The sequence below is a fragment of the Carcharodon carcharias genome, chromosome 13 (assembly GCF_017639515.1).
Source record: "Carcharodon carcharias isolate sCarCar2 chromosome 13, sCarCar2.pri, whole genome shotgun sequence".
Classification (NCBI taxonomy): Eukaryota; Metazoa; Chordata; class Chondrichthyes; order Lamniformes; family Lamnidae; genus Carcharodon; species Carcharodon carcharias.
The window spans coordinates 97366180-97438268 of record NC_054479.1 but is presented as its reverse complement, the minus strand read 5'-3'; the positions used below and the strand labels follow the sequence as shown (position 1 = coordinate 97438268).

Sequence of the window (72089 nt, the reverse complement as noted above, 5' to 3'; positions counted from 1 at the left end):
TTCCTAGCCTCTGATGATGTTATGGAAATGGGCAAAAAGAAACAGTCACTTTTAAAAACTGTACACTTCTGGAACAATGTGGAATTTCTAATTTTGTCGAGATTTGCATTTCTCATTGTGTCACGACTCAGTGGAAATAGTGCACTGTAATATAAAGCCTCACTGTTCCCCGAGCTGCAACAAATGTGAAAACATTGATCAGGCTACCAATTTGCCCCAACTGTACCTAATTGTTTAATTTAGTTTAACAGAATATGAGCACCAGGTTTGTAAACTTAACAAATAAATAACTGTATATTAAACAAATTGTCTTTAACCAGTGACAAAAGAAAGAAATATGAACTACTAACTTTTAACTCTATAACTTAAACTCTATCCCTTCTTAACCCCTATACACAAACACACACATGCATAAGACATACAAACATGGATTTTAAGGGTGAGATAAAATAGTTCAATAGCACCAATCCAGAGTGCAGGATTAGATGTGTTGATTTTGATTGATGTCTTCTCAAATTCCTTGCAGTTCATTGTTAATGACACGAGATGGTCTTCCAGCACGTTCAGCCTGCAGTTCACTAGTTGAAAACTTGCTTTTCAATGTCTCTACTGGCGATTTTCCCCTTTTCCTCTTAACAGGGATTTTTTCAGAGAAAGCGGGTTACAGAGAGATGAAGAAAAAGCCAGCTACATAGCCTTGTAGATTTATTAGAATCTTACACGCACAGGTGAGAGAGGTTTTAGATGTGTTCTCTTTGCAGGCTAGGATCTCTCTGTTCACTGCTGTCACGTAAAACCTTGGTCACTTGATCAGGAGCCAATTAAAATGTTGTTGCCAGACAGTTCCTCTTAGTTCAGGACCCCTTTCCAGCACCATTTTTTCCACCTGGCACACTCTGTTCCAGGAGATAGCAACATTGTATATTCCTCATCCTGTTCCAGTAAGCATGTCTTTCAACTGCAGCCATGGTAGATTTTAAAGTCACAGTCCAATTTTTAAAACCACAGTCCCACAGAAATAAATAAAAATAAAAAGATATGTTCCTTACAATTGAAGATTTCCTTTGCATCATGTTTTCTATTCTTGGACTGGAGAAAGTAGATATTGGAATCTGTATGGGTATTCTTCAGCAATCCTATTCCACTATTTTGAAACCAATTTATTTCTCCAATTTACAGATATATTTATGCAAACACTCATGTGGAGGCACAGCTGGTTTGAGTACAATCTCTTAGTGGGTAAGTGGAGGATGCCTCAAACAGAGACCCCTTGGTTACTGTAGTGCAGTTTTATTTTAATGTGAAAAAATTATCAATCGCAGATGTATAAATGGATTTTAAAGTGGAGCTTATGAGTCAAATAGGGAAGAATTTGCACTGGTTACAGTTACAGTGTGAACATACTACGTCTTTCTGCAATATATACTTGGATAGCCACTGATAATAAAGTCAAAATTTCTGTAGCCTTTTTGGGATTCAAAATCCTGAATTACTGATCACATATAGGTGGATGAACTTCAGGTTTTCCATAATTGGAAAAGAACAATGACTAACATCCGATACACAAGCTACATTTTAACCAATTCCCTTAAATCTGATAAACAATCTGAACATGTGAACCCTGAACCCAAAGTGTATAACGTGCACTTCTTGTTCATCGTGATTTTTGTCACACCTAGCTGTTACTTCTTTATTTATATGTGCTAGCCAGCGATGTCCACATATCCATGAATGAATAAAAATAATATCTAAATCCTTTCAACATTAGGTAAGGTTGCTGTTCATGCAGGCCGCTGGAAAGGTCAGCATTTATTGCCTATCCCTAAATCGCCCTTGAGATCAGCAATAAAAACGGGTCTTGCCAGCAACGCACCCATCCCATGAAACAATGATATAAACCTCAGGTCGGTTTGCCTAGCTGTCACTGCAGGTAAGTTAATTTGAATTTACTTCTACCTAACTTTATTTAAGGGCTCAGTCTATTTGAATTTCACTTTCTTTTACCTTATTTATTTTTTAAAAAGGAAGAGCTTGCATTTATATAGTGCATTTCATGACCTTAGGATGACCTCCACCCCATTTTCCCCATTGCGCCTTCACTCAACTTTGTTCTGGGCTCCCACAATGATCCTAGACTTCTGGTGAGTGCATTGTCCCCAATTCCCACCACTCCCATTGGCTGGCAACTCTAGGCAGGTGAAACAGACGTCAATCACAGTGAAGGCCTGACAGTGGCCACTTAAGTGCCTGAAGGGCACTTGATTCTGTCGGGCCTCCACAATGGAACTGATGGGAGTTCCCAGCCGGTTCTCTGACCTGTGGGAGAGACCTCTGTTAGCCCGACAGAATGCCTGTAATTGTAATTGTAGTGAGTAACATGCAGTATTGGATGAAACTGATTTATTTTTCACTTTATGTAGTATCTACTTTGAAAGATCATGCAATGTTCCTTTGTAAATTTCCTGGGAGGCCATTGGGAAGCCCGGTAGGGTTTACTGGGGTGCCATCCAAGGGCACTGGAGAGCCGTGCAGTTCCCGTTCAATCCCTGAGCCGTCACTCAGTCATAGACAACTCCTTGCACTGTAAGACCAACAAGTTTTGAGCAGACGAAAGAGAGTCTTTCACCAAGTTGATGGTCCTCCAGTCACAGCTGATTTTTAACTCGGTGTGAGTCCCTGGGAACAGCCTGTAGAGCCCAGATGTAGCCAGGCTCGTCCTTTGCAACACTGGGGACAGATAGAACCTCAGCACGTAGTGACGTTTAGGCATGGATTTTTGCTCCCAAGGTGGGTTGCCACACATGCCTCCAGACAAACTACCTGAATGGCACAATCTTCACTCCAGCGGTGGGGGCAGTGCAGGTGTGCAAAATGGAGTTGGAACTGCTGCTCCTGGACGCAAACCTGAGGTGGCCACAGGGGCTGCAGGGTGCTGAGAGGAGCTGGGTAAAAGTCCTGCTGCGGTTTTCTGGGACTTTGTCCCTGTTGTTCCATTAAATTTTAGGTCCTCTTACCCTACTGAGATAATGATAGGTTGTGGAAAGCAGCCAAGAATTAATGATGACTTGTGGTAATGCCAAAACTGTTAGTGTAACTGTTAGGACAGATATTTTTCAACTCTCACTGACATTGACAACCCAATTTTAAAATTTTAAAGGATTGGGCATTTAAAAAGACTTCATAGGTTCATAGCTGAGGGGATTTTTTTACCCTCACATGCACAGACAGGCTGTTTTACCATTTTTTATTGGCTGGAGAATTAATTAACTTCACAGCTTGACAGTTCTACACACCTTATCCACCTTCGAAAGCAAATACGACTACTCTAAAAATTCATAACTCCCTTAACTCTGGGTTAATGTCCTTTGCTACAACAAAAATGGGGTCTGTTTGAACTCAGCACTGAGTTCAAATGGGTCTGCTGAGCACGGATTTCCCTCATATGCAAGTCATGCCCCGCCCCCTTCCCGTCCCATTGAAAATGTGAACTGTCGGAAATGATGGTGGATCTGAGCAGAAAACGGTGATGACATTCATGTACAGGGAAGCTTTGACCTGAGTGCCTCCACCGCCTGTCACTCCTTTTATGCCTACAATCAGGGGTCTTGCAAACAGGGAAATTTGGGCTGCCCTCCAATGGAGTGGTCTTTCCTCTCTGTTTCTCCTCGAGGACCTTACTTGTACTGGCTTCCCAGAACTGGGATTCACTGCACAAGTCACTGCTCCCAACTTCCTGGAGCTGGGGTGCTCTGGCCTCTTTGCTTTGAGGTTGGGGTGCACTGGACTCTTTGATTTGAGGTGGTATGCTCTGAACTCTTTGCTTTGAGATTGTGTGCTCTGAACTCTTTGCTTTGAGGTTGTGTGCTCTGAACTCTTTGATTTGAGGTTGTGTGCTCTGAACTCTTTGCTTTGAGGCTGTGTGCTCTGAACTCTTTGCTTTGAGGTTGTGTGCTCTTGAGTCTTTGCTTTGAGATTGTGTGCTCTGGACTCTTTGCTTTAAGGTTGGGGTGCACTAGGCTCTTCCCCGTTTCCAATAACTTGGAGCTTGAGTTTCTTCTCCTCCAACTCCTTAGCGTTTTGCCACTTCTTCTGCAAATGTTGTACTTGTCCCTCCTCATCCGAAGAGTGGCAGCCTCTGTCATCTATGTCAGATGGAAGTAGGCTCTTGCCACTAGTTTGGGGAGTGGCTTGGTTCCATCTTGACCCCTTCTTCTTCTTGACTTTCTTCACCAGCTGTCTGCACCTGGTTGTCCCTCTGCTGGCTCCTCCTCCATTGCTTCAGTCTACTGAAGGATAGGAGACTCTGTATCAGTATTGGTGTTTGGCAGCTTGATGCAATATCGTTTTCCTCCTTATTATCCCTCTCTGTGTATCCTTCTTTATCCCATTCTTGTCACTCAGGAATTTAGTGGGTGGAGAGTTACAGGTTTCCTTGCAGTAGCCATGCTCACCATTCCATCTGCATGCTCCCCCTTGGTTCTCACTGCCTGTACATAACTGAGGCAGTACTTTGACACCTTAGTTCTATCACAGAAAAGGTTTAGCACCATGGAGTACGAGTAGAATTTCAGAGAGGTAGGCTTAGCAAATGAGCACTTGATATAGGCCTAAGACATTCCTCTTTCCATCTTTCAGCAAAAGCCTTAATCTCTTTAACAGAAAAATATGCCTTTCCCCCACCCCAGGAGTGGGCTGGTGGTCAGGAGTGGATCAAATTAGGTGGCATGGTGGGGGCACTGTGCCTGTCGCTTACCCATCGCCACTGGAATTTTACAAGCAATGGGGTAGGTGTTGGTTGGGCCGACATGACCGCTTAAAGGCCTCCATCCACCACCACTGACATTTTACCAGTAGTGGGGGTTTTCAACACTGTGTGGCGATGCTGCCGGGTAAACCCTAGTGGTCTGGTTGCAGGAATGGGGGGTGGTCCCTCCTGTTTGTGCACTGTGTGCCCAACCAAGGCTCCCATTATGGCAATCACTATCCCCAAATTGCTCCCCACAACACCAGTCTGCTGATCACGGCCCCTCACTTTCTTTGTTGTGGCCTGCCTGATTGTCACTGGAGAAACCATCTTGGTATCCAGCCTCATCCCTGGCTCTTCATGGGGAACTGCCGCATTCCCAGCAGTGGCCACCACTGCTGGCAGTGCTGCTGATACTGGAGAGCCTGTTGACCCTCTGTTTGGCCTGCTTCTCTGGAAGGTGGAACATCCTCCCACATGGGAGTGGAAGCCATGAACTCGGGCAACTAACAGCCTGATGGCAGTTAAATCCAGTTGTGCCTTCCCAGTCTGACGGAGGCAGGCTCACTCCCGACTTTTCAACACTGGGGGGAGTGTGCCTCTGTCCCCCATGAACAATTCTGGTCAATGATTTTTCACAACTTTCATGTACAAAGTAGTATTCTATAAAGTAAAACATGCAACAAAAGTTGCTTCTTTTTAATCTTCTGATTGGCTTCTTCACTTATATGTTTGAGAGCAAGTGAGAAAGAAAAATAAAGCCATGGAGGAAGATAATATAGTCTTGTGTCAGTTAACTTAATTGTGTTTTTTATGTCTGTGAAATAAGTACTGCAGAATACGGTCATTGCTCTAATAAACATTTACAGAAGAAACTTCAAAAGAAGCACAACAGACTTCCAAGAAATCAATTCATCCAAACCATAAACAGCAGCCGAATTTTGAACTTTGGACTACACATTATGAATTATTAAAACTTTCAAACTTATCATTCATTTCAGTATTCGTGCTTATGTAATAGATTAGAGCCAAATTTCACTGTGGGTGAACATCAGACAGGTGGTGAGTGTAGCAATCAGCATGCTTTTCCTAATGTCACTGGCCAGAGGCCCAGAACATTTTCACCGTCAGGCCTCATTTTAACTTGATAGGCAAGCTGCCTGTGGGTTTCCGTTATGCACATGCTTGGGGGTAATGTGAGACATCTGTCACTTCTTCCTGGAGCCAAGCTTGTACATAAGCAGGCAATGGTGATGGGAAGAGGTGTGAAACATGCAATGGCCAAGATGATTTTGTGGAGGAACATTCATGCACCACCCGCCCCACAAAGCTTGTTGCAGTATCTTTACTGCAATGTTTTTAGAACAGCCTCTATGTACTGGGCAGGATTCTCGCAGTGCACCTACAATAAGCCCAAATTGCACCAGAACCATATGTATGTCATACAACTCCAATTTGCATCTATTAATATGCTCTTGTCTCCTTAGGGCAGGGTGTGCTGCTCACCTAATTCCCAACCCACTCCAAAATTCTGACAGGATAGACATTGGTCAGAATGGGGCAGTAGGTGCCTCACCACAATTTTCATTCTGCTACTGCTCCATTCCTATCAAGGGACAAAAATGGGCCTCATGGTATTCAAAGTAGCTCTCAATTCTAAACTTAATTAGAATTAGTTCCTAAATTTAACTAATATCCTCTAAAGTTCAGCCTTCCTAGCTTACCCAAGACTAGTGATTGATTTGGTGGTTATATACACACAAATCCCCCATGACCCTGTTCATAGTAAGTCAGATGACGCCTTGTTTTACGACAAAAAGGGAGAAATACTTGCATTTAATGCCTTTCACAGCTTCAGGGTGTCCCAAAGTGCTTTATACCTAATGAAGCCACTTTTTGAAGTATAGTTACTATTATAGTGCACCTCAAATAGCAATGTGATAATGACCAGATGACATATTTGGGCAGAAATATCATGTAATGCATGGTGCATTGTTCTACTCGGAAAGTATAATTGTGTCCCACACATAATTCTATTCAATAGAACCATAGAAAAGTTACAGCACAGAAGGAGGCCATAAAGCCCATCTTGTCCATGCCAGCTCGAGGACACCCAGGTGCCCTATCTAATCCCACTTTCCTGCACACGGCCCATAGCCATGCAGCTTACAGCACTTTAGGTGCAGATCCAGGTACTTTTTAAAAGAGTTTAAAGTTTCTGCCTCTACCACCAACTAGGGCAGTGAATTCCAGACACCCATTACCCTCTACGTAAAAAAGTTCTTCCTCATGTCCTCCCTACATCTTCTGCCACTTATCTTGAATCTATGTCCCCTGGTTCTAGAATTTTCCACCAAGGGAAACAATTTTATCCTGTCCACTCTATCTATTCCTCTCATAATTTTGTACACCTCAATCAAACCACCTTTCAGCCTTCTTTGTTCTAAGGAAAATAACCCCAACCTATCCAATCCCTCCTCATAGCTACACTTTTCTAACCTAGGCAACATTCTTGTAAATCTCCTCTCACCTCTCTCCAGAGCTATTACGTCCTTCCTGTAACGTGGTGCATCTGCTTTCTCCTCCCTGACTTCCTTCAGCAGCCTCGGAAACAATCCACCTGGCCCTGGTGACTTATCAACTTTCAAGGGTTTCAACCCTTCGAGTACTTCCTCTCTCTTTATGACTAGCCCATCCAATATCTCGCACTGTTCCTCCTGGACTACTATATCTACATCCTCCCTTTCCTTTGTAAACATGGAGACAAAATATTCATTCAAAACCCTTCCCACTGCCTCTGCATCTACACACAAGTTTCCATCTTCATCTCTGATAGGTCCCACTTTTTCCTTAACTATCCTTTTAGCATTAATGTATTGGTAAAACATCTTTGGGTTATCTTTACCTTTACTTGCTAATCTTTTTTCAAGCCCTCTCTTTGATTTCCTTATTTCCTTTTATACTTCGTCCCTGCACTTCCTATATTCGTCTAGGCTATCTGCAGTGCTTAGTTCTTTGTGCCTATTGTACACTTTCTTTTTCTGTTTGATCTTCCCCTGTATTCCTCTAGACAACCAGGGAGGTCTAGATTTGGCAGTACTACTCTTATTTTTGTAGGGGACATGTCTAATAATTAGGTATAGTCCACGAGGAACTGGTAGGTAGCTTTCTCTGTTCACTGCAAATTTGCACATCGCTTTCATTCCTCCCTCTATCCAGTTTCTGATGTTGTCCACCTATCCAATCCTTCTCCTAGTCAGTTCTTCCCTGATGTTTCAACTTCTATTGTTGTCAACACCAGACTCTCACCTTGCCTTCCCAGTGGTTGTACTTTATCAATTTCCACTTCTTTCAAATAGAAGTAACATTAGGCAATCATTGGTGAGTACACTGCAAAGTTACTTGTGATTCAGATTGGAAGTCTGTCACTGGCTTTGTTTACAAGGTCAGTTAAGAGCTGAAGAGTAATGTGGCTCCTGTACTTTCTGTTCCTGGAGAATTATCGCTACATTGCAAATAATTGACATTGTTTCCTTATGTCTTTTTTGACAGTATGACACACACATTACCATTAGATATTGCAAGGTAGAAATGAAGGGCTGAATTTTACTGGCCCTTAGCTGAAAAGAAGGAGATGTTGGGGAGGGTGCAAAGTGATAGAATAGAGAGGAGCTCCACAGTTTTCCAGCGACAGGCTGCAAGATAAATCAGCAACCCGCTTCAACGAGATAGGCAACCTATTTGCATAATTAAAGGCCCTATTAAGGGCTATTTTATAGAGCAGCCAGCATTTAGCTAATGGTGGGCAAAGCTCCTCTCCCTCCCCACCACATGGGGAGGCCAGCAGCTTCATGGGGACAGCCCCTGTGGTCAGCCGGTGCGGCTGTGGGCAGGGGGAGTCATCAGAGCTGGAGGCTCCATGGCCCAAAGAGGGTGCCATGGCCACAAAAGGCAGCCCCCAACTAGCCCCAATGATCCACTCAGATGAGTTTACCACCTGTGGGGCCTACTGCCCTCAGTCCCTTACAGTCTAACTTGCACTTCTCAAGGGTGTTTAGGGATAAGCAATAAATGCTGGCCTATCAAGCAACAACCACACCCCATGATAGAATAAAAAAAACTTACCTGTCAGGCAGCTCCTCCACTTTAAGGCCCTCCCTCACCTGCAGGCAGTCAATTAGGTGGCTGCACAAAGCTGATTCCACAGCCTGCAAATGTGGGCTCAGGATCTGCTTTTTGACCTGAAGTAAGGTCTTGAATTCCACTATAAGATAAAAGCTGACGTATGCACCAACATAAATTGATTATACTACTAGAGATTTTCCATAATTCTGCTCATGGAACATTGAATGGAAAATGAGGAAGAGAATGTAAAATACCATATATGTTGAGGGAAGTGCCTTTGTGCAAGATTGCCTGGTGTATACTATAGCTCACCTGCATCTTGTGGCTTGTGTGAGTCATGTGAACTCTGATGTAATTTCTTTGTGAGTAAAGGACTGAGGTAGAAGACATTTTACCCATCAAGTGGAACATGGTGTCAGGAGTGTGCAGCTGAAACTGAGTGGATTTGGATAGCTGGAAGAGAGGCGGTTGTTGTAGGAAACAGCAGAGAACAATTAAAACTTCAGTCTGCAAATATGTTCAGGACATTGATTGCTGAGTGAGTCAGCATGGTTTTGAATATTTAAGTACTGGATCCTATGATGTGAGTGAACTAGAAATTTTTCTAATCTCAATGACAAAACTATGAAATTGCCACTGAGCCAGACAAGAAACCTGAACAAATAAGAGTAGCAACTCTGTTATCAGTGCTGGGGAAAAAGTTCTACAAACTCACTGAGGAGCAGAAAAGCCAGTCTTGTGAAATCATGGAGGCCTTGAAGATCCACTTTGAATCCTCTATGAATGTTATTTATGAACGATATGTGTTCAACACCAGAGCTCAGGGAGAGGGGGGAGAATATTGATCAATAGGTGACTGCACTGAGACATCTAGCTGAATCTTGTGAGGTTGAGCAACTGAAGGATGATCTGATTAGAAATAGGATTGTCTTAGGAACAAGAGATCCTGCCATGAGAGTATGTCTGCTGAGGGAAGATAAAATTACTCTCAAGAAAGCTATTGACATGTGCACAAGCTCTTAAGTGATTCATCATCAGCTGAAGAGTATTGATGGGAGAACTAGCGAGGCTTTGTACTATGTTGAGAGGAAGTTCAGGCCTTCCAAGCACAAGAAATGGGGTAAAAAAGAACTATTTACAGAAGAGCCAGTAGAAAGATCAAGGCCGGGGAACTGGATATAAATACTGCAGAGGACACCACACAAAAGAAAAAGAGACATGTCCAGAATAGGGATAGCAGTGCTCTAGCTGCAAAAAGCTGGATCATTTTGCACATAAGTGTTTTACTGGAAAGAAGAAAGCCTCTAAAGATGGTTGCTGGAGAGATGTCTGACAAATATTCTGACGAATCACCCTAGAACAGGTTGGCGCCAACAATCTTGAGGTAAAAAATGGCTTGTGACTATTGGAATGATGAGCACAGAAGGAGAACATCGAGTTAATGTGAAGTGTCAGATAGACACCAGTGCTATGTGTGACTAGCTTCTCAGGCCTATGTGAACTGGCTCAAGATGATGACCTTTAAATGAATCGATTGAAGGTAAAGTTGAGGCTCTCTGATGGAACAGTGCTCACCCCAAGAGGACAAACTAAGCTGAGAGCCCAATGCAACGGGAAGAAAGAAGATCTACAGCTCCAAAGAGTAGACACTGAGCAAAATCTCCTCATCTCAGCTGAAACAAGTCACAATGTTGGACTGGTAACGATTCATGAGCCAGAAGAGATTTGGAGTGTTTCACATGGCACCAGACCATTGACTGCTGACAAATTACAAAGATGTTTTCACAAGCCTTGGATGTCTTCCTGGTAAATATTATCTTGAAGCAGGTGAGATGTAAGACCAACTCAGAACTTCCAAGGAGAGTTCCAGCTGCCCTCAAATCCAGCCTGAAAGACAAGATGGAGGAACTTGAAAAGGGAATAATTAAGAAAGTGACAACTGCTACAGACAGGATTAACAGCATGGTAGCAGTGAAAAAACCTGGAAAGCTGAGAGGCAAACATTCATTGCACTCAAGAACTTTGAACCTGTGCAAAGGAGTTGTCACCTCAATCGTACAATGTGAAAGTGAACAACCAGGTATATTGTTGCAACAGCAGATCCATAAATGCAACTGGAGAAGCTGCTCCTTCACAGCAGACAGCTGATAAGGAAGAGTTGATGTTGCCAACTGAACGAAACAATCATAAATACCAGAGGTCAACTGCTCCCCAACAAATGCAATGGATCAGCAGCAACACTTGCCACGGCAACAACATTCCTGGAGAGGCAAAGTCACCCCAGGAACCAGTAGACACCAGATGAACAACCAGTAACAACCCACATGCGAACCACTGGAAGATCTGAATGCACTTAAAGATTGTGCACATAGAGGCTGACGAAAGTGAAACAGACTGGAATGAACAGGTTTCAGTTTGAATGTAAAGTAAAATACTGTGGATGCTGGAAATCTGAAACAAAAACAAAAAATGCTGGAAAAATCAGCAGGTCTGACAGCATCTGTTGGGAGAAAGACAGAGTTAATGCTTCGAGTCCATATGACTCTTCTTCTGTACTGTTGTTTGCCATATCATGAGACCTTTGAATCACGTAACCTCTTATGTTATTCCTCTGTGAGTAATGGATTGAAGTAGAAGCCATTTTGCCCACCACATGGAACATAATACACAGTGGAATAAACTTTGCAAAGCTCTCCACCACCTCATAACCTTCAACTGAGGAACATTCACACATTTATGATGTATGGCAGGATTAGAAGGCACCGAGTCGATTTTTAGCCCCACCCCCACCATACACATCAGCAACACATACACATAGATTACTGAGAGCTACTTTGTTGTAACTAGCTGCTTTTACTTATATACCAAACAAAAAAACTAATTTTAGAATGCAATAGGTAAAGGGTATTTTTTTACATAAAACTCTGGTACCTTAATCCAGGCTTGGCAAATGGATCTATGAAGGCCGATTCATTTGCCCCACTTGTAATGCTATCTCTAATATCACTCCATGGAGGCAACTTTTCATTACCTTAGAAAAGGAGCATTTGGATTAGCAACAAGCCTAACATTTTGACTTAGATTTAGCAATGTACTCATTAGTAACAATTTAAATATTTCTGGGGTTTTTTCTTGATTCAAAATTAAACTACTGAACACGTTTTATTCATATTCAACTATCTAAATACCTGCATTTTGGACAAAATGACTGTGCTGTAAATATTTTGCAACACAATGTAAAACTGTATTTTTTTTATTCATTCATGGGATGTGGGCATCACCGCCTAGACCAGCATTTATTGCCCATCCCTAATTGCCCCTAAGAAGGTGGTGGTGAACTACCTTTTTGAACTGCTGCAGCCCCTGTGGTGTGGTGTAGCTACACCCACAGTGCTGTTTGGGAGGGAGTTCCAGGATTTTTACCCAGTGACAGCGAAGGAACAGTAATATATTTCCAAGTTAGGATAATAGTGGTTTGTAGGGGAACTTCCAGGTGGTGGTGTTGCCATGTGTCCGCTGCCCTTGTCCTTCTAGGCGGTAGTGGTCGTGGGTTTGGAAGGTGCTGTCTAAGGAGCCTTGCTGAATTCCTGCAGTGCATCTTGTAGATGGTACACACTGCTGCTACTGTGCATCAGTGGTGGAGGGAGCAGATGTTTGTGGATGGGATGCTAATCAAGCAGCTGCTTTGTCCTGGATGGTGTCAAGATTCTTGAGTGTTGTTGGAGCTGCACTCATCCAGGCAAGTGGAGAGTATTCCAACCCACTGCTGACATGTGTCTTGTAGATGGTAGACAGGGTTTGGGGAGTCAGGAGGTGAATTACTCGCTGCAGGTCTCTGACCTGAACTTGTAGCCACAGTATTTATATAGCTAGTCCAGTTCAGTTTCTGGTCAATGGTAACCCCGAGGATGTTGATAGTGGGGTATTCAGCAATGGGAATGCCATTGTATGTCAAGGAGTGTTGATTAGATTCTATCTTATTGAAGATGGTCATTGCCTGGCACTTGTGTGGCACGAATGTTACCTGTCACTTGTCAGCCCAAGCTTGGATATCATCCAGGTTTTGCTGCATTTGGAAATGGGCTGCTTCAGTATCTGAGGAGTCATGAATGAGGCTGAACATTGTACAATCATCAGCAAACATACCCACTTCTGCTCTTATGATGGAAAGAAGGTCATTGATGAAGCAGCTGAAGATAGTTGGGTCTAGGACACTATCCTGAGGAACTCCTACAATGATATCCTGGAGCTGAGATGATTGACCTTCAACAACCACAACTATCTTCCTTTGTGCTAGGTATGTCTCCAACCAGCAGAGAGTTTTCTCCCTGCTTCCCATTGACTCAAGTTTTTCTAGGGTTTCTTGAAGCCTTACTTGGTCAAATACTGCCTTGATGTCAAGGGCAGTTACTCTCACCTCACCTGTGGAGTACAGCTGTTTTATCCATGTTTGAGCCAAGGCTGTAATGAGGTCAGGAGCTGAGTGATCCTGGCCAAACCCAAACTGAGCATCAGGTGTATACTGCAGCCTTTATTTCATACAAATAACTGACTACCATTGACTTATTGCAAAGGATCCACTGACAAACCAGATTTCTAATGTGTTCAGTGGTTTGACTCTGAACAGAGTTAAATGCTTAAGTTTTCCTCTCTAGCAATGTGGCATTCTGAATGCCCGCTGTACTGAACCACCACTAACCATAGACACCACGGTAATTCTCCAGAGTCAAGTTAACTTCAAGCATCTGGGTAGGCTCTCAGTATTTATTCCCATATTTGAACGAGAACTAAGCAATGGGTGGGGTGGAACACGGTGTGCTACCGCATGATATAAATGCAGGCATGATATAAATGTCTGCAGTAACTTAAAAGGAAAGGCACCACCAAAGATCATTTAACATACATACATTGGTCACAACATTGGATCAGGATCTGCAGCAGGTTTACAGTAGCACCTTCCATGGCCTCCATGAGGATGTTTATTTGTAAACCCAAGATGGACTACAGTGTGGAGCATTCCCAGATCTATGAAGGCTTTTGAGGTGCTTTCAAATTCCAGTGTCATGGTCTATGACTCTGCTGATAGAATGGCCAACATCTAAGGAGTGTGCAGCTGGAAGCCTAGTGTCACCAGTTTGTAGACGGCAAAGGTTTTGCGGTGCCAATAGGAAAGTGCTGAGACCACAATCAAACTAGTCATGATCTTATTGGATGGTGGAGCAGGCTCAAAAGAGCCAAATGGCCTGCCCTTGTCTAAGTCCTATGTTCGAATGAGAACGTATGCTGGACTCCATCCTCACACATTTGCTGCACATAACCTCTATAAGTGCCTGATGCTCTGTTAGCATATTGTCTTCTAATAAATAAGAGACACATGTAATACATCATCTTCAGAACCTCTGTTGCAAAGAACATCACATCTAAGTAAGTATTTCTGAAGTGTAGTCATGGTTGCAATGTTAAAAACATGTCAGCCAATTTGCATGCAAAAAGATTCCACAAAGAGCAATGAAATAATGACCAGTGTTAGCAATATTGGCCAGGACTCCAGGGCGAACTCCCCGCTGTCCTTTGAAGTAGTGCCATGGGATCTTTTACATCTGCCTGGAGGGCAGACAGGATCTCACTTTCAAAGCTCATCTGATGCATGGCACTTTCAATAGTGCAGTACTCCCTCAGTAGTTTGGTGGAGTGTCAGCATAAACTTTGTGCACAAATCTCTGCATTGGAGCTTGAACCCATAACCGACTCAGAGATGAGAGTGCCATAGCCAAATTTTAAAGCAAGACCCATGAGATCATCATGTTTACTTTGAAATCAGGGACTGATGTGTCTCATACTCATCTTCAACTACACTGGACTTTGCCTCTGCATCCTCTGGTTTCCTTGGGTTCTGTGCCTCATAGGATGTCAATTCCTTATCTCCAGAATCTGTACCGCTTCATGTTTGTTCCTGTTAGCTGCTACATGATACAGTTAAAGATGGGGTATGTCAACAGGGCTGGAGGTAGAGGGGACTTGCATACCAATTGAAGTCTTGAGGAAAAACAGGAAGCATTGCTAAATTAGTGTGCTCGAGCAACAGTCCATTGTAATCAGCTACTTTCTGAATTTCTTATGAGGAAATCAGTAGCTAGTGAAGAGATTGAAGAATACACAGAAACATGAAATAAGGAAAGAATTAAGTTCTCAAAGACTCAATGAAGACAGTTGACTCTCACATCTCCACTCCTGACAGCCAGGGCAGAGTAAAAGCCAACCATCGACATTGGGCGATGACAGATTGTCTGGTATTGCTAAGTATTGTGTGCCATCGCCTCCTGCAGGCAGAATGTTAAGTGTTAATGGGCTGCTGTGGTCTTCAGGTTCTGCAGTCACAATCAGTCAGAATTCATAGAATGGCAGTTAAGGTCCTAGATTGTGAGACTTCAGTATGCATTGTAGAATCTGGGAAGCTTAACATGAGTATTGCCAACAGATTTTACTTCTGGGACAAAGAACATGATGAAATTTGACACCCTAAAAGGTGATGCCTTTTTATTCTTCTGGGGAATATCCACGTGCTTCTCTGTAATTCAATTATATGCCCTGTTACTTATTTGAAAATACTATTACTTTACCTCTTTGACCAAGCCTTCAGTCACCTGTTTTAATATCTCCTTCTTTGATTTAGGGTCATTTTATTGTCTGATTATGCTCCTGTGAAGCAGTTTGCGCAATTTTACTACATTAAAGGTGTTATATAAATGCAAGCTGATGTTGTGCCCTGTGTTGTGGGGATCACACTTTTGTCCCCTTTCCAACTCCAAAGAGGCTGTAATCGTTTCTTATTGAAAAGACTCCTATATTTGGTTTTATAGAGGAAGGCAAGTCGGAGGAATGAAGGGAAGAGAACCTGGCCAGACACCACAGGTAGTGCAAGGCACCAACCTTCTGGCACTCACTCCAGATTACATAAATCAAGGTGCTCCTAAATTCAGCTCATCCAGGAGTATCTCATGTAGAGGCTATACTTCTTAAGGAAGGTCATCAGTGAGTTATACCACATGCTGTAACCTATCCTGCAGCTCATCTCCATAGGCAGTGCATGAATATTAGCTGTGAAGGTCAACAGTTTGTACTTAACAATATGCCTCTGGGGAAATCAGTAACATTAGTCAATCAGCTGTGTATTGATGCATCAAACAAATCAGTTTCCTACATTGCCACAGTAACCACACTTCATTGGCTGTAAAACCTGTGGTCATGGAAGATATTATATAAATGCAAACCTTTCTTTCACTGTGATTGGGCTGGGTTTTTCCAGTGGGCTTCAGGACTCTGCCAAGAGGATTAAACGGGGGTCAGAAACTTGCACTGTGGGAAAACATTGAATGTGATTTTCCCCAAATTGGGCAACTAATGGCAGTGGGCTGGATCACCATCCAATCAAGGGCGGTAGGCAGGCTCTTGAAGCTGGAGGGCTAATATGAGGTCACTTACAGGTAACTGAGAGAAGATGCCACCTCTCCAACTTTTTGTTATTTAAAATAGAAAACAGCAGCCTAGGCCACCATTGTGTGTGCCTGGGGAACTTCTCCACAGTGCAGCTAGAGTCGGGAATGCAGGGAAGGCCTGCCTGGCTGCAGCGTTGATATCCCCTCCTGCCCCCACCCGCTAGCTGGTGTGTGGATCCTATTGGTGTCAACAGCATGGAGCTTAATCCTTGTTCCAGCTAAGGAAGGCTCAAGGCCTGCTCCTCACCATACCAGTTGTAAATTATCATGACACTTTGCTGTTAATCACCAAAAATAAAATCAGAGAGAGAGCTGAAGAAGGAAACATGGGAAATATTTTATCAGAATTTCTTATTTTCATGTTCACACAATAGGTAACAGACCAACCCTTGGTCTTCTACCTAACATGTACGCAAAGCAAACTGGACTGGAAGTTGACAGGGACATCTCAGGCCTTAGACCACAAATAAAGACATTGTGAGCAGCAAAAAAAATGAGGATTTCACAAGTTTTTTTTAGACTTTTCCACCTTTAACTCTTGCTTCCCAGTAACACTGGAGGCCATTTTCATACAGGCATGGTCAATGTCCAGTGTAAATAGTGAAGACCGAAAATGCCAATGGCCCAGAATTTGCAGTAAAAACAATGGCACGACTATCAGTGCTCACTTTAACAAAAGTGCAGATGCGACAGCAACTTCTGGCGATGGCACAAGTGCAATTAAGTGTGGAAATCAGGAAGCTGCTGTCTGAGTTGGCCTGATCCTTCAGAAGCTCTGTGATTAATGCTATCTCACCAAGAGACTCAGCATTGAAACACTTGCGATAATGTGAAGTTGCTTGGCTTGAATTATGCCTAGAGTACTAGTTGGAAAGGGGAGCTAATTTCTACACTAAAAGAAAAATAGAATACTGCAGATGCTGGAAATCTGAAATAAAAACAGAAAATGCTGGAAGGACTCCGCAAGGCTGGCCGCTTCAGTGGGGAGAGAGAGTTAAAAACAAAAAACTGCGGATGCTGGAAATCCAAAACAAAAACAGAACTGTTGAAGGGTCATGAGGACTCGAAACGTCAACTCTTTTCTTCTCCGCCGCTGCTGCCAGACCTGCTGAGTTTTTCCAGGTAATTCAGAGAGAGAGTTAACGTTTCGAGTCCATATAACTCAGCTTCACATTTTTCTGTTTTTATTTCTAATTTCTACACTGCTGGTTTCTTTTAAATAATACATTTGGGAAGAACGATCAAAGTGGGACAAAGCAGAGGATGTATTTTCCATGACTAAGTGTTATCCTTGACAACTGAGTGTATTTCACAAGAAGTGGTACAAGTATATGTGTGCCCAGCCCTTCTTCGCAATTCTTTCCAGTTGCCCCATACCCAGCCCGAGACGTATGATGCACTTCAGATCTAAGAACGGAACCAAAACATCTCCATGGAAACTAATCTCTGAGCTGCTGCGACAGACGTCAGGCGCCGCGCCCTGATTCTTATCTGAGCAGTAGGTGGTGGGGTAGCATAGACACAGGCTGCAGTGAGAGGCGTGCTACTACTGTGCAGTACCTGGTGTGCGGCTATCCAGCAGGAGTCCGGCTCCTCACCCCACCCTGCACACAAGACTGTGAGAAAGTGGAGCTCCTGTCCCTTCATTTCTACACCTGAGAAGAATCCGGCCAAGGGCGAGGTCGCATTCTGCGCTTGCGCGCACTCCTCTGTCTGCTGACTCCTCCAGAGTGGAGCGCAAAAAAAACACTTAGAGATTATCCCCAGTTGAAGAGGCAAAGTAAAAGTAAACCTCCCTCACGTCTGCAAATTCACCCATTCCTCAGCATCAAGATGGTGCACGGCGGCATGAAGTGTGTTAAATACCTACTGTTTGGCTTTAATTTCTTGTTCTGGGTAAGTTTGTTTTTTTTCTCTCTCTCGTTGAAAATATTCAACCCCGACTGCTCAAAACAAAATAGTTCTGTCTGCCTTGGATTTAGTTTCAGTAATCCAAATGTAACCGTATACAAAAGGCTGTCGGCTTGCGTGACCAACCACTGCTTCCCCTCACCACTGCTCCCACCCCGCCCCCGTCGAATTTAAAGCTTCTGAGGCTTAAAATTTGGAAAGTTTTATTTTAAAACCAATCTGATTTTTTTAAAAAATAGTTTTAGACCTGCCGTACGATGTGGAATTTTAACTTTGAGTTCTGGCTATTTTACTGTTCAAACTTTACCAAGTTCCTGAAGCAGTTTTACTTGGTGACTCTGTAAAATGGAAAATAGGCTGTTTGGCATATATTGGTATCTACTTGGTGGAGGAGTGTTGTAGACAAACATGGCTGTTGCAATAATAAGAAGCATGTTTTCTCCAGTTACAGCAGAGGTGTGGAAATACCTGTTAATAGATGGAGGGTCTTGATTGGCTGAAAAAGAGGCAAGTTCAGCAAAGTTCTCATTGGGCTTAGAAACCTCTGACTTCATTAAGTAAACAATTATTAAAATGAATTATATTGTTATAATTGCCAACTTTTTCTGTTCATATTTCAAGTTAGATTGGTGTGGTTGATTCTGGTACTGAAGTGTACAGTCTATCGTGTTTAGTATGGCATTTTTGTAAAGTAATGACTCCTGTAGTTTGGCTAGTAACTTGCACGTCGTTAAGTGATTGTTATTTTCTAGCCCTTGGAAATGTTCAAAGACATGGTGTAAATTCCACATGTATGCTGACAACATGAAGCTTCACTCTGCCACTGCCTTTGTGTTGGCCAGTTGTGGGTGAGTCACAATTTCCTCTAATGAACATTTGGAAGACTGAAGCTATTGGGTTTGGACTGTGCCACAAATTCCATTCCCTTGTTACCAATTCCTTTCCCCACTTCCTGATGGCTGTCTCAGGCTTCACTGGATTGCTTCCAACTTTGTCATCCCTTTGACTCTTGAGATGAGCTTCTGATCCTATTATTCTCTCCATCTCTCAGAATGCCTCTGTAATATTACCCATCATTGCCCCTGCTTCAGCTCATCTGCTGAACCCTTCATCTATGCTTTTGTTGCTTCTGGGTCGACCCCTCTCCTTCCACCTACCAGAAACTTGAGCTTATCCTCACTGCGCACCCCCCCCCCCCCCCCCCCCCCCCCGGTGATTCTAGACATGGAGAGATTTTCTTATGAGGAGAGGTTGAGTAGGTTGAGCCTTTACTCATTGGAGTTTAGAAGAATGAAAGGTGACCTTATTAAAACATATAAGATTCTTAGGGGGCTTGACAGGGTAGATGCTGAGAGGTTGTTTCCCCTTGTGGGAGAGTCTAGCATCAGAAGGCATAATCTCAGAGTAAGGGGTGGCCCATTTAAGACAGATGAGGAGGAATTTCTTCTCCTGAGGGTAGCGAATCTGTGGAATTCTTTACCACAGAGGGCTGTAGAGGCTACGTCATTAAATATATTCAAGGTTGAGATAGTCATGTTTTTAATCAGTAACGGAATCAAGGGTTATGGAGAAAAGGCAGGAAAGTGGAATTGAGGATTATCAGATCAGCCATGATCTCGTTGGTGGAGCAGACGCAATGGGCCGAATGGCCTACTTTTGCTCCTATGTCTTATGGTTACCCAAGTGCTACCCGCCCCATCATCCATGTGTTTGCTGACCATGCTAGTTTCTTATCCACTGATAGCTTCATTATAAGATTATCAGCCCCATCAGACATTGAATCAGACAAGATTCTGATGGGGCTTGACAGTGTAGAGACAGGTTGTTTTCCCCTTGCCGGGGAATCAAGAACACGAGCTCACAGGTAAGGGGTCGATCATGTGGACTAATAAGAGAAATTTCTTCACGCGGTGGTGGTGGTGGTTGGGTGGGGGGGTGGGGGGGGTGGTGGGTGGTGGTGGTGGGGGGTGGTGTGCATCATTGGAATTTTCTACTTTGGAGGTTTATTGATGCTCCATCATTCAGTACATTTAAGTCTGGGAGATAGGCAGATTCTCGGTGTCTTGGAATCGAGGGATATGGGGAGTAGACGGGAAAGCAGATTTGCGGCAGGTGTGGCAGAGGAGGCTTGACTGGCTGTATAGTCTACTCCTATTTCTCATGCTCTTATATTCACATTTCTCTGACTTCCTACATTCCTCTGACTTCCTCTATTCCTACAACTCTATGATCTCTATTTTTCCAGCTCTGGTCTCTTGTACGTTCCCCATTCTGCTTGCTTCACCATTGGCAACTGTGCCTTCACCAAATAGGCTCTGATATTACTCTCCTCCACTTTGAGGAGCTCCTTATAACTTATTATCAAGCTTTTAGTCCTTCCTATTAATATCACCTTCTCTGGCTCACTGGCAATCTTGTCTGATTGCATTTGTCACAACCGCATAAAGGACGCTTTCTCAAAGTGGTCCATGAGCTAAGAATTTGTAAGTGTATGTCGCTTCCCTTTCAATTTGAGTGGTTCAATTTAAAATAATCCAGCATCAAGCTTTATTCTTAAACAAGATAAAGGTTAGCTTATTACAAATATATTGCTGGAAGTTACTTAAGTAAAATACAGATAAAGATTAAAATGCAATAAAATAAAAGGATTACTTAAAGATGAGATTTCAGATCAGTCTGAGATATTGTTGCAGGCCAATTGCTTGAATTCCTTTTTTAAATTGAAAAGGTTGAAACTTGAGGTTCGGTTTAGCAGCAAGATGGCTTTTGAAGTCGAATAGTCAGATTCTTTGTAGGTGGACTAGATAGATATAGCAGATGCTCGGAAGAATATAGGATCCTTTTCTTACTGGAAACTGCAGGTACCAACACTTGAAGGTTGCCTGGTTTCTTAGCAGACCAGGGATGATTTATTTTTTGGATACCTTACTCCAACTCCAAATGGCAGGGAACCCCCAGCTCTCACACTGGTTCCCTGCCATTTGGAGTTGGAGTAAGGTATCCAAAAAATAAATCATCCCTGGTCTGCTAAGAAACCAGGCAACCTTCAAGTGTTGGTACCTGCAGTTTCCAGTAAGAAAAGGATCCTATATTCTTCCGAGCATCTGCTATATCTATCTAGTCCACCTACAAAGAAACAGACTATTCGACTTCAAAAGCCATCATGCTGCTAAACCGAACCTCAAGTTTCAACCTTTTCAATTTAAAAAAGGAATTCCACCAATTGGCCTGCAACAATATCTCAGACCGATCTGAAACTCAAGTTCGAAGGGTCATGAGGACTCAACGTCAACTCTTTTCTTCTCCGCCGATGCTGCCAGACCTGCTGAGTTTTTCCAGGTAATTCTGTTTTTGCCCCAGCTCTCACGGCTGGTTCAGCTGATTGCAATGTGCTGGTATTTTGTGTCTCTCTGCCACACGGAATGGCTTCTTACAGCCTCCTTTATACAGTTCAAAAACACAAAATGACTGTTATCCCAAGCAGTAGAATTATGCTTCCATCTTACCTATTGGGTTAGTCCAGGTCTGGGGGTGTAGTCCACCCGTGGTCTTACGGCAGAGGTAATTAACCTTTAAATGTCTCAGCCGGTGACGTGAATGGCTCCCATTCTTCCAGGTTTGGTGAGATAGGGAAGTGATATTCACATCTCCAGGGAAGCCATTGTAAATTAGTTTCTGTTTACCATTGTGGAAATGTGCTTTGAATTTCAAATGCCTTCGCATTTCTGGATATATCTACTTGCAATCAACTTGGAGCCTTAAAGAAGCTTGACAAACATTGCAGTCGTAAAAGGTCAGGTGACTTGGTAGCCATTTTTATGGCTGCAAACTGTCCATTTGAAAGAAAGATCAGCTTTTTAAAAAAAATTTATAATCACAACATTTGTGACATACTTGTGAGGTGCCTTAGGACATTTTCCTATGTTAAGGATGCTACATAAATGCAAGTTGTTATTTGTGTGTGTAAGCATTTGTATGTTTGAGAAAGATCTTTTCAAACCAAAGTAAGAGTGAGGGTCAAATATCTGATACTGACTCTCCAAAGCATCTCCATTCTACATCTCCATTTTTTTTGGTTAGGAGATTTACTTTAAATAGGCTGCAGTCTTTGGCACAACACTTGTTTCTTTATAAATGCACGATGCAAATGGTAGTGTTTCATTGGATGATATTCTGTTAAATTAAACCTTTTTATTGGGGTCTCCAATTTGAACAAGTTTGCTATACTTCCATGATAGTGCCAATCTAAGATGTTCAAGGTAGTTAAAAATAACCACCATGGATTTCACTGGAGTTGATATTTTTGCATATTAGTGCAGTTTTTTATCCATTATTTCAAGGTGCTGTTCATGAAATACACCCTGGAGTCCCAGGTAAATATATTAAACATTTCTTTCTAGATGATCCCAATTCTAGGGTACTAGTATACAGTAAAGATTTCCTTTCCAAATTGTAGTTATTTTTATGCTGGATAGAACTCATTGTTTTTCTGAGGTCAAAACTTCATAACTAAGTGTAACAATGTTAATTAGCTTTGACCACTTTTGCATATTCTCAACCTTAAAATAGCTGACCATGAGATGTGTTTTTTTTTTGCACATATATTTGTGTTGCAGAAGCTTTTTTATATTCATTCACGGGGTGTGGGCTTCACTGGCTGGGCCAACATTTATTGCCCATCCCTACTTGCCCTTGAGAAGGTGGTGGTAAGCTGCTTTCTTGAACCGCTTCAGTCCATGTGCTGTAAGTACAGCCACGGTGCTGTTAGGAAGGGAATCCCAGAATTTTGACCCAGTGAAGGAACTGCAATATGTTTCCAAGTAAAGATGGTGAGTGACTTGGAGGGTGGTGGTGTCCCATCTGTCTGCTGCCCTTGTCCTTCTAGGTGGTAGTAGTCGTGGATTTGGAAGGTGCTGTCTAAGGAGCCTTGGTGAATTCCTGCAGTGCATCATGTAGATGGTACACACTGCTACTATTGTGCATTAGTGGTAGAGGGAGTGAATGTTTGTGGATATGGCACCAGTCAAGCCAACTGCCTTGTTCTGGACAGCTGCAGCTTCAGTGTTGTAGGAGCTGCACTTACCCAGGCAAGTAGGGATTATTCCATCACACTCCTGACTTGTACCTTGTAGATGGTGGACAGGCTTTGGGCATTCAGGAGGCGAGTTACTCGTTGCATGATTCCTAACCTCTGACCTGCTCTTAGAACCACAATATTTATATAGCTAGTTCAGTTCAGTTTCTGGTCAATTGTAACCCTCAGGAATTTGATAGTGGGGCATTCAGTGATGGAAATGCCATTGAACATCATGGGGCGATGGCTGGATTTTCCCTTGTTGGAGATGGTCATTGCCTGACACTTGTGTGGCATGAATGTTACTTGTCACTTGTCAGCCCAAGCCTGGATATTGTCCAAGTCTTGCTGCATTTGGACATGGACTGCTTCAGTATCTGAGCAGCTGCGAATGGCACTGAACATTGTGCAATCATCAGCGAACATCCCCATTTCTGACGTTTATGATGGGAAGGAAGGTCATTGATGAAGCAGCTGAAGATTGTTGGGCCAAGGACACTACCCTGAGAAACTCTGCAGTGATATCCTGGAGATAAGATGACTCCAACAACCACAACCATCTTCCTTTGTGCTTGGTGTGACTCCAACCAGCGGGGGATTTCCCCCAATTCCCATTGACTCCAGTTTTGCTAGAGCTCCTTGATGCCACACTCGGTCAAATGCTGCCTTGATGTCAAGAGCAGTCACTCTCATCTCACCTTGGGAGATCAGCTCTTTTGTCCATGTTTGAACCAAGGCTGTAATGAGATCAGGAGCTGAGTGACCCTGGCGGAACCCAAACTAGGCATCAGTGAGCAGGTTATTGCTAAGCAAGTCCTGCTGGATAGCACTGTTGATGACCCCTTCCATTACTTTTCTGATGATGGAGAGAAGACTGAGTTGGATTTGTCCTGCTTTTTGTGTGCAGGACATACCTGGGCAATTTTCCATATAGCCGGGTAGATGCCAGTGTTGTCGCTGTACTGGAACAACTTGGCTAGGGGCGTGGCATGTTCTGGAGCACAAGTCTTCAGTACTATTGCCGGAATGTTGTCAGGGCTCATAGCCTTTGCAGTATCCAGTGCCAGCAGCTGTTTCTTGATACCACGTGCAGTGGATCGAATTGGCTGAAGCCTGGCATCTGTGATGTTGGGGACTTCTCGAGGAGGCCGAAATGGATCATCCACTCTGCACTTCTGGCTGAAGATAGTTGCGAATGCTTCAGCCTTATCTTTTGCACTGATGTGCTTGACTCCCCCATCATTGAGGATGGGGATATTTTTGGAGCCGCCACCTCCAGTGAGTTGTTTAATTGTCCACCACCATTCATGACTGGATGTGGCAGGACTGCAGAGCTTAGATCTGATCCATTGGTTGTGGGATCGCTTAGCTCTGTCTATCACTTGCTGTTTATGCTGTTTGGCACGCAAGTCATCCTGTTTATAGCTTCACCAGGTTGACACCTCATTTTTAGGTACGCCTGGTGCTGCTCCTGGCATGCCCTCCTGCACTCATCATTGTACCCAGGTTGATCCCCTGCTGGTAATGGTAGAGTGGGGGATATGGTGGGCCATCAGGTTACAGATTGTGTTCGAGTACAATTCTGCTGCTGATGGCCCGCAGTGCCTCATGTCTTGAGTTGCTAAATCTGTTTGAAATCTATCCTGTTTAGCACAGTGGTAGTGCCACACAACACGTTTGAGGGTATCCTCAATGTGAAGGTGGAGACTTTGTCTCCACAATGACTGACTGACTGTGCGGTGGCCACGCCTACCAAAACTGTCAAGGACAGATGCATCAGCAGGTTGGTGAGGAGTATGTTTTCCCTCCGGTTGGTTCCCTCACCACCTGCTGCAGACCCAGTCTAACAGCTATGTCGCTTAGGACTTGACCGGCTCAACAGTAGTGGTGCTACCAAGCCACACTCAGTGATGGACATTGAAGTTCCCCCACCCAGAGTACATTCTGCGCCCTTGCCACCCTCAGTGCTTCCTCCAAGTTATGTTCAACATGGAGGAGCACTGATTCATCAGCTGAGGGCGGACAGTACATGGTAACCAGCAGGAGGTTTCCTTGGCCATGTTTGACCTGATACCATGAGACTTCATGGGGTCCGGAGTCAATGTTGAGGACATAGGGCAACCCCCTCCCACATGTATACCACTGTGCCGCCATCCCTGCTGGGCCTGTCCTGCCGGTGGGACAGGACGTACCCCAGGGATGGTAATGGTAGAGTCTGGGACATTTCCGTGAGGATGACTATTTTGCTTGACTAGCCTGAGACACAGCTCTCCCAATTTTTGGCACAAGCCCCCCAGATGTTAGTAAGGGCCAACAGGGTTGCTGTTGCCATTGCCGTTTCCGGTGCCTAGGTCAATACCATTCAGTTTCATTCCTTTTTTTGTCTGTGGCAGTTTGTTACAACTGAGTGCCTTGCTATGCCATTTCAGAGGGCATTTTAAGAGTCACATGTAGGCCAGACCAGAAAATGAGTTAAAGTTTCAAGTCTATATGACTCTTCAGAGCTCTAAAGAAGAGTTATACCGTCTGAATGTTAACTTTGTTCTCTCTCCACAGATACTATCAGACCTGCTGAGTTTTTCCAGCATTTTCTGTTTTTATTTCAGTTTTCCAGCAATTGCAGTATTTTGCTTTTAGCAGGTTCTTTTGCGAATGTTCCTCTTTTTTTCAGCATTGTGCACACATTATTAGCTCCGGGGGAATATGAAACTGAAACCTCTCACCTTTTGAGGGAAGCTGATTGCATGTAAGCACAAACAAACAGACAATTCTTTCCATAAATCAAATGGAGACAATTTAGAAGTATATATTTTTAAGGAGCAAATTGTGCTTGAAATGAATCTTTTGAATTTAAAATAGGTTGCTTTTTCTCTTGTATTCTATCAGTATTGGGTGACTTGGTGGTTAGAACCAAAGCTGGCTGGCATGATGCATTGGAGGATATATATGCATCCTGACCAAAATTGTCAAGATCTAATGTGAAATCCATTTGATGAGGTGGCAGGAGATAAGTCAAAGAAGACACTTTGTGGCTATTCCTGTCTCACTTACCATCTTTCTTTACTTTAAAAACAAGAACGGTAGTATTAGCTGTTTGCTCTGTGACACGTCAAAAGACATGCAACATCTTGTCTTGAACATGAGTTTTCTGACCAGACAGTAATGAATATACCATTGGATTCATATCCCAAAGGCTGGAAAACGGAATTCAATAGATTCAAATGCTGGCACCAGGAAACTGATAGTCAAAGCTGCCAGATTGTCATAACCCAACTGGTGCATTAATACCTTGTGGGGGAGAGTGAGGAACATGCCACCCCTATCTGTTCAGGCCCAGCAGTACAGTGTTGACTCAGTGTGTGCTGAAATGGCCTAGCATACGACTTAGTTTTTAGAAGGCTTGCTACCTATTCAGGGCAGCCAGGGATGAGCAGCATATACAACTTTGCCAGCGATGCCCACATCCCAAGGATTATTTTTTAATGAAACTTGCTGGGAAAGGGCTATTTTAAGTGTTACATCATTCTTGTATGACTATTTCATTTCTAATTAATCTGAGCGGTACATGTTGATCTGCCAACAGGTTATTTCTTATCTCCTGAGGTAAAAGAAGAACCTGGTGGGCATCTCACTTATTGTCCAGTGAATTATTTACCAGCATTCTGTGTTGCTTTTTAAATCCAAATATGCTGATTGGGGACATAATTCACTCAGTTTGTGCAGAGCAGCGACAGGTTAGCCTCAATGACAAAAGGAGGGGCGAAGGGAAGATTGAACTGTAAATGTACAATGATTTATTTTTTCTCATCTATATTTTGTAGGGATTGAGTGAGGATCCTTTGTTACACTTTCTATCATTAAACACTTACTTTAAACACCTTCAATGTTTCAGTGGCAAGTAAAATTATATTTTGCTGTTACACATGTATCAGACATCAGAAACATTACAACACGGTAAAGCTGGACTTATATTGGTCTAAAATCAGTAGCTATAGATTAGGCTGCAGCCTGGTTATATTCTGAGACAGAGCTCAGAACTGTCCTGATTCCAATCGTAACATTTTTAATGACATTTTTATAAATGACAATTAACTGCTGAATGAGAATAAACTGATTAAATACCTAAATATTATCTTGTGTTAATATTCCATGGCATCAATGAGAATTCATTGGCAACATAAACAATTAACATTGCTCACTGGTAATTAGGATGGAACCAAATTAATATGATTGTATCATTGATCCATCTTGCCAGCAAGGCCATCACACATGACTTTGCCCTGAAAAAGATTATGGTAGGAAACCAATATTGGAGAGATGGTTCTGATGCTGCTGAACACGAAGTTATATTTACACTTCTGTCAGGCTAGGTTTAACACAGAACATTGTGTAATGTAACTGAGGGCTTGGGTGAATTTCTACCTCACCAAACCAATTACAGGGTATTGCAAAGTTTTCCTGATTTTTGTGTGTATACATTTTGCCATACAGATGCTAATCCAAGTGTCATCATGAAGATCCTCAAGACTTCTGAGTTTCTTTATTGCTTTGGCTCAGGTGCTGAAAGTTTTTGTGATCTAGTGAAATATGTGGACGCTGTTATTTCAGCTAACATTGCTTAATAAAGTTGGTAGTTTACAGGTTAATGCAAGGTCTTTCAACTAGAGATCCTAGGCGAATGCAAGGCAGCTGGTACTGTTTACAATGAAACTCAGCAGGTCTGGCAGCATTGGCGGAGAAGAAAAGAGTTGACGTTTCGAGTCCTCATGACCCTTCGACAGAAATTGAGTTCGAGTCCAAGAAAGAGTTGAAATATAAGCTGGTTTAAGGTGTGTGTGTGGGGAGCGGAGAGAGAGAGAGCGAGAGAGAGGTGGAGTGGGGGTGTGGTTGTAGGGACAAACAAGCAGTGATAGAAGCAGATCATCAAAAGATGTCAACAACAATAGTACAAAAGAACACATAGGTGTTAAAGTTGGTGATATTATCTAAACGAATGTGCTAATTAAGAATGGAATCCATTCTTAATTAGCACATTCGTTTAGATAATATCACCAACTTTAACTTTAACACCTATGTGTTCTTTTGTACTATTGTTGTTGACATCTTTTGATGATCTGCTTCTATCACTGCTTGTTTGTCCCTACAACCACACCCCCACTCCACCTCTCTCTCTCTCTCTCTCTCTCTCTCTCTCTCTCTCTGCCCCCCACACACACACCTTAAACCAGCTTATATTTCAACTCTTTCTTGGACTCGAACTCAAGTTCTGTCGAAGGGTCATGAGGACTCGAAACGTCAACTCTTTTCTTCTCCGCTGATGCTGCCAGACCTGCTCTTTTCTTCTCCGCCGATGCTGCCAGACCTGCTGAGTTTTTCCAGGTAATTCTGTTTTTGTTTTTGTTTTGGATTTCCAGCATCCGCAGTTTTTTTGTTTTTATCTCTGTTTATAATGAGTTTATCAGCAACATAAGGGGTTTATTGTTCACACAATGGCATCCTGCATTCAGTTTGCAGCAATTGTGGGCGTGCCTGTGCAAATGGTCTCTTTTACTAGGAATGAGGAGGAGTATCTGGAACCTAACCTAAATGATAGCACTCTTTCTTTCAAACAGCTCTAAACTGGAATTATATGCTTAGGAGCACTGGGCTTCACTTCTTGTTCATTTTCACAGCCAGAACATGCTCATTCAACATTAAATATGAAGGGTTTTTTTTCCAGAAAGTTACCAAGGGGGTCAAGTGGACCCTTTTGAATATATTTTAATCTAGATTTGACCAAGTGTGTAGTGAATGGTAGCGAATCGCTCACCTCTGTGCTCCTCATTCAGTACTGGAGCTATGATGATTATTATGTTGCTGTGAAATAGAAACCAGTTTAGGGTAAGCCAGTGCAAAAGCAAGATACTGCAGATACAGGAAATCTGAAATAAAAGCAGAATGTTGGAAACATTCAGTGGGTCAGGCAACAGCTGTGGAGAGAGAGCAACAGATTTAATGTTTCAGGTCAATGCCATTTTGCTAGTTTAATGCAGCATTTTCTGCTTTAATTAATACAAACTAAAATACTCCACCAGTAAAGTAAATAAACTGAGAAAGAAGGACCCAGAAATGTATTAGATTTAGTAGATCAGAGATAAAGACTACAGATTTATTGATATTATGTTAAACTTTTGAATAATGGTATCTCACAGCAGTTGGTGAAGGCTGAGTTATTTAAAATCCCAGATGGGAACTTTAAACAAACTGCATTTTCAATTGGTATGTTTGAGATGCAGCTCAGAATTCAGGAATAAAACCCACCAAGCCTCAAGAGGTTTTTTATATAAATTAAACAATTATTAATTTAACAAATTTAAATACAGAACACATGTCTATAAATTACTACCATAACTATTAAACAAATCCCCAAATTAACCACTCCCAGGTAAATATCTTCACCAAGGCAACAATAGCCCATAGACTTAAAATGTGCTTTGCCTGGTGTGTTTATCTTACGAATTCAAGATGAGCTTCCTTTCAATTTGTTCCTTCGCACAGTTGTAGACTTACAGGCAGCATGCCTCTGACTCTCACACAAGACCCTTTTTTGTATGTACCAAGCCTTCCCTTTGAATGTAAATTCTCATTGTGAGAGGAGAAAACTTTAGAGGAGATGTGCAGGGCAAGTTTTTTACACAGAGGGTAGCAGCTATAGGAGGTGGTGGAAACAGATATGATAGTGGTGTTTAAGAGGCAGCTTGACAGATACATGAATAGGATGGGAATAGAGAGATACGGACTCTGGAAGTGCAAAATGTTTTAGTTTGACAGGCAATGTGATCGGCGCAGGCTTGGAGGGTCGAAGGGCCTGTTCCTGTGCTGTATTGTTCTTTGTATCACCAGGCTCTTTGAACTACACCTCTCCTAACAATAAAACCCCTTTCATAGGACCAATTTTATTAGTAATATAATCATATTGCTTGGTGTCTCCTAGCACGATTTCACCCCCAGTCTTTGGTTTAATCAACAAAATACAAACGTAAAACAAAAACACCTGGAAAAACTCAGCAGGTCTGACAGCATCTACAGAGAGGAATACAGGTAACGTTTCGAGTCTGTATGATTCTTCATCTTGGTGTCCTTATGGTCAAAAGATCCAGATTAATTTTGGAGTCTCCTTGAATCCCTACAACTGAGTGCAGATAGCAGGAACTCCACCTGGTGATTCACCCTGGGGACAGCAATTACTTCTAGGACAACGTTTTTAAAATAAGCAAAAGATTGCAAAAATTCAAGTTGCACTAAACTCAATCTGCACTTCAAATTCTGTGATCCTTTGTGCCGGTTATGCTGACGTCAGGAATGCCAGTAAAACCTATGCAATAGAACAGAGACCTTTTAGGCCAAAGAATTTGCTTGTATTGAAGTCTTATATCTTGGCTAACACTTCAATGTATTGTCAGATATGCTGCCTTTCAGATGAGATGTTAAGCCAAGATCCCATCTCTGCCCTCAGGTGAACATAAAAGATTCTATGCCACTATTTAGAAAAGAGCATTGGAATTCTCCCTGTGTCCAGGGAGGGGTTGTTAAAGCATATGTTTGAGGGGTAGAGGATTACTGTAAGTGTGGTTATAATCTTTTCGTGGAAGATGTGCTGCTTCTAGAGGGGTAAGTGTTATTTTGGGATCCTGTCACAGAAGTAGGAAGTTGGCTGTATGACAGGTAGAGGGGATAAGTTGCAGATTGGGTGGTGGAATGCTATGCCAGATTTAGTGGAAGCATAAATAGGAATAAAGGCTTTTTCTTCATTCATTCATGGGATGTGGGCATCATTGGCTAGGCCAGCATTTATTGCCCACCCTTAATTGCCCTTGAGAAGATGGTGGTAAGTTGCCTTCTTGAACTGCTACAGTCCTTGTTATGTAGGTACACCCACAGTGCTGTTAAGGAGGGTGTTCCAGGATTTTAATCCAAAGTCAGTGAAGGAATGCCAATATATTCCCAAGTCAGGGTGGTGAGTGGTTTGGAGGGGAACTACCAGGTGGTGGTGTTCCCTTCTACCTGCTGCCCTTGTCCTAGGTGGTAGCAGTCGTGTGTTTGGAAGGTACTGTCTAAAGAGGCTTGGTGAGTTCCTGCCATGCACCTTGTAGATGGTACACACTGCTGCCCACTGTGTTGGTGGTGGAGGAAGTGAGTGTTTGTGCTTGGGGTGCCAATCAAGTGGGCTATCTTGTCTTGGATGGTGTCAAGCTTCTTGACTGTTGTTGGAGCTGCTTTCATCCAGACAAGTAGAGAGCATTCCATCACACTCCTGACTTGTGCCTTGTAGATGGTGGAGAGGCTTTGGGGAGTCAGGAGGTGAGTTACTCACTGCAGGATTCTTAGCCACTGACCTGCTCTTGTAGCCACAGTATTTATATGGCTAACCCAGTTCAGTTTCTGGTCATTGGTAACCCCCAGGATGTTGATAGTGGGGGTTCAGATTCAGCAATGGTAATGCCATTGAATGTCAAAGGATGATGCTTAGATTCTCTCTTGTTGCAGATGGCCATCGCCTGGCATATGTGTGGTGCAAATATTATTGCTACTTAGCCGAAGCCTGAATGTTGTCCAGGTCCTGCTGCATTTGGACATGGACTGCTTCAGTATCTGAGGAGTCACGAATCATGCTGAACATTGTGCAATCAACAGTGAACATCCCCACTCTGGCCTTATGATGCAAGGAAGGTCATTGATGAAGCAGCTGAAGATGGTTGGGCCTAGACACTACCACGAAGAGCTCCTGCAGTGATATCCTGGAACTGAGATGATTGACCTCCAACAATCACAACCATTTTCTTTTGTGTTAGGTATGACTCCAACCAGTGGAGAGTTTTCCACCTGATTTCCATTGACGTCAGTTTTGCTAGGGCTCCTTGATGCCACACTCAATCAAATACTGACTTGATGTCAAGGGCAGTCACTCTCTTCTCACTTCTGGAGTTCCGCTCTTTTGTCCATGTTTGAACCAAGGCTGTAATGAGATCAAGAGCTGAGTGGCCCTGGTGGAACCCAAACTGGGCATCAGTGAGCAGGTTATTGCTAAGCAAGTGGCGCTTGATAGCACTGTTAATGACCTTCTCCATCACTTTACTGATGATCTAGAGTAGACTGATGGGGCGGTATTTGGCTGGGTTGGATTTGCTGTGCTTTTTGTGTACAGGACATAACTGGGCACGTGGAGATGCCGGTGTTGTAGCAAGTTCTGAAGCATAAGCCTTCAGTACTATTGCTGGAATGTTGTCAGGGCCCATAGCCTTTGCAGTATCTAGTGCTTTCAACCACTTCTTTATCAAGTGGAGTGAATTGAACTGGCTGGAGACTAGCAGCTGTGATGCTGGGGACCTCCAGAGGAGACCAAGATGAATCACCCACTGGTTGAAGATTGTAGCAACCTTATTTTTTGCACTGATATACTGGGCTCCCCCATTATTGAGGATGGGGATATTTGTGGAGCTTCCTTCTCCGGTGAAATATTTAATTGTCCACCATCATGTGGTAGGGCTCAGATATAATCCCTTGGATGTGGAATCGCTTAGCTCTGTTTTCACTTGCTGCTTATGCTGTTTGTCATGCAAGTAGTCCTGTGTTGTAGCTTCACCAGGTTGACATCTCATTTTTAGGTATGCCTGGTGCTGTTCCTGGCCTTCCTGCACTCTTCATTGAACCAGAGTTGATCTACTGGCTTGGTGCTCATGGTGGAGTGGGGGATATACCAGTCCATGAGGTTACAGATTGTGGTTGAACACAATCCTGCTGCTGCTGATGGCCCACAGCGCCTCATGATTGTCCAATCACAAGTTGCTATGCCTGTTTGAAATCTATGCCATGCAACGCAATGGAGGGTGCCCTCTGTAAGGATAGGACTTCGTCTCCTACCGATACTGTCATGGATGGATGCATCTGTGGCAGGCAGGTGGCTGAGGATGAGATCTAGTATGTTTTTCCATCTTGTTTGTTCCCTCACCACCTGCCGCAGACTCAGTAGCAGCTATGTCCTTTAGGACTCAGTCAGCTTGGTCTGTAGTGGTGCTACTGAGCCACCCCTGCTGCTGTTGGACATTGAAGTCCCCTGCCCAGAGTACATTCTGCACACTTGGTAGTGTTCAACATGGAGGACTACTGATTCATCATCTGAGGTGTGTGTCTGTGTGTGTGTGTGTGTCTGTGTGTCTGTGTGTGTCTGTGTGTCTGTGTGTGTCTGTGTGTGTCTGTGTGTGTCTGTGTGTGTCTGTGTGTGTCTGTGTGTGTCTGTGTGTGTGTGTGTGTCTGTGTGTGTGTGTGTGTCTGTGTGTGTGTGTGTCTGTGTGTGTGTGTGTCTGTGTGTGGCAGAGTACATGGTAATCACCAGATTTGCTTGCCCATGTTCGACCTGATGCCATGAGACTTCATGGGGACTGGAGTTGAGGACCCTCAGGGCAACTCCCTCCCAACTGTATGATGGTTAGGCTCTCTCAATTTTGGCACCACATGAAAGTAATGAGGTCTTTGCAGGGCTGACAAGGGTGAGTTTACCATTGCCGTTTCCGGTGCCTAGGTCGATGCCTGGTGGTCTGTCCGGTTTGATTCTTTTTAAACTTATTAGCGATTTGATACAACTGAGTGGCCTGCTACGCTATTACAGAGGGCAGTTATGAGTCAACCACAATGTTGGGGTCTGGAGTCACATGTAGACCAGACCAGGTGAGGGCGGCAGATTTCCTTCCCTGAAGGGCAAAAAAATCAGACTGGTTTTTATGGCAATTGACTGGTTTCATGGTCATCCATATTTTTATTAAATTCAAATTTTGCCATCTGCCGGGGTGGGATTAGAGCCCAGGTTACCAGAGCATTACTTATAGTCCAGTGTCAATACCACTACACCACTGCCTCTTCTGATAACACATAGGAAACAGAAAATTGTACTGATGACAAAGAAAAAGCTAAGCAACTGGGCATGGAGGCAAGTTTAAAAAAATATATGGAGAGGGACTCTCGTTTTGGGAACATGAGAAGGTGGAGGGGCTTCAGGATCTGAAATAATCTGGGCGGGTGATTTTTAAGATTGGAAAATAGTGGAAAAGGCCTTTCTGGAGTGTGGCAGTGCTAGCAGGGTGGCCTTGTGTCCTGAAAGCACCAGGACTAGGAGTAAGAGGCGATGCATGGAATTTTGGAGTACTGGGGAAGTTTCCCAAACTTAGGGAGATGATTGGAGGTCTGTGAGGAGTGTGGTGCTGGATGTAGGAGTACTGGATTTTTTTTTTCTTGATCGGGATATGGAGAACACTAGCAAGGCCAGATTTATGGCTCATTGTCAGTTGCCCTAGTGATGGGCCAGTTTGTTTCAGCGATTGATTTGCAGCAATATGGCTTAGAGCTAACGTTAGAAAATGTCAATAATTAACTACATTGTTTGAGGACAGGAGCTGTGGGTAGGTTTGACCGTGTACTAGGATTGGTGGGTTTCTTTTCCTGCAGGAGATTAAGATAATGGTCAACTGCCAAATACCATATTTATTTAATTCAGTTTTACAATTTGCCATTGCCAGACATGAACACCTGGCCTCTGGCTTACTGAACCATAATCACAACAGTTTATCTAGAATGGATAGATCAAAGGCTCTTAGAATCTCAGAGCATGAAAAGCAATTCAGATCTGGTAGCGGTGGGGGTGGGGAGGGTGGTGATGGTGCATTGGAGATATGATGCAGTTCGTTTTGACATCCACATAACCTTTTTTGGTCCTCAGCTTTAAAATTGTTGCTGCCACTGTGATGTGACCCTTGGCCTGAAGAGTGTGATATTGCTGAGCCCTGACATTGGAATTGTTTATATTGGAAGGGCATACTCCATGGAGTCGAGATCCATAATTTGAGTTACTGAAGCAAATAGCAAGGAATGTTTCTTAACCATATGAAGTAAACATTGAATTATGCTTTCATGTTGCTCCTGTGGACTCCCTTTCTACATGATTCAAACATAAGCACCTATGAGGTTGAGGGGTCTGATGCAAAGCTGGGATTGTGAGGGGGAAGAGGAGTGGAAGACCTGGAAACATTAAGGGTCCAGATATTTGGGAACACTGATGAAGAGGTCCTGGGATCTGGGGGTATGTGTGGGTTTGTAGTTTGGTCTGCCAAAATTGGGACTGTGCACCCAGAGGTGCTGGAACATTGGAAACGCTGTCATGAATCCTGTTCATGCATTTCCTGCCACCAGCTGGTTTTCCCATTTCAGTGGTATTGAAGCATGAACTACTTTACTAATCTTTGCTGACTATGTATCAGTTTAACATAACTACAAACTCATAGCAAGCAAGAATAAAATCTTAATGATGTAAATAAGTGCGGGAAGGAGAAGGGAATGAAACATTGAGCAAATGATGTACTGTTAATAAAATGTATTTTTAAATTATTTATTCATGGGATGTGGGTGTCGCTGGCTAGGCTCATCCCTAGTTGCCCTTGTACAAAGGGCAGTTAAGAATCAACCACATTGCTGTGGGCCTGGAGTCATATGTAGGCCGGACCAGGCAGATTTCCTTCCCTAAAGGACACTAGTGAACCAGATGGGGTTTTTACAACAATCAACAATGGTTTCATGGTCATCATTAGACTTTCAGTTTCAGATTTTTATTTAAATTGAATTCAAATTCCACCATCTGCCATGATGGAGATTCAGACCCAGGTCCCTGGAGCATTACCCTGGGTCTCTGGATTACTAGTCCAGCGACAATACCACTATGCCATCTCCTCCCCCGTTTACTGTTTGGCACCCCTTTTTAGGGATTCTTCAAATTAATACAAGTTCCTTGGCTCAAAAACCTAACTTGCATTCCATTTTATGCTTTAGTGATGGTGTATTTAAAGTCATTGTGAATAAAAGTGTCTAATTCCTAAATTATTCTGCATTGTCATTAGCTTAACTGGGTTTTCAATTGAGACTTTCCCTTGAATTTTAGAGGTGCTGAATACAAATACTGATTTTTTTTTTTTCCAAATTCAAGATCTTTGGTGGCAGGTGGGAGCATCCAGTTTTGCCTAACTTTCCTCATACTTTATGACAATTTAAAAACTCACATTACATTTTAATTGCAAAATTCAAGAATAACTTACTGATCCTTAGTTGCAGGATATTTTTTCACCTGAATTTTCTATATTAGAGCGGTGGGGCAAACCAGAGGGTCCAAGTAAACTTTAAGATCAACTCGAGGCTCCAAACTACCTGTAAGCAGCAATGCAGCAGGATGATTTTGTGTAATTAAAACACTTATTTATGCATTTTCATTTCCCTACTCACCACCTCTACCGCAGCACACCCAAACAATTATAAAACTATTGATCCTGTGTCGCAAGGTGCCCAATTACTGCCTCGTTCACCAGGAACTACTTTACCATAACTGTTGAGGAATGTTCTAAGTTTGTCTTTTGAAAATGGTGCTGCTGTACTGGATTTCTGGCTTCTGCAATTCTAATGAGCAGATTCAGTTTGCAAAGGTGGGGCACAGTGCCTTTTGAAATATTTTAATTGCCAGAGTTTGTCACTTTCAAATTGTGGAAATCATTATTGTGCCCACATGGAAGTACAGCACAATGATGGAGAGGTTAACATTCCAGCAGTTTATTTTTACAGCAGCCTTCCTCCTGGCTCTCAAAAGGGGTTTGCCACAATTCAATGCAGTAAAACAAAAATGTTTTGGGAGCAGTGGAGATTAGAACCCAATAGGAAACACCTGGCATTTGCACTGGAAAGTGTTTAAAGATTCAGAATGTAACCTTCGTCAGTACTTGCTCTATGTAAAAAAAAAAGATATTTAAAAAAATGTGAATCATCTGGGTCTGAATATACACTCACTTTCAGTGCCACATTTCTAGATTTTTTTTTATGGGAAATGCTGCAATATTTTTCCACTCCTGTACAATATGAAGCTAACTAAATGACATGAATGCAGCTTGATGTGTGGGAGCTAATGGCAACCCCTTGCCTGTTTTCCAGAAGTAAGATTACAGATTTATGCACTTGAGGTAATTTGTGGTCATGGTTTAATTTCTCATGTTAGAGAAAATAGTAGGTGTCAACATGTAATCTTGTTGCTTCCCTAACAAAGGAATCTAGAATTTCTAGAACTACATCACTAAATATATAAATGTTGTAGTTTAAATGTGCCTTATGTTCAATCATTTTTAATTGACTTTCAGTGAATGTTGGCTTCTATTCTAATGTAGCAATTGAATTAATTTCAGAAATAACCCATGATCTCTGTAAAATGGAAACCGCAGAAAAATCCAGTTAAGCTACTTGCGGTTTTCTAAGCAAGATGTTCTATCACTTACCTTTATTTATTTTTTAATTTCACTCTTCTCACCAGCCTCACTGGGGGAATTGGCTTGGAGAAATTTTAAACGTTCATCACAAGCCTGCTGACCTTCCATGAAGGGTTCAAAGCAAAAGTTTGGGCTCATATCTGTCTTGTGTCTCGGTTTAATTCAGTAACTCTTCTTGGGAGGAAATATTCCAGAATTGGGATCCCCTTTTCACAGGGTAATGAGGTGAAATTGGGAGAAGTTTAGTAGCTTTTAAAATATGACCTGTAAGTCAGTGTGTAGCATTTTATTTTTGAGTCTAGGTGGAATGTGTGCAATTGTTTCATATCAACTGAAGGACTGATAACATCCAACTATCTGAAGTCAGGACCTAGGATCACAATATATATTGTACAAGATATGGCATAAAGGCTGTTACTTCTATAACTGAGGCTCCTCTCTTTGTGTTCCTAATAACCTACAACACAAAACACAACAAAGGTGCAGGGTCACTGAACCACACACAATCTTGAAAATCTTAGATCCAAAATTATTTTTAGGAATATAAGGTGATGACAAGGTTTAGTAGGTCACAATTCATAACTTAAAGGTCTTATTCTGGGCATCATTGCTAAAGATAATTAGATGACGGGCCTGAGGATTTCTGATTCTCCTAAACAAAAGGATTTAATCTACAGTGCTATTGTTTTTAGCACATTCTTGGAAACCAGAATTATAATTCAAGTTATCACTCGATCAGCATTGTACTCGAAATTCTATGCTTTTATAACAACAAAAATAACAGTTCAGTAGTTCTAGAACTTGCCCACTAATCAGCACCCTTTTCTTGTGAAGAATATATTGTTGCTCCCTTTGAAATTTGGTACTCTTGTATCTGCCCTGATGAGTGCAAGACGAAAAGCTTTGGTAGCATGTGCCTCTTTCAGCAGTGGTCAAGTTCTAAAATTGTTCCAGTTGCGCATACTCTTTTTATGCCCTTGACAAATCTTGGGGGAGGAAAGAGATCAGTTGTAAAGGATTTGTCGGAGCAAGATATCAAAAATTTTTCAAAAGTACCCTCGACTAGCTCAGCAGAATATGAAATATAATCTGTAACTGATTTTCTTCTGTGATGCAATACTGTACATCTGATAAACTGGTCAGTTTTCATATCTGAAGCCATTAATTTATCTCATTTTAAGTAAACTTGTTTTTCAGTTTTGACTATTTGCAGTAGTAATTGTTAATTACCACTGATCGTTAAACTTCCTAATGATTTAAAAGAACTTGTTCTCTCACTGACAAAAATTGAGCACTTTTTTAATAAAAAGACTTAAATTTATATAGCACCTCTACAACCTCAAAACATCCCAAAACACTTAACTGCCAACATAGTACCATAGATTGTGGTGTATAATTTGACTGGTGTGTAATTTGTGCACATCGCACACCACGCGCATTCTGTACCATACCGCACACACGCACCGACCCACCCATCGACCTTCAAAGATCAACATATTCTATGGTACATTTGAACTGCTGTGATGCGGCTGATTTGTGCGAGCAGTCTCCTAAAAACAGCAGTGTGATAATGACCAAATAATTGTTTGAGATTTGTATTGAGCAGGATACCGGGTAGAATTCCCCAGCCCTTATTTAAAATTGTGCCGTGGATCTACAACCACCTGAGAGCAGACAAGGCCTTGGCTTTTTAATGTCTCATCTGAAAGACAGCCCTGCTAATGGTGCAGCGCTGCCTCAGTCTTGCACTGAAATGTTAGCCTGGATTAAGGGCTCCAATCTCTGGAATAGGACTTTCGGACTTAAGAGACGAGTGCTGCCAGCTGAGACATTGTTAAAACACTAATGGATCTCTGTTGTTCGTAATGAATAACAAATTTGTTTTATGATCTCTGCTCCTCATAGGTTAGCTCAATGTTCAAAATATAGGGGGGTGTTGGATGAATTCATCTTCAAATTCACAATTAGCCAGTGAGTAAACAAAGATGGGCAAAAAATTCAAGCAAGGTTGCCTCCATACAATATTACTTTACATTGTGTGTCCTTCATGGTCCAGTGCTGAACAATTGCAGTGCAGGCATCTCGTTGGGAGCGGGAAAACAATGCAGAGTTTGATTGGACGAGCAGCAAGCAAGCGTGTGAGACAGAATCTGAGTAGCTGTTCCTCCAATCACAGATCTGGCTCTCCAGTGCTCACTGCTCCAGCTCCTCCAATCACAGGTTCTCTCCTTCCTGCTCTTGCTGCTCCAGAAAGGCAGAAGTTATGATTGGAGGAGCAGCAAAGGCAAGAAGAAGGCAACATGTGATAGGAGAAGCTTGAGCAGTTATCCTGGATGACAAGTTCGACTGTGGAACTTCAACATCTCCTGAATAAGAAAGAACAGAGGAGGTGACCAGAAACCCAGTTTTGAGGCCAGGAGCAGGCCCAGGGAGTCACCGTACCAAGAATCCTTTAAAGGGCAGCAGCCAGTAAAGAGAAGTTCCATCCTATTTTAACTTCCCTGTGATCCTGTGGTGATAGTGGTGGGTGGGGAGACAATGCGAAGAGAAATGATAACTAACTTACCAAAATTGCTTCTTGTATCTGATTTCTGTCTTATTGCATCAAGAAGTTGGAATTTGAGATAAACCTGATTTTTTTAAATTTGCTGTAAATTGGGAATTCTGTTTAGGTGATGAACAGAGACTTTTCAGATAGCAGGCAACCGTAGCTCATTGGTGGTGACACCTGCTCTCTTTTTACTGAAGTGTCCCTATGATATACGTAATCCAGCACGGAACATGACCTGTTGTTAGTATGGACTTCATCCTGTATTACATGTACTAATTGCACGAAAAGCTGAAATCACACAGGTGATTTTATTTAAACACTGCTTCACAGCCTTGACAGTAATATAAGGTAAACAAAGGGCAAACTAATGTTAACTTTAAATACCCGCATGCTCTTGTTCATATAGAGTGCTTTCTGATTGATTGAAACCTGTTCAATCCACTGGCATTGCAGAAACTTCAAAAGTGCCTTTAAGCTTGGGTAACTGTCTTTTTTTTCAGAGCACATGTACCATCTCTACCAAGAAGAAGAGGCCTGTTTCCAGTGAAAGCACTGGAATGCCTGGAAGCTGGACTGGATTGGGATGTAGTGAACCAGTGATGGGAGGCTGCAAATACACTGCATGTCCTGCCATGGTGCCCATGCACTGACTTGGAAGAGCTCCTAGCAAGCAGTCAACTCTGACACTTTGTTAATCTCTGGCACAACCAACGTAAATGAATATTTGACATTACGACACAGTTGAAGCCTAAGTCACAAGGTGCTTATGCATGAAAAAAATCAAATCACTCTAAAGGAGTCGATAGTTTAGGGGTTGTGGAAATGACTGCAGAAACGTATGGGAAGATGGCCAAGCTGTTTGACTTAGCTACCATCTGGAAAAGCACCAGCTCCCCATTTACTTATACTTGTATGTCTTGAGAAAAGACATGGCATGGATCTTGGAAACACAACACAAACACATACTTTCACTCCCTGGCTAAGGATATTCTTCAGGGCTACAACACTTGGGTGCAGTCTGCATGCTATCTAAGCATTCTGTTGGATGGCAGTACTGATAGGAGTAGTAAGGAGAAAGAGTTAGTGTATAGCTGTTACTGAGACAATGGTATTCCACAGATGAGGCGTTTTGGGGTCCAAGAAATTAAGAGTGCAAAAACAGATAGGATCATGGACTGCATCAACTCGATGTTCATGGAGAAGAACAGAAAAACCAACTTTTGACCAGAGAGATGGCTCCTTTGCAAAGCTGACTGCTGAGATTCCATGGCTAATTTGAATCCATTGTGCAGCACATCAATTAGAACTTGTCACCAACCATGCCGCTTCATCAGAGAAATTGATTAGCTTCTTGGCCTCACACATCATTCTACAGAAAGCTACCCAAGCACCTTTGGGAGCTCAGTGAATTGGCTGACTTGCTGGATGAAACCGTTCTCAGACCAACATGGGTAGAGGACACTCATTAGATTGGCCACTGTTGACGTTGAAAGGAACTACTCACTGTGTTGCCCATCTGAATGACAGCAGCAGGCTGAGGCCAAAAAAGACGCTCCTAAAGCAAGGTGAATGGTAAAGAAGCCTCCAAGTTCTTTCTCCATATGTAGTGCATATGAATATTTTTGGAGAGTTTATCTCGCCACAATGAATGTATCTTGGGCCATGATAACACTATCAACTAACTTCCTCAGTGCTGCGTGACATGACACAGGAATATTATAGACCGCAGCTTGGTACCACCAGAGCAGAGTACTGTGAGGAGACCTACAGAGGGATTGAATTGAAAAGGGTTGCAGAAGGTGAAGCTGCTTACTCCCAGTCACAAAACTATGTAGAGCCAGCTGGCTACTGCCTACAAGAGCAATTTGGCTCATTGTCAACCAACAAGATCTTGGAGCTGTGACAAAACTTGATCAGAAAATCTAGCCAAAGGAGCTGAAAGACTTTCGAGATGCCAATTCGAAGGTATCCTTGCATCCCAGGATGCAAGGTTGTTGGAACTATAGCCAAGCAACTCCAACTAAAGTAGATAATCCAAAAATATCCTAGTGTAATCACTTGGCACATTTTTGTGGAGTAGGGTCTTCAAAGAGAGGCAAGAAGAGTTCTCTAGCTGCTTCCACCTTTTTGGAGATTATACACCAATACCATCGGCCGCAGCCAAAGTGGCGAGGGCCTTTTCCCTCATGAACACAGTGACTGCTGAGTCAACTTGATACAAACCATTGCCAACATCATGATCTCTCGAAAGGGCCCCTCTGGGGATGACTTCAATCTAGAATCAGCTGTAACCAGGTGGTACAAAGCAGGTAAACAAGAGAATACCACATGTTCAGCTATATGATAGGTATAGATGATCTTCAGCTACCTCCTCTGAAGAAGAGGAAACGGAACCTGATTTTGAAGAAGATTTGGAAGTAGAGGAGCAAGAGATGTCATGACACTGAGCTAGTGGATGATGGACCCAGAAATGTCAGCAAACCTTTTTTATCTTACAGTTGATACAAGTATTGTGAACAACTTGAATTTTACATGAGGATTAAAAGATTTAATTGTTACAGGCAGGAGGGAGGTTAATTCAAACAGTGCTAATTTCTCCTCTCTCCACCCACCTGTAAACGGGTGTTTTGATTTGTTCCTCTCTTTGAGCGGTGGCATATTTTCCAACCCCTCAGTTTTGGTGCAGTCCAATTTTCTATTAATAACCTTACAGCAAACTTGAGATGGGATGAACTCAAAAGGTTAGTTTATTTGCACGCAGCCAAAACGCAAAAGAGAGTTCGCAATGTCCCCCTCATATTCAGATAATTGAGAGGGATAGAGAAAAGAAATATTTACAGTATAGAGACCACAGAGAAAGTAAATATTGTTTTACGTGAGTTCCAGGGTCCAGAATCAAGTCCGATGAGGTGTTCCTTCATGGGTGTTGGTGGGTTGAAAACCGATGCTGGATAATTCACTTTTCTGGTGGTTTTGACTTCAGACGATGAGATAGACATGCAGAGATGAATCAGTCTTGTAGGCAATGGTATGAAATTTCCAGCAGAAACAGCATAGATGGGGCCAGGTGTCTAACCTGGCCCCGAGCCCCTTTCTGTGAGGCTACCAGTTAGATGGTAAACAGGAAATATTACTGGTTCAACAAGCCACAGGCCCAAGTCACATGACTCCCACCTCTCCACACTCTTTTTGGCAAAGGATGTGTATCCCTTGTCTGGGTCCCTGAGATTGTTAAATGCCTCAACCATTAAGAATTGAAAGGAAGGTTGCAGGGCCTTTTGTCTTAGCAGACGAGCAGACTCCTGTTGGCCAGCCTGGGTTATGAAATGCAGATGGCCTTTGTACATCTCTCTTTGAAGTTTGTCTGTACAGCCCACAGAGGGTGCCGTTAGTGGCTCCCCAAAGAGAATGATTTGTGAGCTTACCCAATACTTCTAGGTAGTTCCTTTGTTTGAGGGTCACAGACATAGATTCAGCCATTTTAAGGATCTTTGTTCAGCCATGTGTTGCCAAATAAAGGCATTACTTAGAAAAATATGTTTTAACTATTTTGATCTGATTAATCCTTGCCTCGAGATTTGGCTGAGGTAAAAACATTTGGTATTTGTACTATCTTATCTATCTAATGAAGGAAACGCTTTACTTTCCGTACTTGCGTTATCTTTAATGTTACTACATGGCTGCATCACCTAATAAAGGAGCTAGTGAGAATGGAAAAGAAGCCCTAGCAAACCAAAAATATTATTTAACCCTGGGTTAGTTAAATAAATGTCACCCTCAAGTGTTGCACGGTTAATTGACTATAGCTGATTATGCAATGCATAAACAGGTAACTGTGTATTGTTCCCCTATTGCAGATAAAGTAAAATTGTATTGATCTCAACCACCTCGGGCATTCACCAACTGCTGGATAAGTTGAAAAGCAGGCACAGTATAAGAGATATAAATCAAATATTTGTACAAGTAATTATGGGAAGGTGGTGGTGTAGTCGTATTGTCACTGAACTAGTATTCCAGATACTCAGAGTAAAGCTCTGGGGACCTGGGTTTGAATCCCACCACGGCAAATGGTGAAATTTGAATGCAGTTTAAAAAAAAAATCAGAATAAAAGTCTAAAAGTTGACCATGAAACCATTCCCATTGTTGTAAAAACCCATCTGGTTCACTAGTGTCCTTTAGGGAAGGAAATCTGCCGTCCTTACCTGGTCTGGACTACATGTAACTCCAGAACCACAGCAATGTGATTGACTCTTAAATGCCCTCTGAAATGGCCTAGCAAGCCACTCAGTTCTCAAGGGCAGTAAGGGATGGGCATTAAATGCTGGCCCAGTCAGCAACGCCCACATCCCATGAACGAATAGAAAAAAATTATACATATGCATTTTAAACGTACTGCCTGAAGAAATACCTTATCTTGCGTCCTTTTTGATTTGCTATTCTGTGAGGCCAGAGTTTCCTCTACCATGCCCATCAGTTTGCGGCTCCTCATCCATTACGGTGAATGGATGAAAGAGAACAGGTTGGCAAGTACAGAAATGAAAAACATTGACTGAATGTGTAAAATGTTGGAATTGTTCTTGGAGGTGTGGCTAGTCCAATAATTCATGATCTGTTTCTTTTGTGTTTTAGCTTGCAGGAACTGCAGTCCTGGCAATTGGATTATGGCTCCGTTTTGATCCACAAACAAAGAGCATATTTGAAACTGACCAACATCCCACTACATTCTATATCGGTAAGATGTCAAATCTTGGAGGGAGTAGGTCAGGGGGAGTAAATTAAAGAAATGGAAGAGTACATTTTTATTGATTCCTATTTCATGACATAACACAAAAACTTAGATCTTCCAACAGGTGCAAGTATAATGTTAGCATTAATGAATTAAACTATTGCAAATTATTGGAAGAGTGCAAAAAAAAAATCAATTGTAACTCTCCCATTGGTATGTCATCTAAACTACACAAAGAGGTGCCCTGCATTATCTCCTGTAATAAACACGACATCTGTGCTTTTATTTTCGATGGGTTTGTGTAGATGACTACTGAAGTTAGTGCAGGGATGTTTGAGTTTGCATCTGTATAGTAATAGTGTTTGAGCTCACATTGGAAAGTTGACTTTGAAATTAGGATTTCCTTTGAAAGGCAGAGGTGCCCCTTTTCCATTGGCTCTGACACAAAAACAAGGCTTTTGTCTATCATTGAGCAATTCACCTTTTAAGGTGTTTTGGAGCCGAATGCACTATAATCATTCTTTTGGAAACAACTTATTTTTTGTAACACCGTAATTTAAAATGGGTAACTATAGTTGTGTTTTATGTGGACAGTGGCACAATGGCTTGTTGTAGATTAGATAGCAGAACTTGTTCAACAATTCCTCTATGCAGAACAGTTTATGTTGCATAACTACTATTGCAGGATGTTAGTTATAGCATCACTATAAAAGAGGGGAAAGGGATACAGCCAGAAGTTATAGTTGGAAGCAATAACCTAGGTAAAAAAAGTGTTGCAGTTCTACAGAGAATTTCAGGAGCTAGGTAGAAAATTAGATTAGGAGCTCAAAGGAAATAATCTTTGGTTTACTAAGTATCACATGCTAGTGAGTATAGAGGAAATAAAATGGGATTCATGTGGGACAGAATGGTGCAGGAGAGAGGGCTTCAAATTCCTGGGGCATTGGGACCAATTCGAGGTGGGAGGAAGCAGTATATGGATGTACAAGCTGCAGCTCAACAGGATTGGAACCAATAGCCTTGGAGGGAGGTTAACCAGTACTGTGGTGGAGGGTTTAAACTAATTTGACAGGGCAAGGACCACCAGAATGAAGCTTTGGAGGAGGCCTTCAAACTAGTGAAAGATTTTGATAGAGTAAATAAAGAGGAAACTCCAGTGACAGATTGGTCAGTAACCGGAGGGTGCAGATGTTATGGAAATTGGAAAAAGAACCAGAGGCAACATGAAAAATGATGGAGTTGTGATCTGGAATGCAATTTGGAAGAGTGGTGCAAGCAGGTTTGGGAATCTCTTTCATAAGAGAATGGGGTAAATACTTGAATAGGAAACACACTCCGGGTTGTGGGAATAAGCAAGGGAGTGCTCTTCAGAGTTGGCATAGTCACATTGGATGGACTAATCACTTGTTGTACTGTGTCACTTATCATTCTATCTTTTGGGTGGAAGTACTTGATGCTGGAAAATTGAACCTAGCGGTCAAGTTGGTGTTCAAGGTCCCCACCGAGTTTTCCTTTTTGTCTGTTTCCCCCAATCTGTCTGAACTTGTGAGTTGGGGAGTGAGCTGATTGTCTGCTCAGTAGCACTGGGCCCTGGCTCTGTTTATTGCAAAGGACTAGAGATACAATGATGAGGGCCTTTTGGATCTATTTTACAGCAGAATTATGCTTCAGTGTTTGATACTATACACTTGGTGAGTAAAAAGAACCAAAGATTGTTAGTATGAACTCAGCCAACAGCGGCTTCTAATTCCTCACCCTCTGTTTACCTGGGCGCGCTTTGCCTGGAATCTTGGTAAGGCTGACTTCTTGTAGGAGAATGTGGATTGGGATGGTCCTCGGGGTGAATATTTGTCTTATTTAGCCTTCAGCAAACAAAAGAATGGACGCATTCAAATTATCAGGAGGGCATACAAAGTTGCCTGTGTGTCATGATACAGTCCTTAGGTGGTGGGACTGTATCAACTGTTGGGAAATGCATCTCCATTTAAAATGTTGCAGGCTGTCAAATCCTGCCAGAGAACCCTACGTTTTGTCCACCACACAGCAGACATCTAATGACCAGCCGCCTTGATGTTGTGTGCTTGCTGACTCTTTAAATGAGGTTGACCCTAAAGGTTAAGGCAGAGACAACATACAAATGGTCAGGAGATGTCATAATTGTACAATACCCAACTCCCACCCAGTTAGAGACCTGACCCTGCATTATGTCCATTCATTGCAGTGTCACCCTAAGCCAGGCAAACAATACTGAGCCATGTTACTAAATCAGTAGGGCCCAAATCTAGCATGTTGAAGCTCTATAAAGCTGCAATGAGGTTTCACTGAGCATTGTGTTCAGTGACATAGGCACACAGGAACCTGGAAGGAGGTAAGAAAGACCACAAGGCAGATCTCCCCACCCACCACACTTCACCATTCCCACCTCCAAGTCGGGAGTTAAAAGGAAAATGAACTCTTCAGTCATGAAAGGCAATGAATGAAAGGGAATCGGTTATCTAAAATGATATGCAATAATAACAAGGATAGAAAAAAAAAATGAATAGAAGGGTTAATCTGAAATAATTCTTCAAATTCAACGAAGACTGGTGGAGAGATGGGTACATAATGGCAAAAGCTGTATCTAGGAGTAATGGTAAATACTTAGTAAAGAGTGACGTAATGTTGGGAATAATATCCTGGGTAGGATAGTACAGGGGAACGAGCAGAATGAAATGCTGTAATAGGAAGAGTGGTAGGTTTCAATGAAAAGATGGACAAAATGATCTCTTGCATTTGTCACAATTTTGGGGAGAGACATTTCAAGCTACGTAAATATTAATCAAAAGTAAGGTTGTTACTGCTCAAGGACCAGCTGGAAACCAAATAGTGCACAAGAACTGTTGTTGTCTTCAGGCAAACCACCATAACGAATCTAGGGTTCAGAAAATATGCAGTTTTTAACTTTGCTTCCACATAAATACGCTTGCAAATATATATGGTTTTCAAGTTTGCCTGAATGCACATGGGAGCATTAGTTTTGATGGTATGGGGCCAGAGGACACTTGATTTGTACAAGATGGATGGTACTTGAAACCAACACTTAGCATGTGCACATAGCACCAATAAGGTAAAACTAATCTGTCTCACAATGGCCTAGGTCAAAATCCTGAACCCTCCTCTCTAACAGCACTGTGGGTGTACCTACACCACTTGGACTGCAGCAGTTCCAAGAAGGCAGCTCACCACCACCTTCTCGAGGGCAATTAAAATGGGCAATAAATGTTGGCCTAGCCAGTGACACCCAAACCCCGTAAATAAATGGAAAAAATACGGCTCTTAGGAATTCATAGAACTTGATTTTTTTCATCTATTTAAATGATTGAATGGATACAAAAATCATTTTACACTCAAGATGTCTTCCCTGAGAGTACCACTCCATAACTGGGAGTGCAGACGTATGGAATCACTCTTCCTATCTGTTTTCATCTTTCAGTCCACTAAAGCACAGTGGTTTTAAGTAAGAAAGTTGTTTTATAAACGTTTCTAATTGAAGGTTATATGGGTGTGACCTAACCCTGATGATCTGGATGACTTGTAGTTTATTTTTCAATGGTAATGGCTGGAACATTTGGAAATGCTGAAGATAAAGACCTGGTATGTTAGTCTTTTCTGGGTTTTTTTTGTTGTGAAGAATGGCTTTGTAGAAAATGTTAATCGTTTACAGCTAGTATGCTAAATTCTACTTCAGATAGAGCTGCGTGTTATGCAAGAAGTACAGTTCTGTTTTTCTAGAACATAATGTGTTAAATTGCTTTAATTTGAAATTATTTTTCATGAAGTTTTTGTAGATTAATTCTTTGAACTGCGTAAGGATTGATTAATTAAAACACTTCTTTGGCATGTACGTTGTGTTTGATGATAGAAATAGGATGAATGTATGCTAGCTGTAAATATAAGTAACAAAACAACAGGCTGCAGTTATTGGTTTCTGCCCAGTGTCTATGTGCATATGATGTGCAGTCAGCTGCCTCCCAGCTTTACACACTCAGGGTTTGCACCAAGATCAACCTCAAAGGACATCTGGAGACAGCTGCTTGGATGCTCGCACAGAATGTCACTCCAAGTGGTTAATTCTTCATGTAAGAAGGAAGCAGACTCTGCTGTTTTACGTTTCCAATGGGCTGCCTGGGTACTTCAGAATGTGGCTTTGTAACCTGGCAAGAGCTGTACTGAGCCTGATGTAAACTTGAACTGGAGTATCGTGATACTTTAGTGCTTTTTTTTTTAAAGTTCCTAGGATTTGGATGTCGCCAACATGACCAACATCTAATACGCATCCCTAGTTATCCTTAAAAAGTTGGTGTGAGCCTCTTGAACTGCTGTAGTCCATGTGGTGAAGATAGTTTACAGTGGTGTGTGTTGGGTAGTTCGACTATTAATCCAATAGTCATAAATGATAAATTTCCAAGTTGGGATAGTGTGTAATATGATGGGGAACTTGGAAATGGTGTTTCCATGCACTAACACCCATTCATAGTTTATGCATTTCCTTATAGGTGTCTATATCTTGATTGGAGCTGGTGCACTGATGATGATTGTTGGCTTCCTAGGATGCTGTGGTGCAATTCAGGAGTCTACATGCATGCTTGGATGTGTAAGTTTAAATGCATGGCATAAATGATTTAGTAATGTTGGCCTATAAGTAGAAGCATTCTTGTAGACAAGATCTGTTTTTGTGCAAAAAAAAATGCACTTTAAATGATGGAAATTAATAATATAGTCAACCTTTGCCATTTATAACTTTTTAAAAATGCGAATGAGTTTCAAAACTAAGATGCTGACATCCATATTGGGAGAATTTTTTGTTTGTCCAATACTGAGCATACAATTTTCCTGATGCACAGGCATCCTGCTTAACTATGTACAGGCTGATGGGAGCAAAGTTTGCTCCAAGTCCTATTGGAGTTTAACCAATCAAAACCATATTCAACCAACATATCACTAGTCCATTGCTTGTTCAGCCAAAACCACACCACCTGTTAAGGCATTGATCTATTGGGCTATCTGCCATCAATTAGGAATTAATCTCGTTCCTTAAGTCTACCCTTCTGGGTTCCATTAGGGAGGTAAATTGGCTAATCATTTATCCAACATTTCCCTGGGATACTGTGGACCTGCTGGTTCAGGTATTGAGTCACCCAGTGTCAGAGAGAATTGACATTGATACACTTGGTCGTGCAAGCTGGTTTCATCTTAGAGCTAGTTCATCCCCAGAAAGACTCATTCACTGCTGCCAAGACAGATAATCACTAGATATTTGTTGGACAACTAATGAGCATGGATTTTAACTCTTGTTCAGTGGACACAGATAGTGAAAATATCATGCAAGCAGCACATCTCACCTTAAGACGCGAGTGCATTGCTACCCTTGATTACAGCATGGGCACAGTTAATGCTATACCCGTTGAACGGAGATGCAAGGGGTGCAGTTCTTCGGCACCTCTCTGCAACCTATTTGTAATAACTACAAGGCCCTGGGGATAAAGGCTTGTGTGCTAATACCCAGGCTGCCGTAAATATCTTCCAGTGCTTGTTGTCCCTGTTCTGTTACATCATCAGCTACACAAAGAACATCTGTGTTCAGTGTGTTGCAAGAGGCTAAATAACACAGTTTATGAACTGCCAGCCACCAAGATATACCAAGCTTAATCTTCACCAACTGCTTAATTCAAGCCTTCATGAGGAACTTTGTCAAAGTGGCATTATGCACCAGTATACCAGCTTTTCACCCTGCAGGAAACTCGATATTCAACTGATTGGAGTTCATCTTCCTGAACCATTTCTTCTTCCGCAGTGTGCTTCACAAATTGATCTTGCACCATACACATAGGCGGGAGGAACTCTGAAGCCTGTAGGACAACTGTTTGAATGTCTGACACATACTTAACTTGCATTAAGAAGGGCCAAAATGGCCTTCACCCTTTTATTACACTTCCAAAAGACTGACCAGATGGTCCAGCCTGACACTGGTGTGATGCCTCCTCAGTTGAGTAGATTGACAATGCATTTGCACAGCTGCACATGAGGACTGCCCACTTTGAGTTAATATTGCTTGTGAAACAACATCCTAATTATGCTCTGTTCTGAGGTGACAGACTAGGGGGAGAAAATAGAGAGAGAATTATATTCTCACATTCAGTTGGCAGCTTTCAATTTACAAATATCAGTGTCCTACTTCGGAGATCAATAAGTAACCTGTCTGACAAATGTCCAGCATGGTTTCTAGAGTGAAAGGTAAATAATTTATCCTAATGGTTGAGAAGTAGCTGGAGAGTAACTTTGAAGTGTATTTAATAAAAGGTTGAGCTTGCCATGTTTTCCACCACTGTTAATTGAAAGCACATGCATTCAGGCCAGTGAAGCTGCTCCTTTATTGACATTCTTCCTTTCTCCCTTGCATCTCAGTCCCTGAATGCCCATCTATCTGATTCTGCAATGTGGTTTCCGTGAACTTGTCTAGGCCAATAAAAATTGTTTTGAAGTGTCTGCAGAAATCTTAGTTACTGTAGGAAATTGTTTAAATCAAGTGTGTAGTAAACTTTGTGAAGAATTAGTCCCCTTGGGTTTTTAACAAAATATGCAATATGAGAAATATCTGGAGGGAATGGTTAAAGTACTTTGGATGTCTAAGTATCCTAATTTTTTAAATTGGACTTCATACATGTTTAGTTTCAAGTCAGCAGGAGCTTTTCTTTGGTAAAATTAAATTGCTCTATTTGCTCGCGATTACTAGCTGCTTATATGCGGTATTTAGATGATCAAAGCCAAGAATAATGATGCATTCACACTATAAGTCCAGAGTTGTGATGAGTTGGTTTCAGCTTCACACTAAAACTAAATATCTGGAGTATAAGTTGGGTGACCAGGTCCAAATTGTGAAGTGAGGCAGAAAGAGGGGACCTCCTCTAGTCAGTCTCATTCTATTGATGTCTGGCCTGAATCCAATTCTGAATTATGGTTGCTGCAGCAATAGTGCAAGTGCATTGATGCAAAGTGGTGTGCCTTTAGATGCTAGCTATAATAAGAATGCATCCTTAGAAATATCGAGTTAAAGCCTTTGTCCTTCTGTAAACTGTGGTTTTGTATGACACTGAGTTTGGTTTTTAAATAGTTTAGATGTAATCCAACACTCTTCTCTTTCAGTTCTTCTTGTTTCTCCTCGTCATATTTGCAGTTGAAATAGCAGCGGGAATATGGGGCTTTCTGAATAAGGATAAGGTATGGATCAGTTTCTGCTTTAAATCAGTCTTGATAGCTTAATTACTTTTTGTGCTGATCAAAGTCATGGATGTTAGTGCTAGAGAATTAAACACTAAACTAAACCATCCATTGTAACCAACCATTCCCAGGTTAGATGTAGTAAAACTCTATTGTACCATGACAATGTGTCCTGAACCTATTGGTGTATGTTTCTACTTCCTATACCAATCATCAGTCTTTCTAAGTGAGATTGCTGAATTGGTGAGGGTTGAACAGGTGGCCCATAACAATTAGGAACTGGACTGAGATTGTCTAATTGCACCCATTTTGGAACTCCTCTTCAAGACAGCACTAAGAGGAGACTTTCACACTTGTAGTCTGCATTGACTTTGGAACCAAAAGTGTAAGGACAGTGTATAACCCACAGAGCCATGAGGCTCTCCCTTAACAGTGCGTTTTTTCTTTGCAGCATCTTTCTGTCGCTGTTCCCTCTAGGTCCATTAAATAAAAACCTCCCCTAATTGGCAGCCTAGAAGGCTTGCTGAATTTTCCATCCTCTTCTGAGGGGCTATTGGTATGAGTATCATGGAGATCAGACACCTTCCAAAAGATGAACCTTGTCAGAGGAAGTAAAATGGGTTAACATTTGACAACATTTCACTTTTCCCTGAATCTACAGGTTAGCTTTTTGTGATTTGTGTACAAGGTCCCTCTGAATGCAAATGTTTTAGAGTCTCACCATTCAAAAAATATTATTTGTTTTTCTTTACCACATTGAATACGATCTGCTATGTTCTTAACCACTCACCAACCTGTGTATATCCCTCTGCAGCCTCTTTGCTAACATTACTTACACACTGCTTACTTTCCAACCTAACTTTGTATTGTCAGTAAATTTGGTTATATTACACTCAGCTTCCCCAAAGTTAAGTGGCATCCCACTAGTCACAGCCAATCTTAAAATGCCCTGTTTATTCCTACTGTTTTCTGTCAATCCCCAATCCATGCTAATATTTTCTCACTAAACTTAGTTTCCCATTATTTGAGTTTTTTGTTTCTTCTACCATGAAGATAGGCACAAAATATTTGTTTAACATGTCTGCCATTTCCTTATTCCCTATTAGAATTTCACCTGTCACTGTCTCTAATGGGCCCATGTTGACTTTCACCAATTTTAAAAAAATTCTTTCAAGGGATGTGGGTATCACTGGCTAGGTCTGCATTTATTACTCATCCCTAAGGTGGTGGTGAGCCACCTTCTTGAACTGCTGCAGCCCATGTGTTGTAGGAACACCCACAGAGCTGTTACAAAGGGAGTTCCAGAATTTTGACCAAGCAATGGTGAAGGCATTTATATAACCTACAGAAACATTTACAATCTTATTTCTGTCTATTGGTCGTCTAATCTCATATTCTTTTTTTCCCTCCTACCTTATCAATTTTTTAGTCTTCCTTTGCTGAATTCTAAAATCCTATTTTTTCAGGCTTACTTCTCCTTTTTATATTATATTACATTATAAACCTCTACCTTTGACCTAATGCTCTAATCTAATTTAACATTTTTTAGCCACAGTTGGATCACTTTTTCTGTGGGTTCTTTTCTTGCCTTAAAAGAATATATATTTTCAAATTATGCATTAATTCTTTAAATGCTACCTATTGCTTGTCTATCATCATATATTTTAATCACCCCAATCTACCTTAGCCAACTCATCCCTCAGACCTAAGTTTGTTTTATTTAAGACCTTAGTTTCAGGCATGACTAAATCACTTTCATACTCAAAATAAAAGTCTACCCTATTATGATCACTCTTCCCTAGTGGCCCATTTACTATAAGGTCATTAACCTTTCTCATTGCACAATACTGGATCTAACATAGCTTGTTCTCTGCTTGATCCCTCAACATTCTGATCTGGAAAACACTCTTATTTACATCCTAAAGAATTTGTTCTCTCTACTATTAATACAAGTTTGGTTTGCCCAGTCTCCATAGATTAACTTCCCCTGTCAATACTGTCTTACCCTTGTGATATGTCCCTTTAATTTGCTCTGCCCTTCAACTACTGTTAGAAGATCTTACTCTTACATATGTTTTCTACCACTTGCTGTTTTCTTAGGTCAGTGCAAACTGATTCTGCTTCTTGATTTTTCTAAGCTAAAGTCCTTTCTATTCTTTATGCCATCTTTTATTATGATGGCTACTCCCCACACCCCTCTTTTATTTTGTGTCTCCTCCAATATTTAAGTATACTGAAATATTTAGATTCCCATCTTGGTCGTTTTGCAACCATGCCTTCATAATGGCTATTGGATCAAATCTATTAATTTCTATCTGTACTGTTAATTCATCTAATTTATTGGTAATGCTTCATGCATTCTAGGTTAGTGCCTTTAGATTTAACTTTGTCAATTTCCTCGACATCACCTCACTAATGCCTTATTATTTTTATTACTCAGTATCTCTTACTGTCCCATTCTTATTTTTACCCAAAACGCTGCTCTGCTCTACAGCTTGACATTTCCCTTGCTGCTTTTGATTTTAAGTTTCCCTCCCCTTTTATTAGTTAAATCCTTGCCTACTGCCCTAGTTATTCGATTCATCAGGAAATTGGTCCCAACTTCATTTAAATGGAGCCTCTACCAACAGGCTGTTTGTATTGTCAGCAAATTGGATATATTACAGTCAGTCCCATCAAAGTTAAGTGGTACCCCACTAGTCACAGCCAATCTTAAAATGTCCTGTTTATTCCGACTGTGTTCTGTCCCTCTTTCCCCAATACTAGTGCCAGTGACCCCTGAAGTAAAACTTCTGCCTCCCACACCATCCTTTCAGTCAGGCATTTAACCTTCTAATCTGTTTATCCTATGTGAATTGGTATGTGGTTCAAGTCACAATCCAGAGAATATTACCTGTGAGTTCCTACTTCTCAATTTGGGCCCTAACTCATCAAACTCTCTCAGCAGAACATCATTCCTAGTTCTACCAATATGTTTGGTTACTACGTGGAGCATAACAATTGGATCCTATCTCTCCAACTCCAAGTTCTTCCCCAGCTATGAGGGCATGCCTTTAACCCTGGCACTGAGCATGCAATACAACTTTTGAGATTCCCAATCATGGCTGCAGCGAACACTATATATTCCCTTAACTATATCATCCCTCGTCATTACTGCGTTCTTTCACACTCCCTCCACTTGTTTGTCCATGCACCCTGTAGTCCTTGTTCTCATTCACACAGATAGAAAGTGCCTTGTACTTGATGGTCAAGGGCCAAGGCGCCTACATCACTGCATCCTGGATCCCCATATCTGCCTGACTCGCAGTCACACCTTCCTGCCCCTGACCATCAACTAACTCTTAACCCAAGAAGTGCGACTGCCTCATTGAACAAAGTGTCCATGTAGCTGTCCCCCTCCCTGATGCACTGCAGTGTCTGCAATATAAAAATGTGGGTATACATTTGAGTGGTGTAAGATTTAGAGACGTTCGAGTCTCTTTCCCACCTTTTCTTTTCAATTTTAAGTTCACACAGTAACCTGGAAGTAGCTAAAGCAGTTTCAAGGACAGAACTAAATTAGATACTTAATCCCAGTAAAATTGACTAAATTTTGAGAGGCTACCAAACATGAATTATGCATCCCCATGCAAATCTAGTTTAAAATGATCAGTAATGGAACTATAACCCAAGTATTATCATTTTCACTGGTTTGAGGTAATGCATAGATAGTATTTTTATTCTTTCAAAGTGCCAAAAGGAACCAAAAAAATTAATTTGAACTAGTCTTATGCCAGGTTATTAAGATAAATCTTGTACCATCACTTGCTCAACACTGCTTCAGAATGTACCAGGGACAAGTGAAAAGTTGAGGACTGCAAGAGGGATCTTTTCCTTTATCATCAATCTTGTTGCCTTGTCTGTTGTTAGCCCATATTAAGGTTTTCCTCATGCAAGACCTTTTTAATTAAACTTGAAACTGTCAAGATGATATTGTGGGTACTGAACTTTTCCTCAAATTCTGTTTTTCGTTTTTGGCCATGGTTAAATTATTCTAAGGCCGTAATTCAGCCAGATTTTTTTTCTTTGCTTGTAGCTACTGTGTAATACAGGAGGTAAGTTTTAGCTCTTCAGATCTTTTGATCTAAATCTCTCTAATTTTACTTTGAATAAATTGCCTTATGTTTTAATTGTACCCTGCAGGTCACTAATGAAGTGAAGGACTTCTATACTTCCTTGTATGGTGAATGCCTCAAAGATAAAGAGGAGAGTAAGCTAGCAGCTCTCAAAGCAATACAGGAAGGAGTAAGTTATTAATTTTTTGTTTATAAATCTCCTTTCCAGTTCTTCAAGTGAAATATGTTTATTGTCATAATTTTCACCAACTTGAGGTGGGTTTACAAGTTCAATGTCTATACAACATGATTTTAGCTTCACACTAACTGTAAGCTTATGGGGTATACATCAATGTTGAGGCCCAACTGGCTTTGGAGCGAAGTGCAGTGAAACTTCTTCCTCCAGTTGAAACCTGAATTCAAGCCGCATTTTCAGTTTGGAGAGAAAAATTTTCATCAACACAAATGAGGACTGCACGGTATTCAATCTCATTCGTAACACCCCAGAAACTGAAGTAGACCCTGTCCGCATGCAGCAAAACCTGGACACACCATTCAGGCTTGAGCTGATAGATGGCAAGTAACATTCATGCCACACAAGTGCCGGGCAATTACTATCTCCAATAAGGGAGAATCTAACCATTACCCTTGACATTCAAACAGTCTTACCATGGCTGAATATACTCAGCCTCAACATCCTGGGGGTTACCATTGCCAAAAAAGTTAACTAAACTGACCATATAAATACTGTGACTACAAAAGCAGGTTAGAAGCTGAGAATTGTGCAGCAAGTAACTCGTCTCCAGACATCCCAAAGCCTGTCTATAATCTAGAGGCTGGAGTGTGATGAAACATTTGTCACTTTCTTGGATGAATGCATGCTTGAAGCATGATCCCCATCCAGGATAAAGCAGCCCACATGATTGGCACCTCATCCACATCCACTCCCTCTATCACTGCACAGCGGCAGCAGTGTGTACCATCTAGAAGATGCACTGCAGCAACTCACCAAGGCTCCTTGAACAGCACTTTCCAAACCTACGGTCGATACCACCCAAAGAATAAGGGTAGCGGGTGCAGAGGAACACCACCTGCAACGATGCATCCAAGTTGGACATCATCCTGACTTTCAAATGAATCGTAATTCCTTCATCATTGCTGCATCAGAATCATGGCACTCACTCCCTATCTGCACAGTGAGTGTACCAGTGGTTCATGAAGATGGTTCACCACCACCTTCTCAAGGGCAATTGGGGATGGACAATGAATGCTGGAATTTTTTTTTTTTAAATATTCTTTCATGGGATGTGGGCATCGCTGGCTAGGCCAGTTTTATTGCCCATCCCTAATTGCTCTTGTTCAGAGGGCATTTAAGAGTTAATCACATTGCTGTGGGTCCGGAGTCGCATGTAGGCCAGACCAGGTAAAGATGATCGATCTACCTTAAAGGATATTAGTTTTGATGGTTTTTTTTTATGACAATCGATAATGGTTTCACGGTCACCATTCCAGATTTTTATTGAATTCAAATTCCACCATCTGCGTGGTGGAATTCAAACCTGGATCCCCAGAGCATTACCCTGGGTCTCTGGATTACCAGCCCAGTGACAATTCCACTATGCCACCACCTCCCCCCTGTGATGAATTGCCAGTGATGCCCACACCCCTTGAATGAATGAAGAAAAAGTGCAGCTTTAGCTTTCTTTAGTAAACTAAAATGGTATTAGTTGTTTTCTAAACACAATATTAAATTTGATCTATTGACTCATTTTTGCTAGTTATGCACGCTGCAGCTGTTTTCTATAATGTTACAAGACTGTTTCTGAGAAAATGTTCTTATTTTAGCTGAATTGTTGTGGAATGGGAGGACCAGTGGAAATATTTTTGCGATCTACCTGCCCATCTAAAAACATTGGTGAAATGTTTACTACAAAGGTATTACAATTTTCTTTCTCATTTTGGTTTGTGCGATACTGTATAGGTTTAAACTTGTACTTTAACAGTGACAGAATAGGTTTAATTTTTTTTTAATTTAATGTGTAACCTATTTTTCTTTAGGGAACACCCATTGTACTAAAAATTATCAGTAACAAGTGCATATTTGTTTGTGTGGGTCTGAAGAGCCTACCACTCAACCAGAATTATTGAACTGCAAATTAGGTACTGATGCATCAGGAATTAGATGGCTAATAACAAAATTACTGTCTGGGAACAGGAAATATTTCAACATCAATTTTATCCAAACCCCACCTTGTTGTACTGACTGGTTTGGGTGCAATCCTGGTTTTACACCCAGCCCAGTTTTACTCTCCGTTGAAATCAGTGGAAGGTTGTCAAAACCAAGATGATGCTGTGGATTTCCCATCTGGAAAATTATATTAAAATAATGCTTCCATCAATTTCACCAAATGACTACCAATCCACTTAGATTAACAAAGCAGCCAAACTTGATTATTACCTGTTGATATTGCGGAGAAGGCAGCAAAAACTAACTGGGGTAACCTATTGAGATATCTGATTGCAAACCGCAGTCTGTTTTAATATGGCTATGTTTTTAGTTTAGTCAAATAAACATGAAAATTGTTGAGCAGTGTGGGCTCTTCTGTTCTGATGTAATCTGACTTCACTGAACGGGAGAAAGTGCTGGAGTGTTGATGTCCTAGATGTGGATTAGGAATTTTGAATGACTTGATTCAAATTTTTTTTACAGTATTGTTCCTAACTCTAAATGCAAAAATGATTAAAACTAGTTCACCATTAACCTTATGGGGAGAAAAGCGAAGGAAACAATTGCTTGGTCATTTGACAGTTAAAATATTCTATCTGATATCATTATGACCCTGTAGAATCTTGAGATTCAGTGGGTTGGAGGCTGAATAGAATTCAGTTCTACTACATCCTGATAATAGGTTTAAGGAATTCACATCACAGAATTATGGATGATTGCAAAGCTACAATTGTCCCTCTGTTGGATGCATTTGGCAATGTGATGTCTGACTTCCCTTTGTTTTGGAAGAAGCGACGTATGTTTACCTTGGTCATCGGTTCTGCTGCCAGCACACCAACTTTGGCTTTTTAAATGCACAATAACATGGTTCAGTATTTGCTCATAACAAATTCTCATAGCAATGAGCATGTATGATGCACTGACCCAACTCAGCAACTGTTCATATCTTGTTACATGTAGCTTAGGGCTTTGCTGAACTGTGTTTCCCAGAGCCGTTTGTAATCCCAAAACACATTTAAATGGCTTAAAATTGAAGTTCAACAAAGTGCAGCTTAGTATATTAAAGGGTCCAGAGATGAACCAAAAGGAACGCTACCCAGTGCAAATCAGATGGGTTTTGAGGAAAAATTTGACATTTAAGCTCTGCGGTGTGCAGAGAATATTTACGTGAGATATATATTAAATTTGTGATTAAGATCCAGAATATTAGGTTGCCATGGCAAGAAAAGTGTGAATATTAAAGTAAATTTTACAATCAATTAAAAATCAGTTGGGAATGTGTTATTTTGTTTTTGGAATGACCTAATGCTAGATTTTTTTTAAATAGTGAGAGACTGAGAAAGACTAGGAAATGTTGGTATTCATGGGGACCTGTGTGTCATTGTATACAAATCACAAAGTTAACATGCAGGGAAAGCAAGTGATATATTCGCCCTTATTAAAAAGGAATTGGAGTATGAGTGAAGAGATTTTACTGCAATTGGATGTGAGACTGCACCTGGAATACTCTTTTTACAGTTCTTACCTAAGGAAAGATATATTTACTTTGGAGGGAATGCAACGAAGATTCACTAGATTGATTCCTAGGATGAGGGCATTGTCCATCTGAGGAGAGATTGAGTAGACTAGGTTTATATTCCCTGGCATTAGAAGATTGAGGGATGACCTTATTGAAACATGTAAACATTTGAAATAGCTTGATAGAGTAGATGCTGGGGTGATGTGTCCACTGTCTGGAAAGTCTATAACTCGGTGTCACAGTCTCAGAATAAGGGGTCGGCCATTTAGAACTAAGATAAGAAATTTCTGCATTCGAACAGATTGTGGATTTTCTATCCCAGAGGACTGTGGATATTCAGTCATTGAATATATTCAAGACAGAGATTGATAGATTTTTGGATGCTAAGGGAATTGAAGGATGTGGGTTTTTAGTGTGAGATGGTGAAGTTGGAGGTGGAATGATGCAGGCTTGAAGGGCTGAATGCAATGTTCTTTCTGTTATTTCATATGTTATTACTTATGTTAAAAGAATGCACAACAGCCTCCTCAAGTTTAACTTAAATAAAACTTATGCACTTTTTGATCTTGTCTGCAGTCATGCATCACAGCCATTGATGACATTTTCAACGACAAGCTTTACATCATTGGGGCAATTGGGATTGGCATTGGGATTGTAATGGTAAGTAAAACAGGCCCAATACTAGGTTGTGGAATAGTTAACTCTATTATGAAGTTTTACTTCTTAAGTTGTATAACAAAAATCTTAACACTTTGTTTCTTTTCTCCAGATTTTTGGCATGATTTTCAGCATGGTGCTGTGCTGTGCCATCCGCAACAGCAAAGAGATGATTTAAAGAGTGGTTTAAAAATACTCGTGCCATTCACCAATGGAATGCGTTTTTGCCTAATATTTGCTTCTTGTTAACAGCTTAACTTTAGCATTTAATTTTTTCACTTTTTTGTATTCAGTTTAAAATCTCGTAACTTTTTTAAAAGCACTTCATCAATTTAATGTGTCCACATTTTGTTTAATGTTTTGTTGTTTAACAAGTTGAGAAATCAGACAGTAAACTTTGAACCTTAAAGAAAACTTCAAATTTATCAATAAATTTAAAGATATATATATTTGTTTTATCTGTTTAAATTGGAAATGTTTGATGCTCTAGAAAGGGTGCAGAATCTTGGATTCAGAATTTAAGATGCTGAGCTAGTTAAGCTAAATAGGTATTACAAATATTAAATGTTTTGTCAAAATGTGATGGCTCAAATGAGCACATGCTTATATGGAATCTTGGCCTTACAATAAATCCTTGAAAATATTTTGATTAAAAAAGTTAAAAACTGTAGATACCAGATTTGTCTCAGAAAATAAAATTTGAATTTGAACATTCAGAAAAAGGGTCTGTTTTTTTTGAACCTAGAGAAAGTAAACTGGTGTTGAGGCAAGATATTATTTGGCACAATTCTTCCATATTCCATTCTTGTGTTCTCTGTCCAATCTGTAAAATTACATGAAAGGAAATTCTTCTGTATAAATATCCCCCAAACTCCAAAGATAATTGAGCAAAAGTCCAGGATGTTTCTTTATGCAGTCAATTTCTGGCCATAGTCATTTACGGCACAGAAGGAGCCTTTGGTCCATCAAATCAATGCCAACTCTCCAAAGACCAAACCAGGCAGTCCCGTTCCCCTACTCTATCCCCATGGCCCCGTAAGTTTATTTCCCTCACGTACCAATCTAATTTTCTTTTGAAATCATTGATCATCTGTCAGAGGCATCAAGTTCCAGGTCATTTATACTAAGGACTTAAGGGTTATTCTTCACAACTTCCTCCCCCACCCCTGCATCTCTTGAAATCTTAGGGGAGGTGGTGGCATAGTGGTACTGTCACTGGTATTCCAGAGACCCAGGGTAATGCTCTGGGACCAGCTTTGAATCCCACCACGGCAGATGGTGGAATTTGAATTCAATAAAAATCTGGAATTAAATGTCTGATTGTTGTAAAACCCCATCAGGTTCACTAATGTCCTTTGGGAAGGAAATCTGCTGTCCTTACCTGATTCTGGCCCACAGTTTTTCTTTGTTTAATCCAAAGCTGTCATCTTAATAGGATTCTCTTGTGTCAGTTGAGCTTTTTTCCTTGGCTGTGACCTCTGGATGATTTGGAGTTGCATCGTAAGAGGCAAAGAGTAATGGAAAGTTCAGCTGACTTAGAGAAAGGACCCAGAGAAAACACAGGCACCTTCTCAGTCGACTGTTTTCATCTGCAGCAAATGTGCCAGAGTAGGGCTCCTGAGCCACACCGGGTGATGGATAACAGAATTGACACCAAGGTACAAATCATCATCTCACAAGGCAGAAGGCTGCCAAAGACATAATCCTGTACACTTGTATCAAATCTTCCCCTCAGTCTCCTTTGGTCAAAGCTTCTCCAATCTAACCTTATTGATAAATTCCCTCATACTTAGAACCATTCTGGTACATCTCCTCTGCACCTTCTCAAAGACCCTCATGTCCTTCCTAAAGTGTGGTGACCAGAAGATACAATTTTCTAGCCAGAGCTTTTTAAAAGTCCAGCATTTTGTAGACAATGCCTGTTTTTATGAAGCCCACAATCCCATATATGTTAACCACTCAGTATGTCTTGCTACCCACAAGAATCTATGCACATGTACCCCCAGGACCCTCTTCCCTACATGCTCTTTAGAACTGTGCCATTAAATCTGTATTACCTCACCCTATCCTTGCGGCCAAAATGTGTCACCTTGCACTTCTCACTGTTTTCTGTCCTTAAACCAATTTTATATCTTAAGATAATACTGTATTCTAAATAGAGTCAATATTCTCTCAGCATCTGGCGAATCAGCCACACACATAACAAATTGTTTTTCTTCAGGTGAGAGGTTTTAATCAGGTAGACATTGGGACGCTGCAGCAATCCATTGAACTGAGGATGCTGTTCCAGACATTGTCAAAGTTTGTGGCCATGTTGGTAGTAGAAAATCCTGCAGGAAAAACAATTCCTAACATTTTTTTTAAAAAAAATGTACCCTAGCTCTTAAGCATGTAGTTTAAAAAAAAAACCTCCATTGAAGGAAGTGGAAGCATGCTACACTGCAACTGGATGCTATGTAGTGGTTAGTTGCTGCTACTAACATTCTTTGACAGAACTGCTGCTCGCCTTTAGTCCTGTCCCCCAATCCCAGTTCAGCTCTGGGAGACTTACAAGATTCACCTGATCATTGGCCTACGTTTTGTATCATGTGGCCATTGTGGTGAGCTGATCATCACAAGTTTGGTGAGGCCAGGCTTGGGTTGATAAGTGACAAGTAACATTCATGCGACACAAGTGTCAGGCAATGACCATTTCCAACAAGAGAGAACCTAACCATCATCTCTTCTCAAAGATATAATTTCCATAATATTATTGGAATTTATTGTAAAATAGAGTAATAGTTGTGTGTGTGTGTGTGTGTGACTTAATTGAATTAGAGGCAGCTGGTCTGGTTGCTTTGATGTAAGAGAAGTTAAGTTTGAAAGGTTAATTAGGTGAACATAGGGGAAGTTTAGAAACATAGGTGTCAAGGGAACATTTGTTTTTGGAAAAAAAAGACTAGATTGTTTTCAAAAAAGGGAGTGAAATGTATCACCTCGCCAGGTGAAGTTTAGCAAGAGTGTGTTTACTTTTCCCAAAGATTATTGGTAAAACTTAGTGCTACGAGAGATTTTTATTATCAGGAAAGTAAACTCCAGACATAGTGAAGCAATGGGTATTTGCATTCAAAGAGGACGATATGTATAAAAGGAGTGAAGGCTATGAGTGAGGGAAGGCAGTCTAAGATTCAACAAGTGTGAAATGCCTTCAGCATGTATGAACCAAACTGCTGCCTCCAGGGACTGAAGTTACGAGAACTCACTCTGAATTCAACTGTTCAGGGTATCATTCACTTTGCCTGGGTCTTTTAAAACCTGTCTTGCTGTTGCCTTAACAAAAGTATAACAGGAAGTCAGATTAAGTAGGGGATTTAGAAGTTAGCATAGTAATAATTTGTAGATCTATGTATGTATTTAAAGGTGTTTCTTCTATTAATAAATGTTTAATCTAGTTTTGTAAAAACCTATAAGACTTAGTGGTCTTATTACTACTAAATTCAGGGCACATATCTCGACATTTATACAAATTGTAAAACAAGTTGTGGCAGTTGTTTCAAGTTTCATTTTGGGATTTGAACAATTCAGCATTTATCATCGGCTGTGCCTTAACAGAAGAAATGTTGGTGAACTATGATGTGAGTTTAAAAAAAAAGAGGCTATTCTGAGTGCATATGAGTTGGTTCCTGAGGCATACAAGAATATGAGAAAACAGCTTGAGCAACACATATTGAGTTTGATAGAGTAAAACGAAGCAATTTTGACTGCTGGATACAATTATTACAGGTAGAGACAACATATGCAGCTCTTAGAGAAGTAATTATTTTGGAAGAATTTAAAGATTCAATTCCTTCGGTAGTGAGAACTCATGTGGAGGAACAGAGGGTTCAAATGGTAAGACAAGCAGCAGAGATAGCTGATGATTGAGTTAGTTCATAGAGCTAAACCTTTTTGTCGTCATCATTTTAAATCAAAAGGATAGAAAGTGGGAAGGTGAAAAGAAGGTGGGAAGATAAGGAGTAGGTGGAAATTCGCAGGAAGTTTTTCTCAATAAAAAGGTGCCGAGAGTAGAAGTGACATTTGAAAATTGAGGGGTTTTCATTGTAATAAAGTTGGAAATGAAGTCAGTATGCTGGAAATTTAGGGAAAATCTGTTGGAATTATACGGTTGCAGGAAAGTTCTGGAAGTAAAGTACTGTGGGTTCTGAGGTTTGGGCACAGGAACAAGCAGTGATAGGTAAAGAAGTGGGAATGTGTTCATAATTTACCCAGGAGAATTCTGAGGAGCATGTTGCAGAGATGTTTAAAGATTTTGTCTGAAGAGAAAATCTTTCCATGTGTACAGGGTGGAGTAGGTAAAGTGTTAGCATTTTAAGAGATACAGGGGCTAGTCAGTCCTTAATATTGTGGGATAATGATATTTGTTGTTCAGAGGGAGTATTGCAGGAATGGTGATAATAAGTGGGGTTCATGGAGATGCTAAACCTATTCCCTTATGGAAGGTAAATTTAAAGCGTAAGTGGGAAACAGGTGAAGTGGCTGTTGGAATAGTGGAAAAATTGCCCATTGCAGGGGTTCAATATCTTTTGGGGAATGATATAGCTGGATCACAAATGTGGGTGATGTCTATGGTAGTTGAACAGCCTGTAGAGGTGCCTTCAACAGAAGTGTTGCAGAGAGAGCATCCTGGATTCTTTCCAGATTGTGTGATCACAGGCTGATAGGTTGAGACAAGATGATCAGGAAGTTCAAAGGCAGAGAGAAGGTGTGGAAATCCAATAGGCTAATACTGTTTGATAACATTGTTCAGGAGGAAAGAACAGAGGACAATTCAGCTGAAGTGTTTAACTCTAGGCAGTTGATGGAGTTGCAGAAACAGGATTTGCAAATACAACATTTATATCAGACCGCCTACTAAGAGGCAAAATGTATTCCAGGATGTTATTACCTTAAGGATAATGTTTTAATGAGAAAATGGAGGCCATATCATGTTTCAGCAAATGAAAGCTGGAGGGAGGTACATGTGATTGTTATCCCATTTGGTATAGAAATGAGATTCTGAGGATAGCTCATGACATTCCAATGGGGAAGGAATAAGGTAAATGAGCTTGTGGCACAGATTGAAATTGGCAGGTATGATGTGGTGGGCATCACGGAGACATGGCTGCAAGGGGATCAGGACTGGGAGCTAAATTTCCAAGGATATACATCCTATTGAAAAGATAAGCAGGTTGGCAGAGGGGGTGGGGTTGCTTTGTTAGTAAGAAATGAAATTAAATCGATAGCAAGAAATGACGTAGGGTCAGATTATGTAGAATTTGTGTAGGTAGAGTTGAGGAACCGCAAAGGTAAAAAAACCATCATGGGAGTTATGTACAGGCCTCCGAATAGTAGTCAGATGTGGGGCACAAGATACACCAGGAGATAGAAAAGGCGTGTAAGAAAGGCAAGATTACAGAGATCTTGGGGGATTTCAATATGCAGGTAGACTGGGAAAATCAGGTTGGTAGTGGATCCCAAGAAAAGGAATTTGTGGAATGACTACAAGATGGCTTTTTGGAGCAGCTTGTGGTGGAGCGCACTAGGGAACAGGCAATTCTAGATTTAGTGATATGTAATGAGACAGATTTGAAAAGGGAGCTTAAGGAGAAGGAACCCTTAGGAGGAAGTGACCATAATATGATAGAATTTACCCTGCAATTTGGGAGGAAAAAGCTGGAATCAGATGTAACGGTATTACAGTTGAATAAAGGCATGCGGGAGGAGCTGGCCAGAATTGACTGGGAGATGAGCCTAGCAGGAAAGACAGTGGAACAGCAATGGCAGGAGTTTCTGGGAGTAATTTGGGAGACACAGCAAAAATTCATCCCTAGGAAGAAGTAGTCAGGGACAGCATAAAAGCTAAAGAGAAAGCATACAATGTGGCAAAGAGCAGTGGGAAACCAGGCGATTGGGAAGCCTAGAAAGACCAACAGAGGACAACTAAAAAAGAAATAAGGAGGGAGAAGATTAAATATGAATGTAAACTAGCCAGTAATATAAAAGAAGATTGCAAGAGTTTTTTTTAGATATACAAAGTGTAAGAGAGAGGCAAAAGTGAACATTGGGCCGCTGGAAAATGACGCTGGGGAAGTAGTAGTGGGGAACAAAGAAATGGCGGAGGAACTGAATAGGTACTTTGCGTCAGTCTTCACGGTGGAAGACATGAGTGACATCCCCAAAGTTCAAGAGAGTCGGGGGCAGAGGTGAGAATGGTGGCCATTACCAAGGAGAAGGTGCTAGGAAAACTGTAAGGTCTAAATTTGGATAATACACCTGGACCAGATGGATTACACCCCAGAGTTCTGAAGGAGATAGCTGAAGAGATAGTGGAGGCGTTAGTGGTGATCTTTCAGGAATCACTGGAATCAGGGAGAGTCCCAGAGGACTGGAGAATCATTAATGTAAGCCCCCTGTTTAAGGAGGGAGTGAGGCAAAAGACGGGAAATTAGAGGCCGATTAGCCTGACCTCGGTCGTTGGTAAGATTTTAGAGTCCATTATTAAGGATGAGATTTCAGAATACTTGGAAGTGCATGGTAAAATAGGGCAAAGTCAGCATGGTTTCATCAAGGGGAGGTCATGCCTGACAAATCTGTTAGAATTCTTTGAGGAGGTAATGAGTAGGTTAGACAAAGGAGAGCCAATGGATGTTATCTACTTGGAATTCCAGAAGGCCTTTGACAAGGTGCCACACAGGAGGCTGCTCAGTAAGATAAGAGCCCATGGTGTTAGAGGCAAGGTACTAGCATGGATAGAAGATTGGCTGTATGGCAGGAGGCAGAGAGTGGGGATAAGGGGGTCCTTCTCAGGATGGCGGCCGGTGACTAGTGGAGTTCCACAGGGGTCAGTGTTGGGACCACAACTTTTCACTTTATACATTAATGATCTAGATGAAGGAACTGAGGGCATTCTGGCTAAGTTTGCAGATAATAAGATAGGTGCAGGGACAGGTAGTATTGAGGAGGCGGGGAGGCTGCAGAAGGATTTGGACAGGTTAGGAGAATGGGCAAAGAAGTGGCAGATGGAATACAATGTGGGGAAGTGTGAGGTCATGCACTTTGGAGGAAGTATAGAGACATAGACTATTTTCTAAATGGGGAGAGAATACAGAAATCTGGAGTGCAGACAGACTTGGGAGTCCTAGTCCAGGATTCTCTTAAGGTTAACTTTCAGGTTGAGTCGGTAGTTAGGAAGGCAAATGCAATGTTGGCATTTATTACGAGAGGACTAGAATATAAAAGCAGGGATGTGCTGCTGAGGCTTTATAAGGCTCTGGTCAGACCACATTTAGAATATTATGAGCAATTTTGGGCCCTGTATCTCAGGAAGGATGTTCTGGCCCTGGAGAGGGTCCAGAGGAGGTTCACGAGTACGATCCCAGGAATGAAAGGCTTTACATATGAGGAAGGTTTAAGACTTCTGAGTCTATACTCGATGGAGTTTAGAAGGATGAGGGGGGATCTGATTGAAACTTACAGAATACTGAAAGGCCTGGATAGAGTGGACATGGGGAAGATGTTTCCATTAGTAGGAGAGACTAGGACCCGAGGGCACAGCCTCAGAGTAAAGGGAAGATCTTTTGGAACAGAGATGAGGAGAAACTTCTTTAGCCAGAGAATGATGAATCTATGGAATTCATTGCCACAGAAGGCTGTGGAGGCCAGGTCATTGGGTTTATTTAAGACTGAGATAGATAGGTTCTTGATTGGTAGGGGGAATCAAAGATTACGGGGAGAAGGTGGGAGAATGGGGTTGAGAAACTTATCAGCCATGATTGAATGGTGGAGCAGACTCGATGGGCCGAATAGCCTAATTTCTGCTCCTATGTCTTATGATCTTATACAATCTGAATTATCCACATGATTGGGATGGGGAATACCATTCTTGTTATTTGCTATTAGGGATGCTCCTAATGCATTGACTGGTGTTAGTCCTTTTGAACTAGTTTATGAGGTAAGGGGAACACTGAAATTGATTTATGAGAAATTGGTGGGTCACAATTCAGAAACTATTCTCCTGGATTATGTATCAAACTTCATTTTGAGAGATTGGATTGGGTTGGCTCGGAAACATTTAAAGATATCACGGCAAGTGATGAAAATGAAAGCAGACAGGAAAGCTACAGCTCGTACTTTTGTTGTTGGAGCGAAAGTGCTAGTTCTGTTACCAGCACTGGGTGACTCATTAAAGGCAAGGTTTAGTGGGCCTTACAGGATTTAAAAGAAACTGAGTAAAGTAAATTATTTAATAAATACAAAGAAGAAAGGAAGCAGAGGGTGTGTCATGTAAATATGCTTAAAAAGTATTGTGACAGGGAAGAGGACCAAAAGGAGGTGTTAGTGATAGTAGGTAATGAGAAAGAATTAGAAATGCAGGATTCTGAAACTGACTCTCCTTTAATCAAACTGCATAATGAGGGGTAACTTGAAAATTTAAATGTAATATTGAGTTACCTTCTGGACAAATGTCAAAGTGATTTGGAGAAGTTATTGCAGTGACACAAAGCTATTTGTGGAAATAAGCTGGGAAGGACAGATTTAGCTATATATGATGTGTCTGTAGAAGTTTCATCTTCGGTAAGGCAACATCCTTATAGATTAAATCCAGCAAAGTTATCACAAGTACAGAAAGAAATTAACTTGGTGCTTTGAAATGATGTCATTGAGTTTAGTTGCAGTAACTGGAGTTCGTCTATTGTGCTGGTACGAAAATCGGATGGAATACAAAGACTGTGTGTGGACTATCGAAAAGTGAATGCGGTGACACAACCGGATTTATATCCTATACCAAGGTTGTAAGATTGTACTGGGAAAATGGGTCAATCAAAATTTATCACAAAGATTGACTTGCTAAAAGGATATTGGCAAGTACCGTTATCGGAGAGAGCAAAGGAGATATCAGCTTTTGTGATGCCAAGTGGATTATATCAGTTTAAGTCATGCCATTTGGTATGAAGAATGCACCTGTGATATTTCAAAGACTGACAGACAAAGTAATTGTGGGTCTGAGCAATTGTTTAAACTATTTATATTGACAAATTGATAGTTTTCAGTCCCACATGATAGAAGCATTTACAACATCTGGAAGAATTATTCACTCGCTTACAAGAAGCTAATTTGGTGATGAACTTGGCTAAAAGTGAATTTGCAAAAGCGCGAATTACATATCTAGGCCTTACCATTGGACATGGAGAGATGTGAAAGTCAAGCTATCATGGATTTCCCAGTGCCTACAACAAAATGAGAGGTTTTGAGATTTCTGGGCATGAATGGGTTTTATCAGAAATTTGTATCAAATCTTAGCAGTGTGGTTACTCCACTGACTGAACTATTAAAAAAGAACAAGCAGTTTCAATGGACACAGGGGTGTCAGAAGGCATTTGACAGTTTGAAAAATGTTAACTACAACACAGGACTCCTTCCACATCAGCTTATTTCCTTTACTCAAGAGGTTGGCCTGGAGTTTATTGCTCTTTAGACCTCCTGCAAAACTATCTCTAAGGTTGATTCCTAAATTTGCACCATCCCCACAGTGACAGGGGAGTTTTTTTTAATTCAAGAATGTAATCTGCAACAGCCTCACTTGGCAACTGCTTCCTTCCGAGGAATGCATCTCTCAGTGCAATCTCATTCTTAGTCGTGTCATAATAAGAGTCTGAATCTCAATTTCAGAATAGCCCATAGTACTGTGGTTTCTCAGGCAACATTGGTTAGATACCAGCCTCAAAAGCAGCTGACTCCAGTGAGGAAAACATTTACTTTAATTTATCTCCTACCTTATTCACTTTCAACCAAATGTGTAACCTTTGTTCATAATTACACCAGTGCTGTTTGGTAGGACTGAATTCTCCCATTGTCCCCAAATATGTCTTCAGTGCCATTTTTTTTCAATTATGTACCATGCTGACTCACTGTGTTGTACTGCAACTTGACTTTCACACATGCAGCAAGCTTTCAAACTGCTCAAACTACCTTAAAACCACATTTAGAAGTTGCAAAAAAGTGTGTCACAAATGTTCTTCAGCCCTTAATTTCTCAAATTAAGTGTAAAAAGAATTCAATCCTGTCCTCATCACTTTTTTCTGTTGTGCATTGCAGTGATAAAAGATTAACATGAGGACATGAAGCTGTAAAACAACCTGCTAAATCCAAAAATGATAGCTAACGTGAAGGTGATCGACCAGCATTGTGTTGACCCTGTGTAATATGGGAAAAGCTGAAAGAGGAACCAACCATAACAAAGCAGGAATACTTTACTGCAGTGCATGAAAACTGAAGTACCATAGATCTGTGCTCTATGCCAAATGTTAATTTACAGTACAGACAGCTTTTTCTATTTAATACTATTTTTTTTTTTCTATTTAATGTTGTATCTGCATAGTTGCACTATATTTAAATCTACCCGGAAGTAACAGTTTTGGTGCGAGTAACTGTTTAGTTTCTCTTTTGTAGATGCCATTCCTGGCCCTTCTTTCCTATTCTTAAAATAGCAACAAATTACAGATTGATAAAAAACATACCAATTAGGAGTGAGTGCATCGGCATCTAACTAAACTACAGGAAATGTATGAAGAGACTCAAATCAACGGAAGATTTCAACAAATGGCTGCTGATATTTTAAAAGCAAGTAATTACTCCAACCTATCGTTTTGATTCTTATTAAACTGGTAAATGTAGTGTTAGAAACGTTGATAGTAACATAATAAAAGCTTTTAAAAATTGTGTTTACATACACACAGTAGCATTAACATATTTGAAGTAAGCTTTCCCTAAGGGGCCTGTGTTCCTGAAGAACCAAGGCTTAGAATTTTTGGAACTTCCCAACTGAACGAAGAAGCTACCAGCCAAAATTTTCATGACCCATCAGTCTGTGTTAACCATGTTACCTTGAACTCCAAGAATTTATTTTGGATTGAGAGCAGAGCTCGCAGTGAAAGCAGGCCTTACCCCAATTTTGTAAGCCTATCTCCCTGTTCAGCAGTATACAATACTAAAATCTTGCAGGAAGAAATTTATTGACTAAGATAACACATCAAAACAACATAAGAAGTGAACTTTAGAACTTATTTCACAGTAATTTTGTAAATAAATAATCCTTTGGCTATAGTAATAGTACTTTTCCTGACAATCATGTTATATGCGTGCCAAGTGAAACATTACACTGTGTACACTTCTCATCTCTATATTTTTTTCAGTTCTGATGAAGGGTTTAACTTTGTTTCTCTTCCCAGATGCTGCCTGACCTGCTGAATATTTACAATCTCTTTTTGTTTTTATTTCAGATTTCCAGCATCCCAATGTATTTTACTTTTGCTCACATTTTGAAATGTTGCTATATTCTATATTCCAAAAGTCAGAGCAGCTGCAT

At 41.3% G+C, this 72089-nt stretch overlaps 1 protein-coding gene across 1 annotated transcript; it reads left to right on the top strand.

The window, feature by feature from the left end:
* Positions 1-17807: 17807 nt before the first annotated feature.
* On the top strand, positions 17808-61422 carry LOC121285956 (CD9 antigen-like). Its single transcript, XM_041202938.1, has 8 exons — positions 17808-18261; positions 44856-44958; positions 49488-49585; positions 52135-52209; positions 56392-56493; positions 58149-58238; positions 60626-60709; positions 60819-61422. The coding sequence occupies exons 1-8, from the start codon at positions 18199-18201 to the stop codon at positions 60882-60884; spliced, it is 681 nt and encodes a 226-aa protein (XP_041058872.1). The 5' UTR covers positions 17808-18198; the 3' UTR covers positions 60885-61422.
* The last annotated feature ends 10667 nt before the right edge of the window (positions 61423-72089 follow it).

Coding starts and splice junctions, on each gene's coding strand:
- LOC121285956 (XM_041202938.1), top strand. CDS start 18,199: ATGGTGCACGGCGGCATGAAGTGTGTTAAATACCTACTGTTTGGCTTT. Junction 18,262..44,855: donor GCTTTAATTTCTTGTTCTGG/GTAAGTTTGTTT, acceptor TTTGTGTTTTAG/CTTGCAGGAACTGCAGTCCT. Junction 44,959..49,487: donor TCCCACTACATTCTATATCG/GTAAGATGTCAA, acceptor ATTTCCTTATAG/GTGTCTATATCTTGATTGGA.